Genomic DNA, 71309 nt, shown 5'->3' with positions numbered 1-71309 from the left:
ATGTTGATTGTCCTAACGCTATATCGCTCTACAACCGAATCTGCTTCTTCGACTACCACCGCGCTCTGACGACGACCGAATCTACTCACGTCGCGTTCCTATGGAGATATAAACTCTACGCTTCGAGCTCCAATAATACCGCACTCCCGGCTCCATTCGGCTCCACTTTCTCCCCTCTCTTGTTCTCCTTCCCACTCGAGAAGGTAGAATTGAAAGAGAAGGGAAATGTTGTGTCAAGATTAAAGACTACAATAAATAGTGAAATTGAATGAAGAGAGAAAGGAGTTGAGGGGTTGAGATGTGGCGGCTGTTATGAAACCCTAGATCGCCAAGTATTTCGCTTCCCAGAAAGAGCGACAATTTGCTTACTCAGTAATAGTTAGGATAGCTTCCTCTGATAAATCTTGTTATTTTCCAAACAAACAAAAAGAATATAAAAATAGTCGTGTAATCACGGACCAAAAATACAGTATAGCCGTATAGGTGAGCAATTAAAATTGACATCGGTAGACTAAACGGTGACCAACAACATGACAAAAATTTATAGTAAAACACAATGCAGTATTTGACTATTTTCAGTGTTTTGGGGAAAGGAATGAGAGCTGCGGTTAACATGTTTTCTTTATTGGATATTTCAAGCTTCACTTGTAAGCCCGATCCGGAAGTGTTCGGATTTTATTTTATTTTTTTCCCGTTGGATTAATGGGATTTTAGACCAAATGGAAAAATTAGTTCATAAGGCATTTGCATGTTATTCTTTTGTAGTATGGTACTGATTTTCTTTTTTATTTCCATCTCTATACAAATTTGTGGAAAATAAACATTAAATCAAATCAAAGTATATTTTTCAATAATCTCTTGCTTCATCTCTCTTCAAATTTTCCAAATAAAAAATACTGAATACATTTGTACTTAATATTGAATAAATTATAGTTATTTATACTTGTACATGCATCTTAATATCATAAATTTACCATAATCTCAGACTACTTAATTTAATTTTGTAAGCGTATAAGATGCTTTCAGTTATCGAAAATCATAATTGTTTTTGTCATTATTTTTAAATAATTCATATAATTAAGAAAAAAAATTATAATTGGGGGAATTTCATGTATACCCCTCAAAAATTTCAAATGTACGTATTCTCCCCTCTAAACTTTCAAAACTCACAAATGTAATAATTTTATTGTCTTTTATATTAAAACTCATTTTGAAATTTTGTAAAACAACTATTTTACTCTTTTTTTAAAGTAAAAAAATATAGCTTGTTTATAAAAAATGTAGCAACACAAATATGCTAGAGATTAGATAGAACATTTTCTAAGAATGCCCCTACGAGGTGAGATTTTGGCGAGGACTATTCGAACAAATGAGTATACTACTATGCACGTGCCTCACTATAACAGATGTCTGGTAAAATGGAAGAGCAAGCATGGGCCGCCTGCAGAGGGTAGCTTGGGATACCACGTGGGCAGCAAGAATGTGGGCACTATGGAATGAGCGTAATAGAAGGACGTTCGTTGATAAGGCTAGACTTGTACATCATCTAATCGATGATACAACGATGGACATTCATGATTGAGCGAATTTGGATAAAATGATGACATCCTGGAGGGCATGATTGTATATCATTGAGTTTTATTTATGTTTATGGTAATTGTATAGAGGACTAGGAAGACACAAGTAGAACTTTTGTAAATAACTTTTAAAAAATATATATATATATGATGGAGTGCTTCCAACCTTAAAATAAAATTGGTGTTATATTTGATAGTTTTCAAGGACAAAATGGATATTTTATAAAGGATAGAGAAGTATAATGGGTATTCAGTTTTCGAGGGCAAAATGGGTGTGTTATAAAGGATAAGATATACTGGGTATCTTATAATATCTGTTCGCACAGAATATATGCTACAAAGTTTCAGTATAGCAAGCTATACCTTTTAAACCTTTGTTATACTCTGTCAAATCAGATAGCAAGTGCACTATCCTATCGATGAGTATGCTCAGGTATCGATCCACAGGAACGGAAGAAAATAACCGGACTCGTCTTAAAATTACTTGAGATTCTAGAAGTAAGAGAAAATTGGTTTGGTTTGGTTCTGACAATTCTAATGATTTATGACAAGTTTAAAAAGCAATGAAAGAGAATTAAAGTTGTTTTCAATTGATGGAAAGGCGTTTCCAGGGTTCATATTTCATTTCTGTTCAGCCCCGAGGCATACGGCCCGTAGGGCACCCCGAGTTAATGCTGCAGCTACTGTTTTCTGTGTTGATACTAATGTTTAGGGTTTCTATCGACCAGATCTAGATACCTAACCTCAACTTTCGCATTTTGGCCCAGTACCCGATTACCAGACTCAAATACTTCCCTCTTAGATGCGTTAAACCTCAACTTTCGCATTTTGGCCTAATTTATCCAAGTTACTTGTTGGTTTACTAAAAGTATCCAAGGACTTTCGCCTCAAGGAAAGTTTCACCTTTCGGGTACTCCTTGGTTTCACCCTACTTCATATACTTTATTCGGTTGGATTAAATGTCATAGACTTGGCTCCTAACACTTAGATGTGCGCATTCATCTAACGGGATGACTAATCGATTCAAGCAAGCACAAATAAAGCAATCAAAATACTACTCAACAAGGTAAAAACAAAGCATTCAACACAAAATCCAAGTAGCATGCAAACAAAACCAAACTAGAAACTACATCTTAACCCTAGAAACAAAGTAAATTAGCTACTCATGTTCATAAGATAACACAAATAACAGAAAATAAAAGAGTTCATGACAAAACAGTGGAGAAATCCGAAGATCCGTTGCAAACTCGCGTTTTTCACCTCTCTTCCTCTTCTCCTCCTCTTGTCTTTTGCTCCAAGAAAGGTTTTCCAAGTTCCAGTTGTGAATCCCCCTTTTTTTGGTGAGAAATATCTCATTTAATGCCCCAGATTGCGCCCCCAGGGGCTTCCTTTTCTGCCTCCTTAAATTATGCTCATTTCAGATTCCAGCTGGATTTTCCGAATTACCGCCCTACGGGCCGTAGGGGACCCCGTACGGGCCGTATGCCTGTGCTTTGTCTTGGAGACTTTGTGCATCTGTTGTGGAACCTTATGTGTAGTTGGGCAGATCCTGTACGGGTCGTACAAAATGTCATACGGGCCGTATGAAAAGTAGTCAGATCCAGTTTTTCGCCCTTTTTCCTGCAAAATACCAAACAAAGCATAGCAGTACCACATTTTATCGAAATATAAGTAAAAAGTCCACATTTATAGGCTTTAAAGCACAGGTTTCAGTGTAAATCAGGGCTGTAATTTAGATATAATATGGAGATATCAATATCAACATTTTTCTTAAACAAACTACGAATCTAGGGGTGATTATCTGGTCTGGTTTAATCGATTTTAAACCAAACCGAAAGAGTTCGGTTTAAATGGTGCGATTTTTTTAAATAGGGCTTATATTTTTTTGTTTTAATAAAAGACTTGAAAAGCCCGGCTCATTAACATGAAACTAGTTCTTACAATCACACCACTAGTATGAGAAACTGTCTCAAAAACAAAAGCAGAGTTCACAAATTCACTAGTTATACCTATTTAATACAAATTAAACAAGGCTAAAAGAGCCATACATCCTAATAGGATAACTACTAATAGAAACTGCTACTAAGTTTGATCCTAGCAAACTGTGAATTTTTCATGCTGTTGCCTCCTAATTGACCTCGCCAATAGGATCTGACTCTCCTCCACCTGCACCAGTGTACAACGCCATCTAGTAATCCTCCTCAGGTGGTAATATCTGCAATGGGATCTCGTCCATCTCCTCAAGCAGCCATAGTGACACAATCTCGATCCCGGATCTCAACTCCGCTAGTGACGGGTCTCGAACTCGGTTTAGTGGAATAGTAACAAGAAATGCTAAATAGCAAAAGGTGAGTATAAACTCTTTCAATAAGAAAATATATTAATCCAAAAGTTATATTTCTCTTACAAAATGGTCTCCTTTTATAGCCATAAGGAGGGATTGATTTGTAACTTAGGAATTAAAAAAACTTAAATGACAACTTAGGAAATATAAATTTAGGAAATGTAAACAAATATTAAGAGATATCTAGGAAATGTAAACAACCATTAATATTTCTAGAAAATATGGTTGGTCAATCCTCAAAATATGAACCTCAAAATATGATCCTCTTAAATAGTTGCTGCACGCTTCTTAAAGCGAGTCTGAATCCGAATTCGAGTCTGACTCGGGTTGGTCCCCGTCACATAGCGATGTGGATGCCTTAAATTTCTTCAGAGTAGGACCTATCCAATATGTTACCAAGGAAATAATCAGCAGAATTGTTGTTTTAAAGTATTTTTGTTGTAAAATTTGAAAACATATTTCATTTCTAATCTTTCATAAAGTCCAGCAAATAGCATTAAACATAATGAGGAATGCTTCCTATTTATTCGATGGTAGTGTATAGGAAAATTTGACTATAAAATTGTTGACTGAGGCCCATCCAATACCAAAGTTGTCGTGTGAATCTACATGTTGTAGAAACAAATTATTAGTGGTTTCTTCTTCCCTACAAAAATGACAAGTATACTCAGGGGCGGATCCAGGATTTCTATCAGGGTAGGGCACTAATTGAATTCAAATAGCTAATCGGGTACAATACTATATTCGGCCATTTTTATTAATAACCAAAAAAAAAGGTTTTTTTTACAAAAATAACCTCAAAATCTGAGTTTTTTCAAATATAACCAAACCGCCAGGGTTGCTGGCGGTCCACTTCTATAGCGGACCGCCAGGGACACGGGCGGTCCGCTATTTTTTTTTGTTTAGGGTATTTGGGGTATTTGTCAAAAAATTAAGGACTTGGCCTTTATTAAAAAAATTTCAAGTTCTGACAGCTTGTTGATCTTCTTCTCTTTTTTCGGTTTTTATAATATATGTATAATATATACATATATACATACATACATACATACATACATACATACATACATACATACATACATACATACATACATACATACATACATACATACATACATACATACATACATAGAAGACAGATTGTAAAGAATAAGAAGAGAAGACAGAGAGAGTTTCTGCAGCAAAATCTTTAATTAACTTGTTATTCTCGTACACCCCAAACACAAATACAAAAGCTGATTATATAGCCTCACATACACAAAATTGACTACCTAAATTTAGAACTTTTGACTCCCTAAATTAACTATCGGCTCTTCTATTTCTGTTGCAACAAATATAAATATAGCTTAAACACGTCTAAAGCACGTCTAATCTAATTTTGACCTTCAACAGTTTGTGTTTCAACAAAGATGAACGGTTCGGATCGACAGATTGTAAAGAAGAAGAAGAGAATCCGGCTGCTAAGAAGTCAGTTGGTAAGAAGCCGACTGCTAAGAAATAGAATTTTAAATTCGTCAATTTAGTTTTTCCGTTGTGAGATGTTTCTTAATGTATTTTATCATCTTGTCAGACAATTTATCATTTATCTCTGAATTAATTATTGAATATGCTAGATAATATAACTGTAGTTATAAAGTAGTCTAACATAGTCTAACAAGTAAAGTTCACGAATACAGAACTTGAAATTTTTTTAATAAATGCCAAGTCCTTAATTTTTTGACAAATACCCTAAACAAAAAAAAAACTAAAACTTCACAAATGAAAATATTAAGAAAAAATCAGATCTCTAAAAAAAAAAAAAAAAAAAAAAAAATAGCGGACTGCCCAGAACTCTGGCGGTCGGGTCCCTAGCGGACCGCCCGTGTCCCTGGCGGTCCGCTATAGAAGTGGACCGCCAGCAACCCTGGCGGTTTGGTTATATTTGAAAAAACTCAGATTTTGAGGTTATTTTTGTAAAAAACCTTTTTTTTTGTTATTAATAAAAATGGCCGTACTATATTCGTACATCTCACTTTTATTATACAATAAAAGCATACAAAAAATAAAAGTAAATTGCAAATTAATAGAATTAAATTGTAAATTCAAATATTACACAACAAATAATGTTACATACGTGATAACATAAAACAACAATTAAGAAGCAAAGATATTTGTTAAGAATAGAAACCGAATCAAAATATCGATAATATACCATCTTATAGTGACACACGGTAAATATTTGAGCAAAAAGGTAGAGAAAGGTAGGCATTCACATCAGCACATGTATACATATGGGAAATTGGGCTTTTGGTGAAAATATAAGATGGAATGCCATGTACACAAAGAAAGTAAATATTTGGGCTTTCAGTGAGCCCAATTAGTCTAAAATATGAAAAGTTGAATATCATATATATAATAAATTTGTGGGTCCCATGGTCAAAATTGTCTTCTTCACTTTTCTCTTCTTCTCTTTCTAATTTCTTTGTACAGCCGATTTTGGCCGAAGCATAGATATTTATTTTAAATCATTTTTTTTCTCATAATAGTGATTGATTGGGCCAAAGCAATGGTATTTTTGAACCAGGGGTAGGCACTCCTTCGAATTAGGGATAGGCACATGAAAAAATTAGTACTAATTCTAAAAAGAAAAAATCAAATCCAGGAGTAGACACTTGACTACCCTGAGCCTTCATAGATCCGCCCCTGAGTATACTACATGTCCAACATTTTTTTGCCAGGTTATTTTTGGTAATAATCTTGTTGTATGTGAACAACCACATAAAAGTTCTAATTTTGTAAGGTATAGATAATTTCCACCAAAGCATGCTTTTATATTTAATAACTCCTTCAAAGGTAAGAATTTTACGTAATGACCTGACTGTTAACAACCCTGAAGGTTTCCAGTACTTCCATACAATTTTGTCAAAAGAACTAGTAAATGATATGCCACTCATTTTATATAGTAAGGCATGCCATTCTTATTGTAATAAAAGACCATCCAAAGTTCTTCTAAATCTAACAACTTGTCCTTAGAAGGTAATCACCTCCCTAGCTAAGAGAACATTACTTATTAATGCACGTGGCATAAAGTTGAGGGTATTGTGATGCTAAGTCATTGTGTTGGTCCCAATTGTCAATCCAAAATTTCAGGTTTGGATCTGATTCAGGTATATAACTAATGCTACAATGATCTAATTGTTTTAGTTTAACAATCTCACTCCAGAAATTAGTGTGTTTCATTGAATGCCCAGAGTAATAATGGATTTCCACAGGGTTTTGTAGGTGAGATTCTTGAACCTCCACCACCATTTCATTAATAATGCAATGTTCATCCGTTGAAGATTTAGGATGTCTAAACCTCCAAATTCTTTTGTCAAACATATTGTTAGTCAATTAACTAAAAGAGTATTTCCTTCTACGTTTATCAGTATCTTGTCAGAAGAATCTACATCTAATTTAAGAAATAGTGATTTATTATAATCTATTATAATTTATTTCTAATTTGGGCATAGTAGAGAGAGAGAGTGAGAAGATGTGAGAAGTGCAAATTCGGATCACTCGATACCGTAAATTCATTGTTCAATAAAATTAGTCAATTTGGATCGTTCTTTTAACAAGACCGAATCTTAAAGTGACCTCTATAGTTTAAATAAGTAGCGGATTGAGTTTAAAAAAAGAGTAAATCAAGGCTAGCTGCAAGTAGAAAAGGAAATTAGTCACGGCATGATTAGTCACGTTACGAAGTTTTGTGACGTCATGTCACGTGTGTCGATTACGTAACGTGATCGCATTCGAACGAAAATTATATGTCATGTCACGCAAATTAGTCACGTCACGGTTTGAAACATAGAGTATCTAAATTTTTGTAGTACGTATAGAATATCCAGGTTTCTTATTTAATGTAGGTTCAGTGATACTAGTACTCACTGATTTTTATTTTCTCTAATTTAGTCTAATGAATATTTGTAATTTGAATTTTTATAGTAATGTCAGATATTCAACGATATTTCCTCAAAAGAAGAAAAAAAGAAAATTTCAACATTATTTACTTATTTTAGAATTTTTAAAATGTTTCATATTTTATTTTTTGAATTTTCAACAATTTAAATTAAAATATAAAAAAAAATTGACGTAACTAATTTACATCACGTCACGTGTGATCACATCATGTATAATCACAGCGTGACTATATGTGACACGACCATTCACATAACGTGACCATTCATCATCATTTTGATTACATCATGTCACGTGATGTGAACAAATTATGACATATTTGTCACATCATGTAACAGGGTGTCACATATTTCTTTTTCTAGCTACAAGCGTACAACCCACTTGATTAACGGAGAGGATACTTGAGTAGAACAAGGAAAACTTAAACGAAAGGTCTTCACATTTTATTTGTTCCTTTTTTTCATCGCACGGATCTAATTTCTTAGAATACTTGTTTCAATATGTTCTCATTTGCGACTTGTTCAATTCCGGCACTCCCGGATTTAAAACAAATACTTCTTACTGAAACTTACGAGCCTGCAACAGCAAAGTAAGATTGGGATTTAATTTTTTTAAAGTTTATTCCTTCTGGCAACTTGGAAAGTGACTCTAATTTGCATAAATAAATAGGTCTCAATCAAATGAGTACAGTGTCTCAGCCTTGGCCTTTGTGAATTGTGAGTAGAGTGGAAAAAACGTGTCATGCCGTGCCGTGTTATGACTAACACGCCGTGATTTTGATCTCGTGCCGTGCCGTGCCGTGACCAAAATGTCAAGGGGTGGTCACGGCACGCGAGTCACGCCGTGACTCGCGCATGCGAATGTTACAGCACGCGAGTCACGCGTGCCGTGTCCAAACATAACTAATCACGTTTCTCACGTTTAACTATTTTTTCATAATTTAAGTTAATTTCTTCAAGATTCATCATTTGATTAAGACCTAACGGTCCTAATTACACGTGACTCGCGTGCCGTGCCGTGACTCGCGTGATTACGTGCCCTGCCGTGTCCGGATCTTTCGCGTGCCGTGACCAAAATGTCAAAGGGTGGTCACAGCACGCGACACGCGAGTCACGGCACGAAACAGTAACACGTGCCGTGCCGTTCCATGCCATTACCGTGCCGTTCCGTGACGGAGCCGGCTCCGCCGTGCCATTTTTCCCACACTAATTGTGAATAATTGTTCGGAAATTTCATTTGTTCAATACATTTTATAAGAAATGCATGGGTTCACTTTAGTACCCCTTATTTAAAACTGATTCAATTTTTGTTGGTCCTTCATAATAAAAAATAGAACAACTTTCATATTTTTATATATTTGGGTAAACTTGCATATTTTACCTTTTTTTTGTTGAGGAAAGGTATTTTATTTTTTATTTAAAAAAAAAATCTGATTGAATTGATATTCTATTGTGTGGGAAGCGACCACATGGCCCCCTCCGAGATCAACTGAAGAGTCTTATGAGAGGTTTCTAAAGCACCTCACATTTGTAGAAGGACTAATGATGTTAGAGCTTGAAGGGGGTCATAAGGTCATTTATGAAGAACACAGGAAGAACATGTCAGCAAATTTTACACAACAGAATGGCATGGGTTCTGACGAGCAGGGCCTTATGCCTTATGTTGGTTTTGCGGAACAGTGATGGAAATAAATGAGACAATGAATTGAGAAATGAACAACTGTATATCGTTGATTTTTACAGTGAGCTTTTATAGCTGTGATGTACAAAGAGCTGTTGGAACATAACGGTAACTTTTTGGAAAAAATGAGGTATAAAGGTTGAGTAACTTTATTGACTTTAGTTGCTCCCTTTAATGCTCATACTAGCCTATGATGAATAAAATACCGTAATGGTATAATCTGAGGCTATTATTAGTCCCTAATCCTAATTAGTTCTTAACACTCCCCCTCAAGTTAGGCGTATAGATATCAATCAAGCCTAACTTGCCTATATTTTCTTCAAATAATTTCGGATCTAACCCTTTAGTAAAGACATCCGCTAATTGATTCTCACTTCTAACGAATGGAGTTTCAATTTCTTTCGCTTGAATTTTTTCTCTAATGAAATGGCAATCAACTTCGATATGTTTAGTTCTCTCATGAAATACTGGATTTGATGCTATGTGGCGAGCCGATTGATTATCGCAAAACATTTGCATTGGCGTATTAATTTTAATTCCCAAATCTGAAAGCAGTTGCTTGATCCATGTCAACTCACTTGCGGTGGATGCCATGGCACGATATTCTGCTTCGGCGCTTGATCGTGCCACGACGTTTTGTTTCTTGCTTTTCCATGTGACTAAGTTTCCACCTACAAATGTACAAAATCCGGTTGTCGATCTTCGATCGAAGCTACCGGCCCAATCTGCATCGGAATAGCCACACACATTGTTAGAATTATTGTTTCTCATGTAAATTCCTTTTCCCGGGGTCCCCTTTAGATATTTTAAAATTCTAGTAATTGCTTCTAAATGAGGTGTTCTTGGTGAGTGCATAAATTTACTAATTTGGCTTACCGAAAAAGAAATGTCCGGACGAGTTACGGTTAGGTATATTAATTTTCCCACAAGTCTTTGAAATTGATTAACATCTTCTAAAGGTTCTCCATCCTCAATATTTAACTTGTACCTACCGTCTATTGGTGTGGAGGCCGGTTTGCACCCTATCTTACCGGTTTCTTTCAATAAATCTAAAATATATCTTCTTTGAGAAATAAATAACCCCTCTTTTGAGTAAGCTATTTCTATACCTAAAAAGTATTTTAAATAACCTAGATCTTTAATGTCAAATTGTTCCCTCAATTGAGATTTTATCCTTTGAATTTCTTCTTGATTATTTCCGGTAATTATAAGATCATCTACATATACTAATACAATAGTGGTGTTGGTTCCTAAATTTTTTACAAATAATGAGTGATCGGCATCACTAATTTTAAAATTACAAGAAATTAAATAAGAGCTTAATTTGCCATACCATGCCCTTGGAGATTGCTTTAATCCATAGATTGACTTCTTCAATTTGCAAACTAATCTATGTTCATTTTCTTTCTCATGGCCGGGTGGTAAATTCATATACACTTCTTCTTCAAGTGTTCCTTGAAGAAAGACATTTTTTACGTCCATTTGGTATAGTTTCCAATTTTGGTTTACCGCAATAGAAAATAAAATCCTTACGGTATTCATTTTGGCCACCGGTGCAAATGTCTCATAATAGTCTATACCATAACTTTGGGTGTACCCTTTGGCAACCAAGCGTGCCTTGTACCGTTCTATGGTACTGTCACTATTATACTTAATTTTATATATCCATCTACACCCTACGGGTTTTTTATTATTTGGTAGTTGTACAATTACCCATGTTTCATTTTTTTCAAGTGCCTCCAATTCTTCTTTCATGGCCTTAATCCAAATAGGATTTTTTACGGCTTCAAGGTAATTATTTGGTTCGGGTTCTTTAGAAATAGAGGTAAGAAATAATTTATGTGGAATTGAAATTCCATCATAAGAAATAAAATTCTCAATAGGATATTGTACCTTGTATGTTACAAAGTCTCTTAACCTTGTTGACGGTTGTATGGGCCTCGTTGATCTTCGTAGTGGAGTTTCCTCTTCATTAGTTCCCTCCATAGTTTCCTCATTGGTCTCATTTTGTGAGGTTTCTTCTATCTCCCTTTCATTTTCAATTTGGGGTCTATCTTTCTCCAAGAATTCGATTTGTGGAATTATGGATAATTTTTGTGGTTCTTGAATGTTGATTTCTTTTTCAACATTTTTGTAATATGGTTCATTTTCAAAAAAGGTCACATCTCTAGAGATATAAAACTTGTGATTAATTGGATCATAGCATTTATAACCCTTTTTTTGTGATGAGTATCCCAAAAAAATTGTTTTAATTGACGTATAATCCAATTTATCTTGTCTTTGTTTGTGTACAAAACAAGTACAACCAAATACTCTCAAATGGTTTATCTTGATTTTTCTTTGATAAAGGAGTTCTAATGGACTTTTATACTCTAGTATAGCACTTGGTAATCTATTTATTAGATATGTTGAGGTAAGAACGGCATCCGACCAAAATTTCTTAGGAACATTATTTTGAAATAATAAAACTCGTGTCATCTCTAGAAGATGGCGATTTTTCCTTTCCGACACTCCATTTTGTTCGGGTGTATATACACAAGTAGTTTGATGCAAAATTCCTTTTTGTTTAAAGAAATTTGAAAAATTTTGATTTACAAATTCCGTTCCATTGTCGGTTCTAAATACTTTAATTTTTGCATTAAATTGATTTTCTACGAAATTGTAAAATTCTTGAAAATGTGAAAAAACTTCACTTTTATTTTTCATTAAGTACAACCAAGTTGTGCGAGTAAAATCATCAATAAAGAGAACAAAATATTTGTTACCATTAAATGATTCTATGGGTGCCGGTCCCCATACATCCGAGTGAATTAATTCAAAAGGTTTTTCACTCTTACAACTTGAAGAATAAAATGGTAGTCTAGTATGTTTTCCTAATTTACACACCTCACAATTACTACAATCTATCTTTGAAAAATTAAAAATACATTTTAAGATTTTGTCGGAAGGATGCCCAATTTGTCTATGCCAAAGAGTGCTTAGATCATCTTGTCTCTTGGCACTTAGACTAATTTTTTCTTGACTCAACATATAAAGTCCATTCTCTAAAACTCCTTTACCAATCACTCTCTTCGTTATCCATTCCTGAAAAATCACACTCTTAGATGTAAAAATAGCTTCACATTCCAATTCGGTTGTGATTTTACTAATGGATAACAAGTTCGATGAACAATTTTCTAGATATAACACATTTGGTAATTCTTTGGAAAAAATGTTAATTGTACCTATCCCTTTGATTTGCATTTTATCACCATTTGCTACGGTAACATACTTGTCATTTGTGCATTCCTTAAAAATTTTTAACAAGGTCTTATTACCGGTCATGTGGTCAGTTGCACCCGAGTCTAAGATCCAATTTGTTGAATTTAAACTATGAATTAAGTGTGTTGCCATACCAGAATTTTTGCTATTATTCCTTAGCAGCACAGATAGAGACTCAAGCAACTGCCTCATAGGATCCGAAGTAGATGTGGTTGAGTCGGTTTGGTTCGACCCGTTCTCCTGACTTGAGCCCGACTCAAATTGAGTCGCCGATGCCACAAATCCCCTCTTCTCCTTCTTCTCATCGCGACCTTCCCACTGTCTCTTCTCTCCCCCTTTGTTGAAACCCCCGTTCCCCCTGCGATTAGGTCGGAGATGAGGGTAGAGGAACCAGCATCCCTCCCGCCGATGTCCTTCTTTCTTGCAGTGATCGCACCTGAGGGCTGGATCTCCTCTCATTTCCACCTGAGGGTTTTGAGTGGGTTGAGTTTGTGCTTTGAAGGCTTTGTTTTCAGAAGTTTGGGGTTCTTGCGGGTTCATTAGGAGTCGTCTAGATTCCTCTCGATCAATTGTTGCCACCACTTCATCAAATGATGGCATTTCGGTTGTGAGAAGAATTTGTGACCGGATTGCTTCATAACTCGAATCAAGGCACCCCAGATAAGTAAATATCAGATCTTGATCGGCTCTTTTTTGTATTTCATCGGGATCATCTGTTGGTGGGAGGTATATTTTGAGTTCCTCCCATTTTGTGGTGATTTCGGTTACAAGTTGTGAATTTGTCTGGGTTGTTTGCTTGATTTGTGCTAATTCTTGCTTGAGATTGAATATGTGAGCAAAATTACGTTGTTGCCCGAATCGTTTTTTTGCTTTCTCCCATACCTCTTTTGATGAGTCGGCATACATGAATGGTTGGGCAATTTGGGACTCCATTGTGTTGATTATCCAAGACATGACCATGTGGTCTGTCTGTTGCCATTCCTCAATTTTTTCTGTTTCTTCGGCAGTTGGCTCCAGTGGTTTAGCTGCCACTGGTTTTTTCTTAGTACCAGTGACAAAGCCCAGTTTGCCTCTGCCACTGATACCTATGGTTACTGATCTGGACCATGGGATGTAGTTTTTGCTGCCGTTGAGGGTTATGGATGTGAGTTTGGAATTATCAAATTGTTGAGACATATTGATGAAACTCAGTTTTTCTGATATGGGTGCTGAATTGAAACAGTCTTTGGAGTTTGTTTTTGGGTGACTGTGTCAGTATTTTCTGCACAGCTCTTTGGTGGCCTCTTTGAGGCTCTTGATTGTTTTACTGATGGATCAGTGCTCTGATACCATGTTGGTTTTGCGGAACAGTGATGGAAATAAATGAGACAATGAATTGAGAAATGAACAACTGTATATCGTTGATTTTTACAGTGAGCTTTTATAGCTGTGATGTACAAAGAGCTGTTGGAACATAACGGTAACTTTTTGGAAAAAATGAGGTATAAAGGTTGAGTAACTTTATTGACTTTAGTTGCTCCCTTTAATGCTCATACTAGCCTATGATGAATAAAATACCGTAATGGTATAATCTGAGGCTATTATTAGTCCCTAATCCTAATTAGTTCTTAACACCTTATAATGGTGCTTTTGGCTCCAATGTAAGATGTTATCTTATGAGTTTATCTACATTGTTACCTTCTCTTTATTTGGTACTTTACTTTTGTTATATGGATAAACATGCCTCTATTTATTTTATTATTCTTTCCTCTGTACCAGTACACTGGACTTACTACATATTATTTTGTTACATTGCATTCTTTTTTTTATTGGATTTTACATTGCATTCTGAGATTGTAGAGCTTCTATGAGAAAATTCCAAATATACAAGAAGAGCACAATGCTGATAAGATTTCTATTTTTTAAATGTTATCAGGGAGAAAAGAATGATTTGGCTGTGATTTCAGCCGAGCTGCGATCCTTTGATGAAAAGCTGACAGCATTGCTGAGAGAGCCATTTGACCAGCGTGAGTATGAGGCTCTAATGAATGAAGCGATCCGTAGAAAATCGGTGATGAAGCACCGAAACTTGCGCAACATGTCAAAACGGTACCACACCCATGAAGCCGGCCAATCCTATCTGGACTACTACCCTGGTAAATTATATTAACCCTCCTATAACATTTTATTGAGACTTTGAGAAGTGGATCTCTGCTAAATTCTCTCTGTTGGATTTCGAATTTTTCCTAGTGAGAACATGTTTATTGACACTTGGCTGTCATATAAAGTTCACCCTAGCATCGGATCTGCTCATGTCTCTTAATTTAATTTCAATCTAGCCTCAAAGCAGAAAGTGCCTGTTCAATGTTTAATAATGGAAATTGTTGATGTGAAAACACAGTTTGTTATTTTGGATAAAATATTGTAGTTATTGGAATAATGAATGTAATGATGCCACCGCTGCAATTTATCAGGCAACCTTTTGTTTTTGATACTTCTTTTTGTTGGATGGAGCATTTAGATAGCAATAACTAGTCAGGTTATAAAATGATTCACTGCCGTTTCAAATTGTACAAAGCCTAATAGTTCACTTGTTAACTGTGGCAGGTGTTGTACTGTTCCGGTAACTTTGATGTATGTACCTGCCAAACTGAATCTTTCGAGTGATTGTTTGTTACCACTCTCTGTCTTATTATACATATAGTTGAACATTTTATGGTAAATCGATGCATAGCACCGGGCCTCTGTTGTACATAATTCAGCAATTTGCCATGAATTCATTACTATCAGTCAGAAGAAAGAGGGTTACTCTGGGCTTAATTTATACACTTGGGTTATATATAAATGGAATTAATCAGTAGAGGTAATTGGTACAAGTCAGCAGCAATATGTTACAATTTACTACCTACCTGTTCCGACACCCTTTATGATCTCTTTGTTGCTCAAGTTGCTTAAGACTTTAATTAATTTATTTGAAACCTTCTAAGACTTGACTTATTCGGCAAAATGCACTTCAAGGCCTGTACCTTGCAAAAATTCAATTCTGCACTTGTATCTTTTTTAATTTAAATATGCTACGTCCAAGATGTAGCGAAGCAACAGAGATCGTGAATTGAACACAAGATCAAGCAATTTGATTCAATTTCAAAGAATTGAATCTAAGATACCAGTAAAAAACAGTAGAGAAAATGGATAGGTAGAAACCTAGAAAATCTTATTTCATTTCATGAACTGAGTACATACACTTCAAGGTCTTTTATAGGCAATGGTAGAGATATAAAAATAACAGAAATTGGTTACTAATTCCTTCTAATCATGTTTGTATTACAAATCTGCCCTTAATTGGCTTAATTTGATTTGGCGTACAACTCTTCAATAAGTTGCCTCCAATTCTCTCCAGTTGTTACCTACACTCTACTCTCAAATACTGACATCTCGGGACCCAATTTCCAGCAGCGCATCCCTTTCCTGTGATGCGGGTAGTATGAATGAAGTGGGCCCTGACCACCCAGCCCGTTTCTTCTTCTTTCCCTTCACGACATCCATCCGGGTCGAACCTGACCCGTGTGCACCAGGGACGTGACAAAATAGGTATTTCGGTATCTATTAATATTAGTGATTATACGATACACCTTTCTCTTTCTTTTGAACTTGTAGACCTGGCAATCCAGATCTCTGAAGCAAACAAGTATGAGAGACTGAACCTATTGCGTAAATTCTTCTTCTGGTTAGAGGTACTCGAAGTTTCTCTTAGCCAGGGGTACGTGGATCCACTCCAATTGAATGGAGGACAATTGATCCCATTAATTTTCAAAATTTATGGATTTATACATGATTTTTCATATAGTTTAGAGTAAAAAGCTTTGGGTACTGTAAAATTAACCCCCATAATGTATATAGCAGGCTCTTCATTGACTAATTAAAAGAAAAGCCCTCTAACATCTTATCTTATTTGTACATTACAATATGATTAATTCAATATGGAATGGATGTACAAGTTTACTTACTACTGATGAGTCATCAAGTGACTTGATTATTTTAGTGACCTATTATGGCCAAAGATTTATATAGCGTTTATCGCGCTATAGTAGAATGGTTAAAAAAACGGCGCTATGTTCATATTGCGCCGCTATATATAGCGCCGATAGCACCATAACTTTTATAGTTTGAAAACACTATACCGCACTATTTAGAACCCTGATTATGACAGATCATTATTTGATGGTCCTATACAGCACCATCTTGTCTCGTGTTGTTTCATTTATAAACCATTATTTACTCATGAAAAAGCCAAAGTAGTAATACATTCAGAAAGCAATCTTCGCCGTTTTAAAAATGTATGCAGATGGATTTATGATTTTAGTTCAGATCAATCAAATTTGAAGCTGTATTTCTTCTCTGTGCTCAGAATTTGTGTCATGATGGAGCATACATGCCGTGGGTACCGATTACCGAAGACCTTAGCTGACAAGCCTGTTTTTTGAAGAAGAGTTTGAGAACTAGCTCTGAACATAATTGCGAGGATAAATTCATATAATTTATTGGGTTTATTTTATTTTGCTTGTAATGTTGATGTGGCCCGTTGATCTTGGATGTTGGCATAAAGTACTTTTCTTCTTCTTCTTTTTTTCATTTTTGTGTTGTGTTTATTTTTTTAAAATAATATATTCTATAAAATCCCCGATATCAAGCATGATGTTTATTTTTATAGTTATATGTTCAAGCAAGTGTTCTTGAAATTGAGGAGGGATCCGATTACAATCTTTTTTGGTGACATTAGATTACACTCTATGTTTATAAAGTCTGAACAGTCGATTCAAACCGTTCAACTTGTTGGATATATTAAAATGTGCTTGCAGATCAAATTTTACATTTTTTCTGAATTTTTTTTACTATTTATTAAGATGGGTATAAAAATTCAACGGTCTGAATATAGCGATTTTGTTAAATACTTAATAAATAGTAAAAAAATTCCAAAAAATGTAAAATTTGATCTGCAAGCACATTTTAACATATCCAACAAGTTGAACGGTTTGGATCGACTGTTTGAACTTTGTAAATTTTGAAAATAGAGAGTGTAATTCGGTGTCACCAAAAAATAATGTAATCGGATCCCTCCTTGAAATCATGAAATGGTGATGAGAAGTATTGAAGTGACATAAACTTTGAAGTTACCTATTATTTGAGAAACAATTCAAAGGAGTTGGTAAAAAAGTATAGCAGGGTGCCGTATAAATCTATTCATCAGTATTATGGCCGTTGAAACGGAAATATATTAATGTTTGGTTGTGAACTATAGTTAATGAGGTCTAACTTGGTTATTCCAAGTTAGGTCAATTTAAATTATTTATGTTTGGTTGATATCTAAAGTTATATCTTGACTTAAATTATTTCTTGTTTGGTAAGAATTTGATAGCTTAAGGCATAATTTGATATTACAAATTATTTTGTTCTACAAAATTTGTAATAACAATAATAAAACTATTCTTCGTTTTTTTCTCATTTTGATTGAAAGAAATTGTACAAGAAAATGAGTTATGTATAAATTAATTCTATATCTTAGAGAAACACATTGTATTTAATGAATCTTATTTAATTAAAGTTATATGTGTACTAATTTATTTGTCAAAAATATGTTAGGTTGATGAACAATTTTTTTATTATTTTGTAGTGCAATTTAAAAAATATTTTCTATAATTATTTTCTAGATTGCATATTTTATAGATTTAAAAAGTTATGTCATTTAAAAAAAATGTTGATTCTATAATTGACGGCCATTTTTATTAATACCCAAAAAAAGAAAATTTTAAAAATGCCCCTGCCATATTTTTTTTTTTCAAAACTGCCCTGACCGCTAGGCCCACGGGCGGCCCAATAAACCCACCAGACCGCCCCCTGCAGAGGCGGTCCTCTATTTTTTTTAGAGATATTAATATTTTGATTTAAATAATTTTATGAAGAAAATGTTTTCTTGTTTAGAGTGTACGCCAAAAAATAAGATATTTGATATATTTATGAAGTGATGTCATAACTCTTTACTACGATTTATAGAAGATATGCGCATGGGAATCAAATTTGCAGCTCACATGCATTGTTTTAACTTTTGTCAAATCAACGTTTTTTTCTTCAAATCACCACTCAAAAAAATAAAAGAGCAAACCAGAACACCACACTCAAAGAATCCGTATCTTATGGGACCTGAGGTGCAATTTATATAGACGGTCCAGATTAATTCTCAGCCGAAATAAATTTAATGTCTTAAGAAAAATATAAGAGTCTTTTCAAGATGCGTGCCAAGTTAAAAAAACGGTTTATATTTTATAATTTAACCTTAGGTATCTAGGATATGAATTCCACACTCAAGGATCCTATTAGACATTTCAGACTGTCATATGTGCTACTCAAATCACTTTTGCATTTTGGTCCCTGTATCAGTCCAGACTGGCCAGGATCCTATTAGACATTTCAGACTGTCACATGGGCTATTCAAATCACTTTTGCATTTTGACTGATTTACCAGCAGAGATCTGGACTGATACAGGGACAAAAATGCAAAAGTGATTACACCAGCATGTAGAGCATTCAAAAATACACAGAATTGACATAAATTTCAATTTATTTGGATTTTTCTACAGTTAGTTATGAATTTTCCAAAGTTTAGCTTTCAAAAAAACTTTAAACAGCCATAATTTTGGCTAGGAAAGTCGGACTTGCGTGTATGACCACTTTTCAGAAAAGGGGGGACGACACTGTCGCATTAGAAGCATCAAAATTAAAAAAAAAACATCGTTTAGTGCCTCAAAAATTCAGTTTAAGTTTTCTTTCAACGGTAGACATACAACGATCAGTATTTTGTTTAGTCAAAAGCCTAAGAGATTATTCAAGAATTATTCATATAGTTATTTTAAAATGCATTTACTATTTATTGTGTTCGTTTGCCTATCTCCGAGCAAATGATATATGTTGACAATAATCAAATAATACAATTATTCTCTAAAAAAAGAAGTTGACAACATTAAGACAATCTAACTATATTTCCTTATCTATATTTGAATAAAATAAATTATTAAGAATCTAGGCCAAGAAAACTTCATAACTAAATCCCATGCACGTATCCTGTATAAATCGTAGTAAAGAGTTACAACATCACTTCATAAATATATCGAATGTCTTATTTTTTGGCGTACACTCTAAACAAGAAAACTTTTTATTCACAAAATTATTTAAATCAAAATATTAATATCTCTAAAAAAAAATAGAGGACCGCCTCTGCAAGGGGCGGTCCGCTAGTGGACTGGCCCGCCTCTACATAGGGTGGTCTGGTAGGTTTATTGGGCCGCCCGTGGGCCTGGTGGTTGGGACAGTTTTGAAAAAAAAAAACAGATGGCAGGGGCATTTTTAATATTTTTTTTTGGGTATTAATAAAAATGGCCATAATTGATAAAGTTATAAGTTTCCTTATACGTAAATGAAAAAAAAATTAATTGCTTATGTTATATTTTTTAAAAAGTGATTAAAAATAATAAAAATCATGAAAAGTTAGGCCAATTAAAATTAAACCACCTAGAGAGGTGATTTATGATTTAGTTTAGGCCAATTTAGTCCGGCCTAAAGATCGACTTATTCCGTCTTAGTCGGGCTCAATTAAACCATGTTTGGTGGAATAAGTGAGGCCTAAAGCCCTTATTCCACTGTTTAGTCCACAACCAAACATGACCAAAAAGAATAAAAAAATCTTATACAAAATGATTTATTTTCATACGAAATTTAGATTTAGACTAAATGACAAATAACATTTTTTAAATGAAATCTACACATTTTTATTTAAAAAAATATTATTTATCTTTTTAACATATTTTATAAAAAGTTCAAATAAAATGTCATATTAAATGACAAATAACATTCTTTAAATGATAAAAAATAGAAATAAATGAAGATATAACCAATCAATTATTAATCAATTAAAAAAATTCCTTAAATAACATTTAAAAAATAGAAAGAAATGATGATCAATCAAAAGATGATACAATTTGCATTTGAAGAGTATATGTGGTGAGTACGTGTTTAAATAAATTTAGACTTCGACACATAAAAAAACATAAAAAAATAATATAAAATTAGAATATTTGATCATAAGATAATATTCGATTTGAAATATAATCTTTTAATCAAAACTGTTGACGAATTAGAATATCTACGTGCTTAATATATTACTAGTATTTTGTCCGTGCGTTGCAACGAGAATATATTTAAGATTGAATAGAATATGAAGAGACTTTTTTTGTTTAACATTCACACAAAATTAAAAAGAAATATATTTAAATATTCAAATAATAAATAACAATAAAAGAAACAACAACAAATATAAAAAAAAAGGATCAAATATAACATGAAAAAAAATCTTGAAGTATCATTGATATTTAATATCTAATTTTCTCCACAAGCAAAACACGTTATTAAATGATTTAGATGAGAAATGGTATGTAAAGAAACAAAATTGGAAAAGATATGATTAAATGATTCAAATAAGTATTTTCTCTACATATATATTCTTGATGAGAATTTTTTTAAACAATGAAAATTTTTCTACACAAAAGTTTTAGATATTCTTAATTTTCTCTCCAGATCGAAAATATATAATTGTTTCCATCAACACAAGATCTGTTATTCATTTATTTACAAGTATTTTTTTAGCCCTATACAAAATCTGAAAATATATAATTATTTTCATTTTCATTCCTGAAACTATAAAGGAAGATGAGAAATGAAATGGAGGAAACAGGAGTAAAGCTAGGGTGTGACGTGCTCACCAAAAAAGTTTGGTGAGCATAACTCCAAAAGTATATCGGATCGATGTTAAATGCCGAATTCAAACCGTTGAAATCCATGTACTTCATGAGTGATGCATATACATGCAAAATTTTGAAAGTTTCGAGTTCATTTGCTACACGGTCAAGTGGTCAAAGAAATAATAAAAATTGAATATATAAAATAACTTATAAATTAACTTATAAAATGTTCATTTCTTTGACCACTTGACCGTGTAGCAAATAAACTTGAAACTTTCAAAATTTTGCATGTATATGCATCACTCATGAAGTACATGGATTTCAACGGTTTGGATTCAGTATTTGACGTCGATCCGATATACTTTTGAAGTTATGCTCACCAAACTTTCTTGGTGAGCACATCACACCCTAGCTTTACTCAGGAAACAGAGAAATAAGAAAATAATTTAATTACAAAAATTATAGATAGCTGTAAAGAGAAATAAGGAAATAGATCCTGATTTTTTTATATATATCCAAAAATTAAATCAAATTACAAAAAATAACCGAAGCACCGTTGAATGTCGATTATTACCCAATCCGGTTATCCAATAACCGGATTTGATAGAAATCCAATCCGGTTACCCACTCCCTGGATTCAAAATGCACAAATCCGGTTAATAGTTAACCGGATTTGTGCATTTTGCCTTTTTTTTTTTTTTTTTTGAAAACAGGAATTTTTTTTTGTATTAAAATATTAGAAATATTGAATATATTTCTTTGAAAATAGATAGAATACAATATAATTTGATTTATTAGAAAGACTGCAACAAATAACCCGGATCAATATTTTTCAGATCGGATTTTTCGCGGCTGTAAGAAAAATTAATATATTTCTTTATGTGTTATTGGAAAAAAATAAAAATAATTAAATTCTGAGTTATTGATCCCGGTTCAAAAGTCACTTCTAGGTAATCCAGAAAATATTGTGACCTTTCTAGTACATTTAATTTATAAAAAGTTGTATCTATTTTGAGAATTCTTTTTGAAAAACAATAATTAAATAAATTAAAGTTTTTGATTTTTTTCAAAAATAGATACAACTTTTTATAAATTAAATGTACTAGAAGGATCACAATATTTTCTGAATTACCTAGAAGTGACTTTTGAACCGGGATCAATAACTCAGAATCTAATTATTTTTATTTTTTTCCAATAACACATAAAGAAATATATTAATTTTTCTTACAGCCGCAAAAAATCTGATCTGAAAAATATTGATCCGGTTTATTTGTTGCAGTCTTTCTAATAAATCAAATTATATTGTATTCTATCTATTTTCAAAGAAATATATTCAATATTTCTAATATTTTAATACAAAAAATAAAAAAAATAAAAAATTTCTGTTTTAAAAAAAAAAAAAGGCAAAATGCACAAATCCGGTTAACCATTAACCGGATTTGTGCATTTTGAGTCCGGGGAGTGGGTAACCGGACATTTCTATCAAAATTCAATTTTATTGTAATTTGATTTAATTTTTGGATATATATAAAAAAATCGGAAATAGATCGCTAAGGATTTATTCAATTTTATTGTAACAAACCATGTAGCAATATGCATGACGAGTATGTTTTTAACTAAATTTAGACTTTTACACATAAAATGGATGTATTAAATCAAAAGAGGCAAATTATGTAATTGAATGACTGATATTAAATTAGAAAAATTATTTTTCAATCTCAGTTGTTGGCGGATCAAAATAACTACGTACATAATATAAGAATGGAGATAAATTGATTGATGCGTGCATAACTGCATATAGCTATTGTTCGGCTATCACTGGGCCCAATAAACAAAGATTTTTGATGCCATACATGCACAGCCCAGCAATAAATAATAGCAGTCATTTTCCCTCAAATCTGGCGGTCTGGCCTGGTCGAAAGTCGAAACGAAACGGGCACCATTTTGAAGTCGTTTAATTTGCGAGTAAACTAAACTAAATAACTAACAAGTAATTAACCAGCTCCTGAGTCTTTTGAGTCGGAACCGAACCCTAACTGTTGATAAGACACAATCACAGCCGTCGGATCCAAAACCCTCTCAAGCATACATATTATAACCACCTCACCCCCATCCCATCCCCGCCTCCAGCAGCCGGCTAGGGTTTTCTTTCTCTCTTTTTCTTTCTCTAGCTTCGGAGGCACCGCGACAATGGTGAAGGGAAGACAAGGTCAGCGCGTCAGGTTAGAGATTTCAATTCTCGTATCGTTCTTTCACGCATTATTTATCTCTTCGATTCGATTCGATGTAATATTATTCCCTCGATGTTTCTTTTCAGGTTGTATGTCCGTGGCACGATTCTCGGATACAAGAGGTGAGTTAAAGTTAACCTCCCCTTTGGTATTTTTCTTCTCCATTTAATTTTATCCTTTATGCTTCTACAAATGTGAATATTTAATTTGTTAAATATTTGAGACAAACTTAAAAGTAACAGATTTATTTTTGTATGTTGAAATCGTTTTGTGGTTTTATTCACGAGTTGATGTCTTTGCTTTGTTTAGTTGGCACCTCTTTGTTTATTTTAACCACAAAAAAGAGCATCAGAAAATTTCCATATCATCAGATCTCGGTATGAACTGGTGAGGCCCATACCAGTATGTACTGATCTGTGTATTGGTTCTGAGCATTCAAACAGATACTGAGCTAAGAATGCAATTTTTAGAAAAGTGATGGACAAACTATAAGATGTTTTGTTTATCCAATTATGAAGAATTGATATTAATCCAGATTTATGTTTCTAATGGACCAATACGGCAATACCTACCACTGGAAATAAGTAAAGAAATGAAGTCCTATTTGTCAGAGCTACTAATTTGCTTTATTTAAGCAAACTAAATCGTGAATCATGCATACATGAAATGAAGAAATTAATTGCTCATGTTTTTTGGATGCTGGCAACAGGTCGAAGTCCAACCAGTATGAGAACACATCGCTGGTGCAGATAGAGGGGGTGAACACGAAAGAAGAGGTGGCATGGTACTGTGGGAAGCGCATGGCGTACATCTACAAGGCCAAGTCCAAGTCCAAGGGAACCTTCTTCCGCTGCATCTGGGGTAAGGTCGCCCGCCCCCATGGCAACTCTGGCGTCGTTCGTGCCAAGTTCAAGTCGAATCTCCCCCCCAAAGCCATGGTATGTATTTACCACACATCAGTCCATTTCATTCATTCATACATGTATGTATCTGAATTAAAAAATAATTCTATGATTTTAGTTCTGACTGCTGATGATGAAATGGTTGTTTCAGGGTTGTAAGGTCAGAGTCTACATGTTTCCCAGCAACATCTGAGGTGAGATTCTCATTCTCTCCTCAAATTATCTTTTGGTAGAATCAGAATATTGTACTCTCTATATTATGCTTTAGTAGGTTGGTTATTTAGTGCCAATTCTAGTTTTTGAAGTTTGAGGGCTTGAATGTATGTATATACATATGTATATTGGGGGGAGCTGTTTTGTAGCTCTGGCACACCTGCAGGTTCTCTGCAGGATCTCCAACCCATTTGAGCCCTAGAGAAATAAAGTTAAGGTGGTCACATAGTACGGGGTTTTATTTTGGTTGGGTAGCTAGCTATCTCGATAGCTTCTATCCTCCACTTTTCTCATATTACCCTGCCTCCAATGGCCTCCACATTAATTGTTTGTTACTTTCTTGGTGACAATATTGTTTGTTGATGTATTTTTTTTCCTTCATTATTTTCAGGTAGCTTGGTCGCATCAGGACCATCATTAGGAATATGCTAAATTTCAATACTTTTGATATTTCTATTTCTTGTGTAATTTTAGGTTTGTGGACCTATTTTTTAAACAATTTTGGAAGTTTTGGTACACACTTGGCTTGAGGCATGTTATGTGTTCCAGAGATCTCATGGATACTCAATTTAGAATTGATCTTTCTTTCTTGTTATGATCTGTACAAGCTAGGAATCTCTATTTGCAAATATTACGTGAGAGTTGTCATCGCCCTCCGTATCTGCAGCGGAATTGCTTGTATACACTTATAAAGGTGTGTTGTACAGAATCACGCACCCCACAATGGCATGGGAACACTTGTTAAATTTCATGATTTCATAGACAGCACTTGTATTTACCCCTTTAAAATGTGTATTGCAAGTTTGAAACAAATGTCATTGACAAGTTAGAATCCGAAAAAAAAATTATAGAAATTGAGATGCAACCAAATGGCACAGATTTTCAGATGTGGTTTTCTTTGCACTCTCTGCACGAACAAATCAATAAGGTGCGTAATGGAAAGGAAATTTTATTAAGAATAAAAAACAATACTCAGTAACGCGGACACTTCGGATCAGGTACCTCCATATTTCAATTATTGTGCTCTCTGTTGCTGCACCGGGGAACTTAGTATACAGCAAACAAATTTAAGGGAAATATCTAAAATTATAGAAAAGTTTCAGGAAAATATTCCAGCGTTGAGTTGTTGATATTGTTTTACCGGCAACTTCTTTGCTTCAGCTTGATACCTCTGAATATTTTTTTTTCCTCTTTTTGTTCTGGTCTGAATATTAAAAAACAGCTAATGTTTTCTTATTTCTTTTTACCAAATTTAAAATAATCGAAAGACACATTTCATCGTAATAACGATGATGATTTTTGTGATGCTTAGTCACACGATTAAAATTCTCTGCAAGGATCAAAATCTTTGGCTGATTCTCCGGACGGATCAAAATTCAATGCAACAATACCTTTGGCTGATTCGATTGAAGAATTTAGTCACACATCTTTCAGATTGCCCAAGATATTCGGTTCGTAGCTGCTGTAAACAGAGATAGAGAGACAGATTTGAAGAATTCAATCTTTATTTCATTCTTGATTGTGTTTACTAATTAATCTCTAATTATATGGTAATTACACCTTACTTTACTAATTACAACAGTACCACTAACTAATGTGTCACTGATTCATTGTTATAGTAGTACAGTTGTGCTTGTGCTATGGATTCTGATTGTACTCTATTGTTTCCCTCGCAACCCGATGCACAAACAGTGAGTTTAGAAGAGAATGAGTGAAGCGAGGTGATGCAAGTGGCTTGGTGAAAATATCTGCAATTTGATCTTTGAAAGAGAGAACAAATCAGTAGAGACTTGTTAGCGTTCTGTTCTCTTACAAAGTGGTAATCAACTTTCACATGCTGTGAGCCACAATTACGTGGCAGAGAAAGATCGCTGAAGATTCTACCACAGCTCAGCCGAAGTCTTGGCGGAAACAACCTGAGTAAGAATCTCTCGAGTCAGAGATGATCAAAGCCATCCTAGTAACATCTGGTCCTGGTCCTGTTTGTACCATGGCAAGTAGTCGGGGTTGATTTGCAAGACACCAACTGTTGTAGTAATTGTCGAAGAGGGTGATTTAGACTGAAGAAACCGGTACAAGTTATAGGCATGAATCAGAGGTACAATCTGTGCTTGCCACAATAAGTAGTTGTCTCTGTCAAGCTTGGTAGCGATGGGAAGAGTGAGCATCACAAGCTGATTCTCTTGTGTGCCATTAGAAGGGGTGGAGATAGCGGAAGAGTCACGGGAGGGATTAGAATTAGCGTTTGGATCAATCTCCATAGAGCTCTGATGCCATGTAAACAGAGATAGAGAAAGAGAGAAATTCGAAGAATTCAACCTTTATTTCATTCTTAAACCTTACAATGAGGAGAATACATCTCTATTTAGTCTACCAACTAATTTCTAATCATATGGTTTTTACATATCTGTCACTAACTAATTCAGTTATGACCTTACTTTACTAATTATATAAGTACCACTAACTAATGTGTCACTATTATCATAGCACAATTGTGCCTGTGCTATGGGTTCAACTTGTACTCTATTAGCTGCACTGCGTTATAATACAATATACACATGATAGATATATATTTTGAGAAGGGTTTCAATACGTCATATTTTTCATACCTCATCATACTTTATATTGTATGTCTTCGTTTTCAAAGTCCAAACTGTAGATCTGAACCGCTCAACATGATATCCATATTAAAATATGCTTGGAATGAAATTTTATACTTTTTGCAATTTTTTTACTATTTTTTTAAGATTGGTACAAAATCACTGTATCTGGACCATTCAAAAATAATGATTTTCCACCTATCTAAAATAATAGTAATTTTTTTTTCAAAAATTACAAAATTTCATCCCCAAGCATATTTTAATATGGTTACCATATTGAGCGGTTTGGATCAACATATTAGATTTTACAAATGAAGATATAATATATGAGGTATGATGAGATATGAAAGTTATGAGGTATTGGAACTCTTCTCATATATTTTATATCTGCATACATCATACATAGTTTATATGAGTATAATTGTATAAATAACATCTATAGTTTCCATTAGTTTTAATTTCTTCTGTGTTATATTAATTTTGAAATTTTAAGTTTTACATTGCAATAATAAATTACAAACCAATTTTTAAACTAATACATCACTTTAGAGAAGCCGCTAATGTAGTAAAATTATTAAAAATTACTCGACAACTATGTAATAATGTAAATAAAAGTGAGAATTATACGTATCCCCTCAAAAATCTCAAAATTGCGTATCTGTCCCTCTAAAATTCATAATATCATACTTATCCCTCCAAATTAAAAAAACTAACAAATTTATTCAACTTTTGCCTTTTCTATTAATACTCGGTTTAAATTATAAAATATCCATTTTTATCCTTTACTAAAAAAAATAAAAAGCTATGTAGCAGGTTACAAGAATAATGTTCGGTCTTCTAGTTGAATGATTGTGAGACTATTTAGCTCATTGTGAGAGCAGATGATTCCGATTTTTTTTTATTTATATCAAAAAAATAAATAAAATTATAAAAAATAACCAATTCGGCTCTGTTTTTCTAAAACTATCCAAACCGGAAATTTTTTTTCCGGTTTCTACATCCAAAACCGGAATTGTTTTTTCCGGAAACTCAAATTTAAAACCGAATAAAAATTTTCCGGTTTTGGATCCGGAATTTTTTCCGATTTTTGGTCCCAAAACTAGAAATTTATTTTCTGGAAATGGGATTTTTCATTTTTTTTATAAACTCATTTACTATACATATACATATATACATGTATCATATATATATATATATATAGGACTTGGCTACGGTGCTATGGGTAGCTAAGAGGCCTCCCGTGCTACGGCTCAATATTCGACTTTTCCAAATCCTAACGGTCGATCCGAACCGTTCATCTTGTTCTCCATATTAATATGTGCTTGGAGACCAAATTTTACATTTTTTGGAAATTTTTTACTATTTTTTTAGATTTATTGAAAATCGCTGTTTTTCAGAGAAATCTGGACCATAAAAAACAGCGATATTCAATAAAACTAAAAAAACAGTAAAAAATTTCAAAAAAATGTAAAATTTGGTCTCGAAACACATATTAATATGGAGAACAAGATGAACGGTTCGGATCGACCGTTAGGATTTTGAAAAGTCCAATATTGAGCCGTAGCACGGAAGGCCTCTTAACTACCCATAGCATCCAAATCCTATAATATATAGGAAGAGGAGGGTTCAAATGCCTCCATGTTTTTGTGCCTCCATCTCACTCCATTATTTTCAAAGTTCAAACAGTCGATCCGAACCGCTCAACCTAACCTCCATACAAAAATATGTTTGGAGACCAAATTTTATATTTTTAGGAATTTTTTTACTATTTTCTTAGATAGGTACAAAATCAGTAAATCTGAACCATCTAAAAACAGTATTTTTTTATCTATCTAAAAAAATAGTAAAAAAATTCCTAAAAATATAAATTTGGTCTCCAAACATATTTTAGTATGAAGGTTAGGTTGAGCGGTTAAAATCGACTGTTTGAACTTTGAAAATGATGGAGAGATGGAGGCATGATGGAGGCACAAAAACATGGAGGCATTTGAACCCTTCTCATATAGGAATATGCTAGCATGCTATGCGTAGCATAGAGGGCCTCCGTGCAACGGCTCAATATTCGACTTTTCAAAATCCTAACGGTCGATTCGAACTGTTCATCTTTTTCTCCATATTAATTGTGTTTGGAGACCAAATTTTACATTTTTTGGAATTGTTTTACTATTTTTTTAGATTTATTGAAAATCGCTGTTTTCAGCAAATCTGGACCATAAAAAAATAGTTTTTTAAATAAATCTAAAAAAATAGTAATTTTAAAAAAAAATGTAAAATTTGGTCTCCAAACACATATTAATATGGAGAACAAGATGAACCATTTGGATCGACTGTTAGGATTTTGAAAAGTCGAATATTGAGCCGTTGCACGGAAGCCCTCTATGCTACGCATAACATGCTAGCATATTCCTATATATATATATATATATATATATATAGAGAGAGAGAGAGATGGGCTATGGTGCATTGCAATGCATAGGCCATGGTGTGCATTGGACCATAAATCACCGATTCAAAGTTCAAATGACCGATCCAAACCGTTCATCTTGTTCTCCATATTAATATGTGCTTGGAGACCAAATTTTATATTTTTTGGAATTTTTTTACTATTTATTAAGCCACTTTGAAAATCGCTGATCCAACGGTGGCTTCTGATTTTACTGTTCCAAACAGTCACCGTTGGATCAGCGATTTTCAAAGTGGCTTAATAAATAGTAAAAAAATTCCAAAAAATATAAAATTTGGTCTCCAAGCACATATTAATATGGAGAACAAGATGAACGGTTTGGATCGGTCATTTGGACTTTGAATCGGTGATTTATGGTCCAATGCACACTATGGCCTATGCATTGCAATGCACCATAGCCCATCTCTATATATATATATATATATATATATATATATATATATTATAAAAAAATGAATTTATATAAAAAAAAACCAAACGACGTTTATAAACAAAATACCATTTGCTCGGAGATAATTGGATTATTTGATTATTGTCGACATATATCATTTGCACGAAGATAGGCAAACAAACACAATCAATAGTAAATGTATTTTAAAATAATAATATGAATAATTCTTGAATAATCTTAGGCTTTTGACTAAATAAAATATCGATCATTGTACACCGTCGAACGAAAACTTAAACTGGATTTTTGAGGCCCTAAATGATGTTTTTTTTTTTTAAATTTTGATGCTTTGGATATTTGGAGATGATCCTCTAGGTGATGTTCAGATCCGTCTCGTTCCCCCCTTTTCGAAAAGTCATCATACGCACAAATCTGACTTTCCTAGCTAAAGTTATGGTTGTTTAAAGTTTTTTCGAAAGCTAAACTTCGGAAATTCATAACTAACTATAGAAAAATCCAAATAAATTGAAATTTGTGTTAATTCTATGTATTTTTGAATACTCTACATGATGCTATAATCGCTTTTGAAGTTTGGTCCCTATAACAATCCATATTTGCTGATTTACCAGCAAATGTCAAATTTGATGTTTTTAGTGCGTTGCACTATATCAGCGGCCTTTGCTTAGTGCTTGGCTGCTGAATTTGGACTTGGTACCATACCAGAGGTCAGTCTAAGGTGCTATAGCGCGCTATTTAGAACCTTGTTTTAGGCATACAACGATCAGTATTTTGTTTATAAACGCCGTTTGAGTTTTTTTTTTTTTTATAATATATGTATTTATGTATATATAATATAATACATGTATATATGTATATGTATAGTAAATGAGTTTATAAAAAAAAATTGAAAAATTCCATTTCCGGAAAAAAGAATTTCGAATCCAAAACCGGAAATTTTTTTATCCGGTTTTAGATTTGAGTTTCCGGAAATTTTTTTTCCAGTTTTGGATGTTGAAACCAGAAATTTTTTTTCCGGTTTGGGTAGTTTTGGAAAAATAGAACCGAATTGGTTATTTTTTATAATTTTATTTATTTTTTGGATATGAATTAAAAAAATCGGCAGATGATTTATATTCTTACTTGTGATGCACACAAAAATGTGTGCATAAATGTCAGTATGTCACTGTATATGCATCACAAGTAGAACAATGAACCATTCGTTCTCGAAAACTGACCAATTAAAAGACTAAATATTTTTCTTACAAAACTACATATTTTTATTTTTTAATAAAGGGTAAAATATGAACTAATGACATTTAATAAAAAATCCAGTAAATTGGGTAAATTTGTGAGTTTTTAGAGGGGTAAATACAATTTATGAATTTTATTGGATAAAATGCGTAATTTTGAATTTTTGAAGAGTATATATGAAATTCCTCATAATTAAAATTACATGTACTTTTACCCAAGATGCTTAGAGTGAGACTATGGTACTATGCATAGCACGAACTATGGATCAATATCTCATTTCAAAGTTCAAACAATAGATATAAAATGTTCAATGTGATCTCCATATGAAAATGTAATTGTAGATCAAATTCTATATTTTTTTTTAAATTTATTTTAGATAAGTAGAATATTATTCGATCTAAAAATTATAGACTATTAAAAAATAGTGATTTTCTATTTATAAAAAAAATATAAAAATAGTAAAGAATTTCTAAAAAAATATAAAATTTAGTCCGCAATTACATTTTCATATAAAAATCATTTTGAAAAACTTGTATTAACTATTTAAATTTTCATATAAAAACAACACCAAATTGTACTCAAATGGATACCATAACAACTCCAATTTGTAAAACATGCTAATATGTCTAGTTTATATTTCACATCCAACGCACAGTAATAAATGAAGATCAATTACAAAACTAAATAACAACTAATACATGTGTCATTAATGGATGTACAAGATGAATACTTTAGAAATGTAACCGAAAAAAATATAACTTCTTTTTTTCATCTTTAACCTTTTACAGCATTCCTTGTGTAATCTAAACTAAAAAAAAAAAATCAAAATAGCAATGATAGTTTTTTCCAGCCTGTTATCTTTTTTTTTTCCTGTCAGAATCAAGGCCTATAATCTTTCTTGCTGCATCTACCTGGTAATTCAAAACATAATTATAAAGTCAACAATTTGGACTAATTTTAAAAACTAAGTTAAATAAAACAAAAGAAAAAGAACATAACTTGAGACTATATTGTTGCTTTTAGGGACTTCTTGTGTTCGATGTTGAATCTATTTTACCATTTAATGGGAATAAGAGACGTAAAAATTAGAGGCATTTGAGCCCCCTCCTCTTTATTATTTACTCGTTGTTTAAGAAGGCTAAACCCAGACATCACTTTTCCAACAATAATATTGAACTTAAATATATTGTGGTGTCGGTAGTGTACCAACATTTACTGCGGACTTCTAAATGAATACCATTTGTCAACTCTCTTGTTTTCAGCATTGTTGTTTTCCTCAGTAAAACTTTTGGTGCTAACGCTGCCTATTTGGGGCAAGTATAGTTATACATCATAGTTGTTTTCCTCAATTGTCAACTAAAGAAAAAAAATTAGTAAAATTAATAACAAACTCTGTTTAGCCACTCAGTACAGGTACAGGTACAGTTACTGGTACTGCGTGATATGGTAATAATTGGTTTTACCTTATTAGTTCTCTGCATTTGGGGCAGCACCTTCCACACATAGCAGTGGAGTTCTTGATGCATTTGATGCAAAAGCTGTCAAATAAGATATAAAAAGTGAATAAGGCTTTATTATATGTTCACCCTTCCAAATTACTTTCTTCAATGAATAAATGTCCCATAATCTTTTTCCCACATCTCAAATTTTATTGATTTACAAAAGTTTCTGGCTAATTAGTAATTAGTTAGGAGCAAAATTTCATTGGTAACTTCAGAAATGAATTATTATATAAAAAAGAAAAATTATTATATATTTTTGGACTAGTGAATTTTTAATGTGCATATGACTGATTAGTAGATTGTTGTAAACAACAATTCATTGTTAATTTCATAAATGAAGAATTAATAAATGATAATAATTCTGAGTTTTGGATTACCTGTGTCCACAAGAGGTAGTGCTTGGTTCATAGAAAATCTCCAAACAAATCTAGCAAGACAAACAAAGATTATGTCATGAGAAAGACATAAAATCAGAAATGCATGCAATGATGAATTCCTTGCCATTGGATTGAAAAATCAGAAAATAATCAATGTGGGCAGGAGAATAATACTTCACAAGATCTTATTTATTCTCAATGTTTAAGTCATAAGCTTATATAAAAAAAATTAGAAATTAAAATATCTAACTTTGCATGGTCATTTATTTCTTCTAGTTCATTGCTTCAAAAATTATCAAAGCAAAATTACCCACTAAGCACTAAGCACTAAGCACTAAGAGCTAATCAGACTAATGAACCCTTGATCATCCCATTTATAATCCACAAGTACCTATGTGCCATTACGTTTCATCAGATTACCCAATTACTTCAGCCTCCTTACATTTGAGGTACAAAAGAAAACATTTACCAATTAATAAACACAAGCAATACCTCATTTCTAGAAATCCCTTAATTTCAACTTGAGCAATCTCGTGAGCTCATCGGTTAGCAAATCAACGACCGTTTGAGCCATAAAATCCTTCTCCTAGGGTTTTACATCGGGATGCGATATCTGAGTCATCAGTGGCGTTAGTGGTGCTTGGGCTCAGAAAGTGAGACAGCGGGGTAGGTTTGTGCTCAGTGCTCGGGCTAAGAGACAGAGGGAGGATTTTGGGCACAGTGCTCGGTAGAGAGAGGGAGCGAAGAAAATGGCGGAGAGGGGCAACGCTTGCTCGGCTGCCCATACAGACAGGAGGAGGGGGTGAAAGAGAGGCGAAGAGGACGAAGGGAAGGGTACTGGAGAGATCAAGTTCTTAATTTTATCTGTTAAATTGAAGGGTAAAATTGAAAATATTAAAATACATTTTTTATATAATATTTTTTTAAATAATTTTAATCAAATATATATTAAATGTATAATTGGGGCAATTATATAAATTTTATGATTTTAGAGTGCCAAAGAACTAATTTCATATTTTAGGATGACAATTTCATAATTTTCATGTTTTGAATTGGCATAAAAAAAAATTCTCTGTGTTTGATTGTGGCCTAAAGCTAAGGAGGCCTAAATTGGTTATTCCAACTTAGGCCGATTTAAATTATTCATGTTTGGTTAATGCCTCAAGTTAAATCATAGCTTAAACTATTCCTTGTTTGGTTATAGTTGGTGGAGGACTAAAGTTTTGAAAGCTTAAATTGATTAATTATTTATAATAAGATAATAATTATATAATATTAATATATTAATAATAATTGTAATATATTATATATTATTCTAAAATTTATTTAATATATTAATAATAAAATACTAATTATATAATTCTAAATTAATAATAATTACTACAAAGATACTAATTATATAATCTTATTAAAATAATTATTTAATATATTAACAATATAAAATATTAATTATATAATTATATATTAATAATAAGATACTAATTATATAATATTAACATATCAATAACAACTATAATATATTATAATATTATTATAATAATAATTTACTATATTAACAATATTAATTATTAATTACAAAACTATAAATTAATAATAATTATTAATAATAAGATACTAATTATATAATATTAATATATTAATAGCAACTATAATATATTGTAATATTATTATAATAATTATTTAATATATTAACAATATAACATATTAATTATATAATTACATATTAATAATAATTATGAATAAGAAAATATTAATTATATAATATTAATATATTATAATATTATTATAATAATTATTTAATATGTTAACAATATAGAATATTAATTATATAATTATATATTCATAATAATTATTAATAATAAGATACTAATTATATAATATTAATATATTAATAATAACTATAAAATATTATAATATTATTATAATAATTATTTAATATATTAACAATATAACATATTAATTTGAGGAGGGTTCCAATGCCTCATTTTTTTATACCTCATCATACCTCATATTTTATATCTTCATTTTCTTCATATTCAAAGTCTAAATTGTCGATCCGAACTGTTGAACATGATATCCATACTAAAATATGATCAGGGATGAAATTTTATATTTTTTGGAATTTTTTTGCTATTTTTTAAGATGGGTAGAAAATCACTGTTTTTTGAACGGTTCAAAAACAGTGATTTTGTACCTATCTTAAAAAATAACAAAAAAATTCCAAAAAATATAAAATTTTGTCTCCATGTATATTTTAGTATAAATATTTTTTTGAACTGTTCGGATCGACAATTTGGACTTTGAAAACGAAAATATAAAATATGAGGTATGATGAGGTATGAAAAAAATGAGGCATTGGAACCCTCCTCAATTAATTTTATAGTTATATATCGTTAATAAGATACTAATTACATAATATTAATATATTAATAATAACTATAATATATTATAATATTATATAAAAATTATTTAATATATTAACAATATAACATAATAATTATATAATTATTTGGACTTGGCTACGGTGCTATGGGTAGCTAAGAGGCCTCCCGTGCTACGGCTCAATATTCGACTTTTCAAAATTCTAACGGTCGATCCGAACCGTTCATCTTGTTCTCCATATTAATATGTGCTTGGAGACCAAATTTTACATTTTTTGAAAATTCTTTACTATTTTTTTAGATTTATTGAAAATCACTGTTTTTCAGACAAATCTGGACCATAAAAAACAGCGATATTCAATAAATCTAAAAAAATAGTAAAATTTTTCCAAAAAATGTAAAATTTGGTCTCCAAACACATATTAATATGGAGAATAAGATGAACGGTTCGGATCGACTGTTAGGATTTTGAAAAGTCGAATATTGAGCCGTAGCACGGGAGGCCTCTTAGCTACCCATAGCATATTAGCCAAATCCTAATTATTTATTAATAATAATTATTAATAAAAGGATATTAATTATATAATATTATTATAATAATTATTTAATATATTAACAATATAAGATATTAATTATATAATTATATACAAATAAAATATTATTATAATCATTCAAGTTAGACCACGAGGTGGAATAAAAATTAAACCATCATGAGAGGTGGTTTAATTTAGGCCGGCCTAAAAATTAGCTTATGTCATCTTAGTCCGGCTCAATTAAGACACGTTTGATGGAATAACGAGGTCTAAACTTCTTATTTCACCATTTAGGCCACAATCAGGCCTAAACTTTAAAGTAATCCTAATTCTACCTTTTACAGTTGTACTGCTCATGCTGTGGGGAAACTCTCCTTTCTTTAGGTTAGACCGCTCATATAAATCAAATTAGTCTTTGTTTTTGAGTTTGCCGATCTAGTTCTGTTATCATTTGAACCCGGGCAAGAAAATTAAGGTAAATAATTATACCTTCATATTATCATCACCATCATGTCAGAATTGTCAATGTCGTACTTAATATATACTTTTAAAAAAGAGGGAGGATTAATTAATAACTCTTATTTTGATAATATTGACAATGAATAATTTAAAGTTAATTTAACTAATTTGAAATTTCGTCAAATAATACTTAAAATGATAGATTTTGATTTTTAAATTATCTATATTTATAATAATATATATGTAAATTTACTCTTTATTTTTCATTTTTTTTCTAAAGTTATTATAAAGATTTTTAGAACAACCATTGTCAAGTCGCGTCTTCGTTTAAAAAAAAGCTGCGTCGACCTATTTTAGGAAGCAATCTATTTATTATATATTTTATGGAAAATCATTATAAATTCTCCATTGCAATTCAAAGAATCTTTCGGTGTCTTTTTAATGCGTCGGTCTAACAAGTTAAAAACTCAGAAGCGATGTGTGTGCGCAGATGCCGTGTAGTTAAAAGAAACAAGTCTCATCTCATCTCATCTGATCTCATCTAAAAGAAAGAAAGAGAAGTAATCGAAAGAGGGAGCATCAGGCATCAGGTCCCTCGTGCGTGGTGAATTGCGATCGAGAAGAAACCGAGTCGTCACAAGTGGGCAATCTCCGGCGACTGGAGCGAGAAATCGAGAGGATTAGGTTTTGATTGTTCGGTGAAGAGAGTGGTGGGAAAGGGAGCGAGGGATGGAGGCCGGGGGCGGGGGGAGAGTGGTGGGGGAGTACCTCATAGGGAAGCAGATCGGGTCGGGGGCCTTCTCGGTGGTGTGGTTGGGGAGTCATCGCCGGCGAGGAGAGGTGGCGGTGAAGGAGATGTCACTGGAGAGGCTAAACAAGAAGCTGCGCGACAGCTTACTCTCCGAGGTCTCAATTCTCAGCCACATCAACCACCCAAACATCATCTCCTACTTAGATTTCATGCAGGTAATATCTTATTTATTACCTGCCTCGATTTCCACTTGCATCTCCTCTTTGATTTGATTTCACATGTTATGTAATTCAGGATGCTGGGAAGATATATCTGATACTGGAATACTGTCCCGGGGGTGACTTGTCCGCTTACATACATCGCCACGGAAGAGTGCCCGAAGCCACTGCCAAACACTTCATGCGCCAATTAGGTACCTTCTTATTAGTTGTCTTTCTTGGCTTCTCTTCTCCTTGTATATATATAGATATATACTTTTTTTTTTTTTTTTCATTTTTTTTAACAGCTTCTGGATTGCAAGTGCTGCGGGATAACAATGTGGTCCACAGGGACCTCAAGCCCCAGGTCTGTTATGCTATCTTCTATTTTGAGGTTTAAATACTGTCATCCTCTGATGGGAGGAGGATTCACATGCAAATTACTTGTTTTGTTTCCTTTGGTATCGCTGCTGAAGCCTTATACTGTAATATGGATGAACAGAATATTTTACTGTCAACAAATGATGAGAGTGCAGTATTGAAAATTGCAGACTTTGGCTTTGCAAAGTGAGTTTTCTCTCTCTATCTCCCCTTAACTGTGTTCAGGCTCTAAAATATTTCTGTTGCTAAGCTGTGTGATGCTCTGAAACAGGTCCTTGAACCCTTATAGTATGGCCGAAACGTTATGCGGCTCCCCACTTTACATGGCTCCAGAAGTCATGCAGGTTCAAAAGTATGACGCAAAGGTGATGAAATTGTCCTTTTTTTTAAATGTCTTCCATTGTAGTGATACTTAATACCCAGCATGGATCACTCATTTACTCTGGACTCTCTGGCAAACTACCATGACAGAACAGGCAGATCTGTGGAGTCTTGGTGTCATTCTATATCAACTGGTAACTGGTCGTACCCCCTACAATGGTGCCAATCAAATCCAGGTCTTCATTTTTCTCTCACATGTTAAAAATTAAAATTTCTACTTTGATAATAGTTCAAGGGGCGAGCTACCTAATGTTTTATTTTTTTGTTGGATTTTCTATTTATTAGCTTTTGCAAAACATACTGAAGTGTAGCGAACTTAGATTCCCACCTGACGTCAGTTTAAGCGCTGACTGTATTGACCTCTGCAGGAAGTTGCTCCGGCGTAATCCTGGTTGGTATCTTTATACTATATTCTTTCAAGGAAAAAAGGGGTTTGGGAGTTTGGAGTTGGGGGTGGGGGTAATAAAAAGCATCCTCATAGCAAATAATATCCTTTACATATTATTTAAGTATTCATTAGTATATTGGTACTAACCCGAAAATATGAAAATATGTGATTTATCCAGTGGAACGGCTCACTGTGGAAGAGTTCCTGAACCACCAATTCTTGGTTGAACCCTCATCTGATGGAAGCTTTAGGTAAATATATCCAGATCTTGCTTTTAATTTGCTTGGTGATTAACAAAATTAGAAACCCTAACAATTTTGTGCCAAAACAGCAGGACACCATCAGATGCAATGGAAATTGCACAGATGAAGTCAATCCCCACTAGGCCACCAGGTCAGAGCTCTCATGATGACACCATGCCTTTCACTCTAGATGCAGAACCTGCATGCCAGGATGGAAGCCCATTTGTCAACCCTGGACCAAAACCTAGCCCATCAAATAGGTTCCCCCAGAGCAAATTTGGAAAATCTCCTGAGAATAGTCCTTCCAGACATACTGGGTTTCTGACGAGATATGGATTTGAGAATAATAATAACAATAGAATGGAAGGTGTGCTCATTCAGCAAAGGCGTGACGATACAGGTTCAACTCCAATTAACACAGCCAGCAAGTTTTCTGTAGCACAGGCCCTTCCTGCTGCCCCTTCTCCTGATGGTACATGTTTCATCTTTTGCTCTCATTCTTTTGTTTAAAAAAAAGAGTCAGATCTACATCCTGAAGTTTTGAAATCTGTAGAAAGTTGCTATCTGAATGTCAGAATAGAGAACCTCAAGTAAATATAAATGAATGTTGAAGAACTGGAAAAGATTAATATGATTAACTGCAAGAGTGAAAGCTGTGTAATGGTAAATGCCGGTATTCAGTAAAGACCATAACTAGGCCACCAGGTCAGAGCTCTCATGATGACACCATGCCTTTCACTCTAGATGCAGAACCTGCATGCCAGGATGGAAGCCCATTTGTCAACCCTGGACCAAAACCTAGCCCATCAAATAGGTTCCCCCAGAGCAAATTTGGCAAATCTCCTGAGAATAGTCCTTCCAGACATACTGGGTTTCTGACGAGATATGGATTTGAGAATAATAATAACAATAGAATGGAAGGTGTGCTCATTCAGCAAAGGCGTGACGATACAGGTTCAACTCCAATTAACACAGCCAGCAAGTTTTCTGTAGCACAGGCCCTTCCTGCTGCCCCTTCTCCTGATGGTACATGTTTCATCTTTTGCTCTCTTTCTTTTGTTAAAAAAAAAGAGTCAGATCTACATCCTGAAGTTTTGAAATCTGTAGAAAGTTGCTATCTGAATGTCAGAATAGAGAACCTCAAGTAAATATAAATGAATGTTGAAGAACTGGAAAAGATTAATATGATTAACTGCAAGAGCGAAAGCTGTGTAATGGTAAATGCCGGTATTCAGTAAAGACCATAACTAAAACATTTGAATCGAAGAAAGGTATGCTGGGGTGGTACCTCAATTCTGAACTCCATTTCTTGCTTGTTTCTTCAGATGCAGAGACTGCTGGTGTGACAGACTCAATGGAGTTCCTAAAAGACTATGTGGTCGTTCCTGGACCCCACATGGAATCACCATCTACTTCTGCAACAAATGCAGGCTTTCATGCAAGCAGCAATTCCCCTTCGAAATCTGAGGGGTCTCCTGTTGCCTCTCAAGCAATGAACCGAGGAACTGCTCCCATGCCAATTCCACCACTCCAGAGGTCGTTCAGGAGGATGGAGAGCCCTATCTCTCCTGGCTCGGCGGGGTCGGTCGAAATGGGGGAGGCCATTGACAGACCATCGTCAGACAACATGACCCGCATCAAGTCCCTTCAGCAGTGTGCTTCTACTATCTCTGACTTGGTCAAGCAGGAGGTCAGCTTCTATGCTCTTTCTCTCTCTCTCTCTCTCTCTCTCTCTCTCTCACACACACACACACACAAACACAAACACACATACACACAGAGTAAATAGTAAAATGGTAACTTATGGTTTGAATTGGTGCAGAACCAATTGAGGGCGTTATCACTCCAGCTGGTTGTGCTGGCGATATGGAAGCAGGCAATGCAGATTTGTCACAGAGTGTCAGCTGCATCAGCTGTGATAGAAGGAAGCCCATCTCGTGATAGAGACAGAAGGATGAGATCAAGGCCAGGGAGCTACAATAATTCCTCGTCTGTGTCCCTCACCGACTCTGAGCTCGCGGATGCTATTGGCACCCACATTGAGAAAGACTTCCTTGTTGAAGTTACACATGCTGAAGAGCTCGCTTCCTGCATAGGCTATATCTCTGGTAATTGCCTCCTTTTTCCTGTATTGTTTTAATTACTTTACCCTGATATTATGTGGTCCTTCCGATAAAAATTAATTGACCTCATTGTTTTAATCTTCTTAATGAAATATGAACAGATGCAACAGAAATGCCGGATGCAATTGAGATAATATTTCAGTCAGCTCTGACATCTGGCAGAGATGGTGGGGTGAGTTACTTTGCACACCTCGTCTTTTTAGTGCTCTTTTAGCTCTCTTTAGATATCTCGTATAGCTTTAAAGTCTTCCATTTATTTTTTCACAAGCAACTTTTTTATATACTGCCAGTTGTGTGGTTATGGGGGATTATACATTGGACAGATCATTAATTTGGTATTAATTTGCTTGGCATTAAATGGTAGGGCCAAATATGTAGATGTGATCCTTTAAATAATTCCAAATGTTTTTTTAATTAAGACCCTGGCAGCTATAAATATTTTTTATTTTTTTTATTTTGGTGGATATAACAATTGAAATGTTTGTTTGATTGATTTTTGGAAGTATAGGTAGATGAGATGATGGGAAACACAGAGAGAGCAGTATCGAGATACTGCAGAGCAGTGTCCCTGCTTCTTTTTCTGCTGGTGGAGGCTCCAATGCTGGATCTGAACCCTCCATTCTCTCTCACACAGACAGACAGATACCGTATTAGGTCATACATAGAGGTGCTCAATGGTAGGCTAGGCCAGCTCTACTCTCTAAGGCAGGCTGCTGTATAAATGTGCTTATTGAATCTGTCTGTTTTGTTTGTTTTGTGAAACATTCATTTGTGTACAGTTCAAATTTGTTTATCCTATTGTTGGGTTTGTAATATGGTCATCCTATTTAGTTATATCAGCTGCAGAACAGTGCATGTGCGATCAGATTTAGGCACGATTGCTTCAAGTAATATTCATCAAATAATCTACATTTTTAGTGGCAAGTCCTAGAAAATTAAGCTTCGAGTAAAGATCTATAGGCCATTCGACGACACAAGATTAAACCTTCTTAAGCTTTGTTTTCATTTCTTTTAGCTTCATTAGTCGTTTAATTCGTCTGAACATAGGCTCTTTAGTGATTATTAAGAACTCCTTTAGTCTCATTTTGTCTGAATTTTAATTCTATGTTCGAACCTTAAAACACCTAATCTCATAATTAATCCTTAACTTTTATCTCCTTAAAACACCTATATCTCATAATTAATCCTTAACTTTTATCTCCACATTACGACAATCGAATATGAACTCTTTAGCGTGAATTAAGCCCCTACGAGACTTGTAAGATAAATCCATTGTATTCGGAATGCAATGAGTCAAAATGGAGAACTTAACACAAGTTTTAATAAGACTACAGGAGGCGCATAGCACAGGAGCACTAGAATCGCATAGCACAGATGTATCTGTGCTATGGAACAACTAGAATCGCATAGCATATATGCATCTGTGCTATGGAAGCAACTAAGCTATTAAGCTGTTATTAGATTGATGAAGTGCTGATGGCATCAATGTAATTAGGGATCAAGACAATAACAGAATTAGTTAGTCAATTAGCTAGTGATTAGAGAGACTAAGTTGTTGCCTTTAAATAGTGATTGTATTTCATCATTTGTACTTATAGAATTGAGAATGAAATAAAGATCTGTTCTTCCAATCCTCTCTATCTCTTTTTTTTTTTTTAAATCTTGACAGCGGTTGTCAAGTGTTTGTATTTATCAAATGAAATAACGTCTGTTACATCAATTACAACATACTCCTAATGCAGCCTCTCACACATTATGCTATCACCTATTACATCATTGAATTATTCATCCTGCTGCACTAGTTGAACACTTAAACTTGAATTAAATAAAATTCTATAGTACCACATCATAGTCATCACATCCCTTCAAACAGAGCCATCAGCAATGTTTTACCCACAACTGCCACTCTTGCTAAATCCGATCTAGTAGTACCTGCGGTGGCACCCTTTCATTAGAAAAAAATTCTTGCGTTATGAGTTTTCCAAACCATCCAGAGTGTACAGAGTAACAGTGGTGCTCCCTGTTTCTTTCAAACTCTCCCCCGACGCCTGAGTGAGCTCAGTGTTTGGATCCACGTAGTTTCCAGGTCCAACCCTAGAATTCTAATGTTGAAGCTTATCCTTTTACTCAGAAGGAACCATACATGGACTGCATAAGGGCATAGGTAGAAACATGGCCGGCCCTGGTGCTGGGCAGCCAGGGCGACCGCCCCGGGCCCCAAGATTCAAGGGGCCTCAAAAAATAAAAATGTTTGTGTATATATAAAAAAAAATTGTATATATTAAAAATAAATAAAATATTAAGGCCCAAAGTTTGTATGTATAAATGGCTCAAATTTTTCTATAAATAAGTATGATTTTTTTTATAAAAATTAGACCGGCTAATCGCTTCCATAAATACTTTAACACCATATGCTTCTAAGTCGTTTTTGCATTTTAAAAGTCTAAATAGTCGATTCAAACCGTTCAACATGATATCCATATTAAAACGTGCTCGGAGACCAAATTTTACATTTTTTTTTACTATTTTTAAGGTAGGTAGAAAATAATTGTTTTTATGGTTCAGAATCTTCTGAATCAATGGATTTTCTACCTATCTTAAAAAATAGTAAAAAAATCCAAAAAATTTATAAAATTTGGTCTCCAATCACGTTCTAATATGAATATCATATTGAACGGTTCGGATCGACTATTTGGATTTTAAAAATACAAAAATAACTTAATAGACATATGGTTTCATAAAAAAAATTGTATATATAAAGGGTCCAAAATTTTCTCCCGCCCCTGGCCCCAAAAACTTTAGGACCGGCCCTGGGTAGAAAATGTGCATAGCCGACTCCAATCCTCTCTATCGCTCTCTCTCTCTCTCTCTATATATATATATATAAGTTCAAAACGTCGATCCGAACCGTTCATCTTGTTCTCCATATTGAAATGTGCTTGGAGACCAAATTTTACATTTTTTGGAATTTTTTTACTATTTATTAAGCAATTTTGAAAGTCGCTGATCTGATGGTCCAGAAAATTTTACTGTTTTTTACTGTTCACAGCAAAACAACAATTTTCAAAAATGCTTAATAAATAGTAAAAAAATTCCAAAAAATGTAAAATTTGGTCTCCAAGCATGTTTCAATATGGATTAAACATCTAACAGTTCGGATCGGTCGTTTGGACTTTCAAAATAAAAATACGGCGTGAAGTAGAAATGCGTTTTACTTCGCAACTCACGTAGCCCACCTATATATATATATATATATATATATATATATATATATATATATATATATATATATATGAATATGCAAGCATGCTATGCAAGCATGCTATGCATAGCATAGAGCCCCTCCATGCAACGCCTTGGATTTTGACTTTACAAAATTCTAACGGTCAATCCGAACCGTTCATCTTGTTCTCCATATTAATATGTATTTGGAGACCAAATTTTACATTTTTTGGAAATGTTTTACTATTTCTTTAGATTTATTGAAAATCGTTATTTTTTTATGGTCCAGATTTGCTGAAAACAGCGATTTTCAATAAATCTAAAGAAATAGTAAAAAAATTCCAAAAAATGTAAAATTATATATAGGAATATGCTAGCATGCTATGCATATCATAGAGACCCTCCATGCAACGCCTTGGATTTTGACTTTTCAATATCCTAACGGTCGATCCAAATCATTTATCTTGTTCTCCATATTAATATGTGTTTCGGGACCAAATTTTACATTTTTTTGAATTTTTTTACTATTTCTTTAGATTTATTGAAAATCGCTGTTTTCAGCAAATCTGGACCATAAAAAAACAGCGATTTTCAATAAATCTAAAGAAATAGTAAAAAAATTCCAAAAAATGTAAAATTTGGTCCCCAAACACATATTAATATGGAGAACAAGATGAACGGTTTGGATCGACCGTTAGGATTTTGAAAAGTCAAAATCCAAGGCATTGCATGGAGGGGCTCTATGCTATGCATAACATGCTAGCATATTCCTATATATAGAGTCCGGCTAAATTGCTGCTGACAACAGTTATGCCCAAGTGCTACCGGGGCTATATTTAGCCGTGTGATGTCCAAAGAACAAATCCAAAACGTTAGATGTTTAATCTATATTATAATCTACTTGGAGACCAAATTTTACATTTTTTGGAATTTTTTTACTATTTATTAAGCTGGTTTGAAAACCGCTGTTTTCAGTAAATTTCTGCAGCATTGAAAATAGCGGTTTTCAAACCAGCTTAATAAATAGTAAAAAAATTCCAAAAAATGTAAAATTTGGTCTCCAAGTAGATTATAATATAGATTAAACATCTAACGGTTTGGATTTGTTGTTTGGACATCACGCGGCTAAATATAGCCCCGGCAGCACTTGGGCAGAATTGCTACCAGCAGCAATTTAGCCAGACTCTATATATATATATATATAGAGTGTGACTAATATCCATTCAGTAGCACTTCGGCCGAAGTGCTACTGATTCATTTTCTGATTTTTAAAGTCCAAATTATCGATCCAAACAGTTAGATGTCATCTCCATATTAAAATGTGCTTGGAGACCAAATTTTATATTTTTTGGAATTTTTTTACTATTTATTAAGCCACTTTGAAAATCGCTGATCCAACAGTGGCTTACCAAACAGTAAAAATCAGAAGCTACCGTTGGATCAGCGATTTTCAAAGTGGCTTAATAAATAGTAAAAAAATTCCAAAAAATGTAAAATTTGGTCTCCAAGCATATTTTAATATTGAGATGACATCTAATGGTTTGGATCGATCATTTGGACTTTAAAAATCAGAAAATAAATCAGTAGCACTTCGACCGAAGTGCTACCGAATGCATATTAGTCACACTCTATATATATATGTGGTATCAGAGCTTAGATAAACTCACAAGGTTTTTGGTAAATGAGGGAACAAATAGCACATTATGCAAAAAGATTGTATAACCTGAAAATTGTAAAGTAGAGGAACCAACATGAGAAATTACCATACCCGCACCATTACCTATTTGAAGTTTGTCAAGGCCTTCATATGGCAAAAGGAGGTGAGGTTATTCAAATCATTGGTGACGTGGTGCGACGCCCCCGAGTCGAGATACCACTCTGAACCAGAAGAAGAGGCGCCAGCGTGAGCACTATTAGCTTGGTATAGTGCAGACTGAGCTATATGCGCTTGGAAAGAAGAATTGACCTATTATGGATAGTTAACCAGATCAGACCTATACCAGTAGATACGAGCCTGGTGGCCTTTCTTGTAACAAATTTGGCAGGTGACATCTTTATCAGGGTTAGGCATTGATACCTCGCATATTTAGCCTATATTTGACTTGATTTCGTACCAAATTCACGTTCTAAATTGTCAAAATCATGTGCATTTCATTGATATATCCTTAGAATTTGGTACTGCTGAGAGTTTGTTTGTTTTCTACAGGATTGGAGCAAAATACACGAAGAAACGGCATTTTTGGACTCCCTGGTACGACCCTTACCAGGCTTGGTACGGCCCTTACCAGGCTTGGTACGGCCCTTACCAGACTTGGTACGGCCTACCCTTACCAGGCTTGGTATAGCCCTTACCAGATTTGGTACGGCCCTTACCAGATTTGGTACGGCCCTTACCAGACTTGGTACGGCCCTTACCAGACTTGGCCGATCCAGCCTCTTTCCCATCTTGTACGGCCTGGCCGTACCACCTTGGTACGGGCCGTACATAGATGCCGCATGACAGAATTCAAATCTAGGCAGAGGCTATTTAAAGCGAGGGATCTCTCCATTTTCGAGGATTCCATTCCATTCCAGATTGAGAGCTCAGAAAAAGAGAGAAAGAGAGCAAAGGAGCAAGGAGAGAAGAAGAAGGAAGAGGAAGAGGCGAGAATCGACGGATCAACCTCTTCTCAACTCCCGATCTTCGATCTAGTTCTATCATGCCTCTCTTTATCTCTTTATTTGTATTTCTGGACAGATCTATGACTTGTGAGTAGTTGATCATTGTTTCTAGGGTTTGTAGATGGATTTTCTTGATTTGTGTTGCTTTTCTTGATTTGGATCTTGTATGAACTCTTTTGATTGAATTGATTGTGTATTTGCTTGTCTTGATTGATTTGTCTTTCTGTGATTGCATATGGTGTGCCTATAGTGGTAGATCAACCCTAACAAGGTCATGTGACCATTGCTTTCTCTCAACCAAACCAATCCCTTTAGGTAGACTTGTTCGAATTGAAGCCGAAAGGTTGAATTCTCCCCTAATTGACAGATTAGAGGATACCTTAGATCTCCAATCAATCAACTAGAGGATCTGGACCAAAACACGAGAGTTGAGGTTTAGAAACCCTAGAAGGTGAAGAATTGACTCCAAAACCTAGATCTTGAACCAACAAACGAGAGTTGAGGTTTAGGAACCTTAGGTATGGTCAATTGAACCTTTTTGAAGAGTTTAATACGAGGTACCAGCAAGAAATGCATCAACTCGAACTTGTAAGCTCTGTACTGGTACATCGGTACGGGTCTTACAAGAGTGGTGCGGCCTACCCGTACCAAGCCCCACTCGGCTTGGTCGGACCAGGTTGGTGCGGCCTAGCCGTACCAACTTGGTAAGACCCGTACCACTAGAGGCAAATCAGAGATGAAGTCTGAAACCCTTGAAACATCTTTTATCCCAAATCAAAACACAGTTTATACTTTTCCCTGCACATTTACTATTCTATTGCATTGCTTGATTGCTTGAGTTGATTATTTAGGAAGATTAAATACCAAAACTCATTCTTTCTCACTTCTAGTCTTTAGTCGAGATAAGTAAATATCTAGATAAAGGAACCGTCCCTGTTGATCGATACCCGATTATACTCCTCGATAGGGTTGTGCACTTGTAACCCTAATCGGAAGGTGTAACCGCGGTTTTAAAAGGTACGCTCTCAAGCGTACCGAAACTTGCGTTGCGCTTTCACGCGAACAGGCATGTTTGGTCTTGGGTCATTCGGCCTGGGCTGTTGTTGGCCTTGAGAAAGAGGAGGGTGTTGCTGAGAGAATCCAGAAAAGGAGCACTGCTGCTGTTGGGGTTTACGGTGCTGTAACCAAAACTCGTTTAGGCTTAAGCTGCAGAATGACCGTAGAACAAAAATTTCTACAACCAACTTAAGCTCCGGATTAAACGGGGTATGTCAGGAAACTTTCCAAGGCGGTCCACCTTCAGTATTCCTTTGACATCAAAACCCAATTTAATCCTTTTTACACATCTACTCCATGATTGATTTCTAAAACTTTAATCTACTTACCAATTAAATAGATTAATATAGCATATTTATACCTTGTTTCCAAATCACAGTTGGAATGCAGACCGAGCGAGTAGAGCCTCACCAGGGAAGAAATCGACTCGGAGTATCACACGTGTGATACCTCTATCGGTTATCCACCAGGACTAACCGGAGAGCAGTTTATTTTTTCTGCCAGAAATACCGTAAACCGCAGAATTCTGCAAAAACACTATTCACGGGGAAAAAGATGAAAACCCGTAAACACGAATTTTCGGTTGCTCAGTTTCATCAATATGCAAAACTGACATACCGCGAAATTCGGTAAAACACTATTCATCGATCCCGTAAATATACCTCACAACAACTCGCAAGATTATACGTCAACTACGTATAACTTTCTTTTCTCAACTGAAACACTATTTGGGAGAGAAATCTAGAAAGAGAGAAAATACCGATCCATTTCGACACGAAACGGTATGAGTGAATTAGCAAATTTCTCTCTACCCCTCCACCCCTATTTATAGGGTTTAGGGTTGGTTGCCAAAAGACCAAAATGCCCTCCAAATTCGGCCTATTTACAAGATATGCCATTGAATGGATAAGGATGACATGTCATGTGGATAAGATCGATGACATGTCATCTGGATAGGATCGATGACATGTCATGCGGATAAGCACGAATCTGAAAAGACCCGAATGCCCTCGGCCCGAATACAAATAATATTCGTATAATTATTCTGAACAATTATATATATTTTTCTTGCGGTTGTTGTTTCGGTAATTTATACAAGATGTCATGCACATTTATAAATTAACCGGTTAACTTTTATACAACGTGTCACACACGTTTATAAATTAACCAATGTTTTTGCTTGTTATTTTTACATAACATTTATAATTTAATTATAACACATATAATTAATTATAACCATCTTACTATTGATCATAACCAATTTATAATCAATCACAATAAGATTCTCTGATTAACTCCTATATGGTGTGACCCAATAGGATCTGTGTTATGTTGGTAAACAGAGTTAAAACTGTTTTAACTTCTATAATCATGAGCGGCATCTGGCAACACATCATGACCATCCAATTACACAGATGATGCTGTACTGTACAATATCACGATCCAGTAAACAATTTACTTGTGTTTGTTCTTCTGTCTCATAGCTATCAGATTAGTTTCAAGGTAGATGTGTGTCATCCTTGCTAACTGAATCTTTTCTTGATCTTGAGCAGATTATCAAATATAATTACTCTTGTAATTATATCGCTAGCAGATAATCTAACTCTACCAAAGGGCCCAGTGATGCTATAGCTTGTATAGAGATACGAGGGATAAATAGTATTCTTGGTAAACCATCACTACCTCAGCTAAGCCATGTATACCGAAGAGCTACCGTTATAACTGCATTTTACCGACATCATTTGATAACAATCACACATATACATTTCTTAGTAGGAAAGATGAATACCTCATACTTTAGAACTTAACACTGAATGAAAACATTAATGACACGAACACAATTCTATTTAATGTTTCATTTGGGGTCTGTCAAATACCATGTTCCTAGAACATGTATCTATGTGATTAAAATGACATCTCGTGTCAGGTGGTTTGTAAAACTTAACCATCTTTTAATCCACATACTAACCTTATCGCGGTAATTAGTGTTCCTGCTAATTACCTTGGTCAGTGACTTTTTAAGAGTATATATTATCTATATTATGGAGTTTCACAATTTCAGTCATGAACTCGAAATGATCCATAAATTCAATAATACTCAAGGCAACAAAATGATATATAAATAAACATTCAATTCATGAACAAAGCTTTATGATAAATTATCGTATTATTGACTTCTAGATTATTACAAACTAACAGCTGCCTAGCTTATTACATCGATTGATGTTAGCTGGTTTCAGACCCGATCTGGAGGTGTAGAGTGTAACCCAATTTTGAGAAGAGGGTAGAGAAGAACCGTCGGCCATCTGTTGAGAGAGAAGGAGGCGAGCCTCTTGATTGTAGATAATAACCATGAGATCAGCTATGGATCGAGGTGGCGCAGTTTGAACAGTAATCACAAGAGAGTCAAATTCGGGACCCAAGCCTTGCAAGATGTACATCTAGAGATCGTCGTCAGACACCGGCTCTCCAATAAATGCGAGTTTGCCGGCTACTGATCGAAGTTTCTGAATGTACTCTAGGCAAGAAGACCCTCCCTTGCAAGTGTTGTTATAGCAATAATATTTTTTGTTTATTTGACTAATTTGCAAAAACATAAAATTATTGAATTTTATGATTTCTTCTATTTTTGAAAGATATGCAGGTTCAAGTCAAATGAAATTGCAATATGAAATACTTGGACTAAAGAAATCATGAAGACACTTATCAAGAATACAAATTGTAAAATCATAAACTTGGTAAAGTAAGTTTGAGGCTGTTTAAACTGGGAACAAACGTTGGTAACGTTTGTAAAACGTTGTAACGTTTTCAGCCTGTCAGAAACGCTGAAGTAACAACTTGATTAAACTCAGAAGGATCCTTAAACGTTGGTAACGTTTATAAAACATTATAACGTTTTAAGAATGTCAGAAATGCTGAAGTATAGCTGTATCAATTCAAATTTAATACAAACGTTGGTAACATTTGTCAATCGTTCCAACGATCTAATTAAATCAGCATTGTAATGTTTGACAAAAGTTGTAACATTTTAATTAAATCTGAGCTTCAGAAATTCCTATTTTTATCAAGATTTTACAGGAACAAATGTTGCATAATGTTTTACAATTGTTGATAACGTTTTATTGAGCTGTCAGAAAATTGAAACCCTAAATAGCATTTTGAACTAAAACGTTGGTAACGTTTTTGATAAGCCGAAATCGTATCTATTGAAACCTAGGGTTTGTTATGTAAATTAAGCCAAGTTTTGTTGAAATTAGGTTTAATTAGGTTAGAAATGTCCAAAAGTTCAAGTTACTGCCCTAGTTATGTTTGTTTTACAGGTAATCAAGTGCTTGGAGCTTAACGAAGCAAAACGGGTGAGTTAGCATGAAGATTGGAGCAACTGCCAACATCCATTGCGGCCCGCAACCAAACAAGTCAGAGCTTTCATTTCTGCACCTTTATTGTGGCCCGCAGGACCTTTATTGCGGCCCGCAATGACCTATCCAGATTTTTCTGCGCAGTCTGATTAACTGTCTCCATGCATTGCGGCCCGCAATTACATCGGTTCAGAGCCCGAATTTGCTATTTTTGGTTGGTTATGTCTAGGTTTTAGAGGGGGGTTATAAATAGGAACCTGTAGAACAGATTGAGTACGTTTTTTAGGCAGAATTTCTAATTTTAAACAAGGGAAAGCAAGGAAAAGCAAGAAGAGAGAAGAAGGGAGAAGAGATCATTGATCAATCGGTTTTATTATTTTCTTTCCTTTGGAACTCTTTTATTCTTTTGATTTGTGTCTTAGCCATGACTGGCTAAGGGCTTTTCTAGGGTTGATTAGGGATGTACTTGAAACTTTTGTTATGATTTAGTTGGTTTTATTTTATATATTTTTGTTCTTTGTTATGATCTATTCTTTATTTTAATTGATTGTGAAGACTTAATCGAAATCACATGAAACCCTAGGATTTGGTATTTGCAATTGAGAAATTAAATATTAGGTCCAGACCATAAGGAATAGAGTATTTGATAGGCTAAGTACCGAGAGGTGACGCTTGTCTTATATGGGCTTCACCCAATAGTTTAGAAAATTGTGCCAAGTACCGAGAGGTGAAAGATAGTTTTCTAGATCAATTGGGACAGTAAGAACTTAATGACTTTAGATTAGGGTAGCCAAGTACCAAGAGGTGATGTTTATTCTAATTTAAAGATGGTATTAATATAGAGATATCACTTTGTACCTACAACATCCAACTGTGCCTTCATAATTAAAAGATCAAATTTAATAAACCAATTAGTCATGACATTAGTGGATAGGAACCCTAAGAAACCCTAATTTCTCATTCTTGTTAAAAACCTAATTTTACTTTAAAGACTTTAGTTTAATTCATTTTAATCGAAACCAAACCACTTGAACAAACACAAAACCTTTTTACTTTCTTTTACTAAATTAAATTGTTAGGTTAGAGTTAATATTCCAACTTGTCCCTGTGGAGATGATCCCTAAGTACTACTTGACAAGGTTGTACACTTGCAACCGAATTGAGTATCAACTAGGATTTATTACTTGTATTGTAATAATCTACATCAAGTTTTTGGCGCCGTTGCCGGGGACAACGGTGAATATTATTTCAGACCTAAGTAATTTAGTTAGTAATTGTTTAATTTCCTTTTTGCTTTCTTTCTCTCTCATTTTTTTTAGGTTGAAATCTTGCAGAGGAACCTCCAACCCCAAACGTCACAGATTTGGTTGAGTGATTTTCTAGGCGAGGGTCAACCCATCTCTTCTACGAAAGAAGGAACAAACACCCAACAAGGGGACCTTTCTTGCACTTAAATCCATGCCAGTTAGACATGTCGACCGGAAATGAAGATATTCGATTTGAAAACCTTCAGAGGGAACGGGATCGAATGGCTAACGAACTTCAACGTCTGCGGGCAGCCGCTGTTGAAAGAGAAAACAATGAAGCAGCCGATGCCAACCGCCCTTTGAGAGACTTTACGGCACCTAGGGCTGAGGAAATCCACCTTGGCTATACGACACCTACTATCAATGCTGAAGAATACCAAATTCCGCCTGCATGGGTTAGCATGGTACAGCGTAATCTGTTCCACGGTCTGCCTCACGAAGATGCCACGCAACAGTTAGCCAATTTTGAAGAAATCTGCAGTACAATTAAGGTACAAACTGTTTCTCCAGAAGATCTTAAAGTTATGGCTTTCACTTTTTCTCTTGCAGATAAGGCTAAAGGTTGGATAAGGGGACAACGGCCCGAGAACATGAATACTTGGCCTAAGGTGGCGAATGCTTTCCTCAACAAGTTCTTTCCACCATCCAAAACAAACTCCTTGCGCCATCAAATCCACAATTTACGACAGAAAGGAGATGAAACCATGAGCGAGGCGTGGGAGAGATTTCAAGAACTGTAGAGGTGTTGTCCACATCATGGTATCGAAGGGTGGAATTTATTGCAAATCTTCTACAACAGCCTCATGCCACAAGACAAAGGTATGTTAGACGCAGCCGCTGAAGGTAGTCTCATGAATAAAGGGGCTGTGGACGGATACAAATTGGTGGATGACATGGCTCTCAACCAAAGCCAATGGCACAACCCTAGGGAGACACCTATGATCTTGCAGTGGGGACTGAAAGAGGTGAATTCGAACCCAAACTTGGCTGCAGAAATTGCCGCTTTGAATCGCAAAATTGATCAAATGAGCGTAAATTCGGTAAATAATTCTTCTCCTCTTCCTTGTTCAATTTGTGGTAATACCGATCATCTAGCAATTAACTGTGGTATAAGTAATTGGGGTAGTTTTGAGGAAGTTAATGCAATTAACCAAGGTAATTTCAAACCAAATAACAATCCTTACTCCAACACTTATAACCCCGGTTGGAGAAATCACCCAAACTTTTCGTGGAGACAAAATGACCAACCGACCCAAGGTAATTCAAACTTTAATAGACAAAACCAAGGTTATGGTAACCAAGGGTATGGTTCTAATGCACAACCAAAATCCAATCTTGAATTGATGATGGAAGCTTTCATGACAAGTCAAAACCAAAAGTTTGATGAATTGACCAAAAAGGTAGATATGTTGGCAACCCAAAGTAAAATGCTTGAAAACCAAGTTGCACAACAAGCATCTTCATCCTTCCGACAACAAGGCACACTACTGGGCAAGTCGGACATCAACCTTAGGGAGTACGCGAATGCAATAACCCTGAGGAGCGGCATGGAATATCAAGGACCAAAGATGCTAGAGACACAACCGCCTTCGGCTCGTCTCAATGCAAACACACCGGCATCGGATCTATCTCAAGAATCGGGTAACTCCAACCCGGCCAAGGTAAAATCTATTGAAACTCCTAAGTATATTCCTCCACTCAGGTTTGTACCCTTTCCTCAAATGTTAGTGAAGAATAAACTGGACCAACAAGAAATTTTGACCAAAAAGCGCACAATGGAGGAAAGTAAACATGTGATATTAGATGAAAAATGTAGCGCAATCTTTTCTACCGATTTACCTCCTAAAATGAAAGATCCGGGTAGTTTCTCGATACCTTGCTCTATAGACACAACTAGGATTGAAAATGCAATGTGTGATTTAGGGGCAAGTGTCAATCTCATGCCTAAATCGGTTTATGACAAACTTGAGTTGGGTAATTTAGAACCAACCAATATGACACTAACTCTTACTGACGGGATGACACGATCTCCACTTGGTATCTTTAAAAATGTGGTTGTCAAAATTGGTAAGATTAAGATTCCTGCTGATTTTGTTGTCATTGAAACGGATGATCATTCGGCCGTTCTCTTAGGTTGAGCTTTCTTAGCAACGGCAGGTGCAAACATCAAAGTCAAAGAGGGGGAGCTTTCTTTCTCCGTTGGGAAGAAGAAATAAACATTTTATTTTCATAAGCCATTGATACCTCCTAACAAAAATTCAGTTTGCATGATAGAAATTTCACAGGTTAATAGAGAATTTCTGCAAAAGGAGTCGGTGGAAACATCTGAAACCGACAAATCTCGAGGAAATCGACACAAAACGGAGCAATGGGGAGGCCGCCCTCCCGATCCTCCACGCAAGCATTAAGGCACACCACCACCACCTTCCGCCAATAGAGTAGTCCATGTTTCTTCTTATTTACTTTTGTTTATTTTTACGCATTGGGGACAATGCTTAATTTAAGCTTGGGGGATGGGAAGAAATTGTATCTTTGCATGCATGTTTTCAAAATTGTTTTCAAAAATTTTAGGATTTATAACCTTGTTTTTTACTTGACCATGAATAGGATTTGTGATTTTAAACTTAATTGCTTGAAATTGCGAATTTGTCAAGATGTTTTACGAGGTTATGAAAAATAGAGTCTTGCATAATTGGACTTAATTGTTTGAAAATGCATAAAGTATAAAATCATGTTTAATTTTTTTTGTGTGTCAAAAGTTGGCAAAAATAAAACCCTTGATAAATTTGAGTGATTGTCAAAAATATTAGAGATTTTGATACAAATTTTAACGAGTTTTTAGGAATACCTTTGGAATAATTTGAAATAACTACATAATTTGGCGAAAAACTTTGTGGAAATAAAGGTCTAAGAAATTAGAAATTTAGGGATTTAAATTTATTTTTTTTGAAAATGCAACTTGTTTGTGAAAAACGAATTTAGAAAGATCGGGATATCCATAGGTATGAATTAATGTCTAAGGATGTGTGTATTCATGATGTTTTTGCAAAAATATTGAAAAATAGTCAAGTTGAAATTTTTTAAGAAAGACTTCGTTTGCTTATGTTACGGCGACATGACGTACTTATAGCAATGAGTCATAGACACTTTGCTCCGCTAGTTTGCCCGATAAAGTGACCGAGTTTGCACTAACCCTGTGAGTTCGTGTCATGGAAGGGTTGAACCAAGAGCATGCAAATGCACTTTTGAATTAAAACGGTTGGGTATGGATTAGCTACCTATAACTAGCCGGTTTTGTTTTAAGGATAAATATTTATAGTGTCATATATCAACACACAAAGTCCGCAACTTTCTAACCTAAGTTTGATTCAAGCTTGGGGGATTTTTAAAAGAATTTTCGCAAATAAGAATGCATTTTTTGTAACAAATTTAGATATCCGAAGTTTACAAATTCTAAACCTTTAAGGAAATAAAAGTTAGAGTAATTGAATTGTGGGGTGAAGCATGATTAGCCAAGGGTTGCACTTTAAATTTGTACAAAATTTACGTTGAGATTTTTAAATTTTGGCAAGATCATACAAATTTTTCGATTGAAGAATGTATATTTGATATGAGGTTAAAATAGATATTGAATTGTATTCCAAGTTTAAACTTGCTTGAGACAAGCAAGGACTAAGCTTGGGGGAATTTGATAAGCCGAAATCGTATCTATTGAAACCTAGGGTTTGTTATGTAAATTAAGCCAAGTTTTGTTGAAATTAGGTTTAATTAGGTTAGAAATGTCCAAAAGTGCAAGTTACTGCCCTAGTTATGTTTGTTTTACAGGTAATCAAGTATTTGGAGCTTAACGAAGCAAAACGGGTGAGTTAGCATGAAGATTGGAGCAACTGCCAACATCCATTGCGGCCCGAAATGGAGTTATTGCGGCCCGCAACCAAACAAGTCAGAGCTTTCATTTCTGCACCTTTATTGCGGCCCGCAGGACCTTTATTGCGGCCCGCAATGACCTATCCAGATTTTTCTGCGCAGTCTGATTAACTGTCTCCATGCATTGCGGCCCGCAATTACATCGGTTCAGAGCCCGAATTTGCTATTTTTGGTTGGTTATGTCTAGGTTTTAGAGGGGGGTTATAAATAGGAACCTGTAGAACAGATTGAGTACGTTTTTTAGGCAGAATTTCTAATTTTAAACAAGGGAAAGCAAGAAGAGAGAAGAAGGGAGAAGAGATCATTGATCAATCGGTTTTATTATTTTCTTTCCTTTGGAACTCTTTTATTCTTTTGATTTGTGTCTTAGCCATGACTGGCCAAGGGCTTTTCTAGGGTTGATTAGGGATGTACTTGAAACTTTTGTTATGATTTAGTTGGTTTTATTTTATATATTCTTGTTATTTGTTATGATCTATTCTTTATTTTAATTGATTGTGAAGACTTAATCGAAATCACATGAAACCCTAGGATTTGGTATTTGTAATTGAGAAATTGAATATTAAGTCTAGACCATAAGGAATAGAGTATTTGATAAGCTAAGTACCGAGAGGTGACGCTTGTCTTATACGGGCTTCACCCAATAGTTTAGAAAATTGTGCCAAGTACCGAGAGGTGAAAGATAGTTTTCTAGATCAATTGGGACAGTAAGAACTTAATGACTTTAGATTAGGGTAGCCAAGTACCGAGAGGTTACATTTATTCTAATTTAAAGATGGTATTAATATAGAGATATCACTTTGTACCTACAACATCCAACTGTGCCTTCATAATTAAAAGATCAAATTTAATAAACCAATTAGTCATGACATTAGTGGATAGGAACCCTAAGAAACCCTAATTTCTCATTCTTGTTAAAAACCTAATTTTGCTTTAAAGACTTTAGTTTAATTCATTTTAATCGAAACCAAACCACTTGAACAAACACAAAACATTTTTGCTTTCTTTTACTAAATTAAATTGTTAGGTTAGAGTTAATATTCCAACTTGTCCCTGTGGAGACGATCCTTAAGTACTACTTGACAAGGTTGTACACTTGCAACCGAATTGAGTATCAACTAGGATTTATTACTTGTATTGTAATAATCTACATCAGTTTTATGTCAACTAGCTCATTTTTGAGCTGTCTCTATAAATATGACTTCTTTCCCAAAGTATCTCAGCCGACCTTAAACTTCTAAAACGCAATTTTCTGAGAGCTTTGCTTACTCTATTGTTGTGAGAGCTTAAAACTTTAAAATTCCTCAAACAACCTCAAACCCACTTAACTAATCTTGAGTTAGATTAGGTTAGAGTGATCTTTTGAGTATTTTTCTTAAGTAGCTTAAATTTTGAGATCTTCGTTCTCATCTCTAGTTGGCTGATTGACTTTCCTCTTGAATTGTATGGGCTCAACGGTTCACAAGTTGTAATATTTTTATATTGGATAATAGAAAGGTGCACCTAGAAGAGGTTGCGAAGCCCCAGAGACGTAGGCTTTTGTTTTGCTGAACTCCGTTAACATTCCGCGTGTCAAATTTCTCTAAACTCATCTATTTACTTTCAATCACATTTATTTTCAGTTTTTGTAGTGATTAACGGTGCATTTAGTATAACAGGAAGTGGTCTGAAGTTTTCGCCTGAGCTCAGATAAGCGAGCCCTAGATGTAGCAGAGAAAGATCGTTGAAGATTCTGCCAAAGATCCGCTGAAGTCTTGGCTGAAACGACCTGTGCTAGGATCTCGCGAGTGAGAGAAGAACGCAGCCACCCGAGGAGCATTTGATCCTGTTTATACCATGTAAGTAAGCGGGGTTAACAACCGATGCATCGGCTGCTGTAGTGATAGTCAGAGATGATGGATCGGTCTCAAGAAATTGGTACAAGCCGTAGGCATGGAGAAGCGGTACGATATGCGATTGCCAGGATAGGTAGTTGTCTCGGTCAAACTTAGTTGAAATCAGAAGAGTGAGCATGACTAGCTGATGATCTGAAGCAATGCCATGAGAAGAGACTGAGATAGCGGAAGAGGTGTGGGAGGGTAGAGGATTTGCCACTAGATCAGACTCCATTGGAGCTCTGATACCATATAGAGAGAAAGAGAGAGATAGATAGAGAGGATTGGAAGAACAGATCTTTATTTCATTCTCAATTCTGTAAAGTACAAATGATGAAATACAATCACTATTTAAAGGCAACAACTTAGTCTCTCTAATCACTAGCTAATTACATTCAAGCCACTAACTAATTAACTAACTAATTTTGTTATTGCCTTGATCCCTAATTACATTGATGCCATTAGCACTTCATCAATCTAACTAACAGCTAACAACTTAATAGCTTAGTTGCTTCTATAGCATAGATGCATCTGTGTTATGCAATTCTAGTGCTCTTGTGTTATGCGCCTCCTGTAGTCTTATTAAGTTTATTAAAAATCCGCCTTGCATTTCCAATACATTCATATATTATTTATTGTCTGGTTCCAGCAAAATTGCCCCCCCCCTCGCTTGACTGCTTCAACTTTAGTCTTGCTGGACCCAGCACAGTAATTGGAAAACTCGACTTAGGCATGTGCTGCGTATGATTTAGATGGAAGCATTTTCATACTAGTATATGTTAAGTTAATTATATCGTTTTGCCTGTAATATGTATCTGATAACTAGTGGGAAAAAATCTTATTCATATCCGTCTTATCAAATACGGTACAGATCAGATAAATAGATATTAATAAAACTCTATCATACCATGCATCATTTCTATATATTTATATACCAATGTATATAATTTTATTTTTAATAATTACTCTATAGATAAATAGGTACAAAATAGTTTTTATCCGTACTATTACCTATTATGTCAACATTTTTTTTTATTCTCATTTGTATTGATAACTAGGCGAAAATAAAACTTATTCACATCCGTTTTATCATAAGGATGGAAAAAGGTAATGCTGTGACCGGATACGTTATGACATATTACGTGTTGTGACTCGCATGTCTTGTGTAGAGAATATTTGAGTGACATGGCCATCTTTTAAAAAATCGATACAACACGACAAACAAACTAATCTAGTTACAACACAATACATACGTGATAACGCGTAACTCGCTTGATCGGATGAATTTTTAATAAACTAGTTTAAATTACAAAAATAATAATTAAATATAATCAGCCATATTTAAACATATACTTATAGGAGTGCGTATCCTCTGAGATATCTCATATTTTGCGTGACCGATGTGTCCAGTGCTTATTCGGGGAAAGCGCAGGGGGCCAGTATTGTTGTGCTTTGAGATATGTGCAGAACATATTTGAACGGTTGAGATATTCTAAAAAGTCACGCAAAATATGAGATATCTCAGAGGATGCGAATTCGACTTATAGTCACTACGTGTCTTGATTACATCTCTCCGAATTTGATTACAAATGTATCGTGTCATCAAATTCGTAAATAGGAGGGTTCAAATGCCTCCATTTTTGTGCCTCCACCATACCTCCATTTTTAAAACTTAAGAGTCAAAATAAAACCGTTAGATGTGATCTATGTTATTTTCTTTATGTGCTCATAAAAAATTATTACATTTCAATTTTAATTTTATGTGAATCAATATGTTGAAAAATTAACATCTAGAAATTATTCACATTAGTACGTTTTTTACAAGCTTTAGATAACAACCAAAACAAAATTGAAATGTCATAATTTTTTACATGGGAATAGATTAAATAATGTAGATCATATCTAACGGTTTTATTTTGACTTTTAAGTCTTAAATTTTAAGTTTTTAAAGTTTTTAAAAATAGAAGCATAGTGGAGACCTAAAAAATAGAGACATTTGAACCCTCCTCATTGGTAAATATGAATTCGTAATGGGTCAGATAAACAGATAAAAGGGTACCATCGACACTCCTAACTAGGACTGGCAAAAAAGCTCGTGACTCGTGGCCCGTGGCCCATTTGGTATTCGCCCGTGACTCAATCGGTAACAGCTCGTTCGTTAGTGGCTTGAGTTAAAATTAGCTCGCTCGCTACATACTCGAGCTAGAATTAATGAGTTTGAGTTTGGCCTAGCTCGGCACGAGCCAGCTCAATCGTTAACAAGCTATTTAATATACATAATTTAATAGTTTAATTGGATCCGTTCACTTTAGATTGGGGATATTATGGTATATGGATGTTATAGCCAGTGTTATGACAATTGCACTTTGAAATGTGTTTAAGTTGATTGATAATTTTGTATGAAATATGTGTGAATTAATTATAAGCAATTAAGTTAATTTGTATGAATTTGTTTGATTTGGTATGCATGAATTTATTCTGTGAATATGTTTGTATGAATTTAGGATTTTGATATATTTGTATGTATGAATTTAACTATAAACTTAATTTATAATAGTTGATTTGCTTAATTATAATTGAATTAAGAGTATTCCTCAATAATTAGCCATATAATATTTTGTTTTAATCATAATTCATAAGATGTGTTATGAAAATTTAAAATATAACAAGAAAGAAAATATACAAATTTATAAATTTGCCAAGCTAGTAACGAGCTAGCTCAACTTGTTCGGACAAGCTACGAGTCGGTCTTGAGCAATAATTTTAACTCAAAACCTAAAATCCAAACTCGCTCACTCAATTTGATACACCAACAAGCCGAGTACGAATGTAGCCTAGTTTGCTTTTTAACAGCTCGTTGCCCCTAACTATCGACTCGACGTGGAGGTGGAGGAACAGAAATGAATTGGGCTTTAACTAGATGCAATCAGTGTAAGCCCGATCAGCCCATTTCCTATTATTGCTCTCACTTCTCCAGTTCTTCTCGTCTCCATTCCATTCCCAATTTCCAATGCGTTGCAATTTCATCTTCCTTTCATATCAAACAAGCTCCACCAATTCCTAAACTAACTCTTTCGTCTTCGTTGGTACTCGCCTCGCCGCGCTCGTCATGGAAGCTCACCATGCTTCCCGTGGTCGACGCACGGTAACTATGCTACTCTCTCTCGCTCTCTTCTCCCCAATTTCACATGCCAAGGCCTATCTCTGATAGATGTACTTTTTTTTTTTTGGATCGATCCAAATCTCGCTCAACTCAATGGACCATACATACCTTTTATTTGTGTTGGTCCAGTTGGAGGAGATTCGCCAAAAGAGAGCTGCTGAGAGGCTGAAGACTGTTTCCTCCGGATCTGATCTTCATTCCTCCGCCTATCAGCACCAGCCTGGTGAGTAACTTCTTTTCGTTTTATCATATCCCCACCCTCCCTCCTATCTGATCTAATTTACTTTAGAAAGAAAGAAAGAAAGGCGCTTTTCTAATTGCATGTAAAGTAAATTACTTGTAACTTCGTTCTGCTGGTATCAACTCAACAGCCAATCAAAGCTCGCAAAGCGGATATAGGGAAACTGAGGTTGGTTTCTCTGCTCCTTTCTCACCTCCTAAACTTGTAATTGTTTTTACCATTACAATATTAAGCTAATAATTGCAATAGTATTATAGTAATCAAAGAACGTTGGCTCCCTATACACTGCACAATTCAAATTACTTATTTCCTGTCAAATTCAAGATACATGAATTGCTCCCCATATTTTCTTTTTCATTTGCTTCTGATATTTATGTCAGAACTGCATCAAGCACCATAGCTATAAATGTAGTTCTAATTATAATTTGTATAAAATGGTTTTGAATACTTAAACAAGTTCCTTCCCTTGACACCTCTTTTGTTTCAACTGCAGATAGATACCTTTGCACTCCAAGCTCGTATCAGGGAACTTGAGACTCAAATTGCAGATCTTAATATAGAGAACCAAAAGCTACTTGCCGAGGTCCACTTCTATTCTGATGCTAATCTGAGGTTTTGAGTACCACTACTTTATTTACTTGTATTGACCGAGTTATAATGGATTCAGTGTTTGATGGTGCCTCTATAGTCTTACCTGGCCAAGAGAACTGTGAAAAACACTGCACTGACTGAAATTGGCTGGTGTATAACCAAAAGTATTAAAGACCTGGTGTCACCAGTTCCAGTTTTTATTACCTGGTAACAAGGTGCATTGGATTGTACAGGTAAAGATAATGATTTTTCTTGGTAACACTAATGGGCAATTTTTCTGTGCTATCTTTAGCTCGAGGAAAGCGTAGATGAAAGAGATACAATTGTAAAGCACCTGAATGATCTGGTAAAATTTGAGATATAGATATTTGCTAAATAGTTTTACATATATAAAATTTTATCTAAATTTTTTTCAGTAAATTTGAGATATAGATACCCTCTTCTACAGGAACAGAACAGCTTGCCAACCATGAGGAAAGCTTTGAATGACATCTCAATTGAAAAAGATGCAGCCATTATTGCAAAAGTATGCGAGTAAAAGATTTTTGCTATACTCCTTTTCGCCACTGATTAATTATGGTTAATATTTTTATAAGACAAATCTGTCGCATTTAATCATTTTTAGTTATTATAATTAGGAGGATGCTTTGGCTCAAGTCAGAACACTTAAGAAGCGACTAAAGGATGCAGAAGAGGATCAATATAGAGTATGTTAGTTTGGACATGTCCATTATCCATGTTTCAAACACTTAACTGCTATCATTATTTCTATCCGTAATTGTTCCTCTTTTCTTTTCTTTTTCATTCTTTTGGGATTTATAATCAGGCGGAAGAGGATGCTGCAGCTTTGAGAGCAGAATTGAATATGGTGCAGCAGCAGCAGCATGCAAATACTAATACTGCTACTACTACGTCTTACTCTTCTTCTTCTTTTGGTGGATTTCCTGACGACATTTCTGCACTTGAAAAAGAGTTGCATGATTTGCAAACCTACCTCAAGGTGCACAACGCATGTCATCCTGCATCTTATATTTTTTTATTTTAAGGCTCAGTATCATGATTTGTATACTTGGTGCACTTTCTTTTAATATCTGAATTGAATGCATTGTGCTTATAGGAAGAGTCTGTTTTGAGACAAGAGGCACAACAAAAGCTAGCAGAAGAGCAACTCCGGACCTCTACACTGGTGGCTGAGAAGCAAGATATAGAAGAGAAACTAAAAACTTCTAATGAAAAATTGTCAGGTACTGAATGAAATTGTTGTGCAATTCCCCGCTTAACGAACTGTCACGATAACAATAGCTAATTTTGTTCTTTCATACCTTCTTGTGATGCAGAACAAGCTTCCCGCCTTGCCATGCACACAGCTTTTTCACTAGTTAAGCACCCTGATTTTCTTGAGTTCATTTTTCAACACTATATTTTTTTCAAAACTTTTAAAATGACACATGTAATTTCTTTTGTGAATTGTCACAATAACAATAGCTAATTTTGTGAGTGACAGGAAGATAAAGAGATACTTGAGAAACAATTGCATGATATGGCTCTTATGGTTGAGAGGCTTGAGAGCAGTCGCCAAAAGCTATTAACAGAGGTCTCCTCTTTTTTTTTTTATTAAATCTATCTGTTTTTTCTCCCTAAACTGAAGCTGCATTATCACGTTGACTTTCACTAATGTGCTGACATTTTTCTCTAAGTATTTGGCAGATTGACTCACAATCGTCAGAGATAGAAAAGCTATTTGAGGAGAACTCAAGCTTGTCCCTGTCGTATCGAGAAGTCATGGCAGTTGCAAAGCAATGGGAGAGCCAGGTAAAACATTTTATTTTTATTTTGTGCATATTTGACATGTGCTCTATAACTTAAAATTAAACAATGAAAAATCAAATTGGCAGGTTGGGGATTGTCTGAAGCAGAATGAAGAGCTGCGTTTCACGTTAGATAAGCTAAGATCTGCACAGATTAACAATCCTGTACAAGCAACTATGGGAGGGTTACTGGAGCAAACTGTGAGCCAGGGTTTGACCACTCCACCTGACGAGTTGGCTTCTGAAAATTCATCACTTAAGGTTAGTCTCAAGCAACTAGAGAATTTTTTTTCTTCTCACTTTATTCTGTAAGTAACTACATAATTTTATAATAAGAAGCGGGCACTGTTTGTTAGTTTTCCTAAATAGTAGCTTTGACTGTGTGTTGTTTGTTTGTTTGGGAATGCAGGAACAGCTTAGGAAAGAACAGAGCAGGTCAGAGGGGCTTGCAGCAGAGGTGATGAAGCTCTCCGCTGATCTTAGGCGTGCTGTTCAGTCCCACAATACTCTCACTCGCTTGTAATTACTATTCAGAAAAATATTTTTATCTATATTCAATCTTTTTAATCTTAATTATGCTATTTTTTTTACTAAACAGTATGTCTGTTTACTTTTTGCCTTGTGTGTGATGCAGGTATAGGCCAGTTTTAAGAGAGATAGAGAACAATCTGATGAAAATGAAACAAGAAACTTATTCTACTATTCAGTGAAAGGTAACATGAGCTCATTCTTTCAAAAATGCATCTTTGTTCCCGTGTCTCTAGAATTGATGCGGCCATGTGGTTGTCATAATTTTGGGGTAAATTAGGCGCCTCATCCTTACAAAATTAGAGAGGGCTCTACTGCTTTGCTCACCTTGTTGCTTAATTTTCTGATATATGGAGATGATTGAAATTTTCATTAATGGGATTGATGTATAGGATGGTTATAAGAACCCTTCCATTGCTTAAATCCTTGTTAATTCAGACGAATGCTTTATATTATTTATTTTTACTTTTTTGACGCACTTTTTTTAATGTTTTTTTCTTGCTAAATTGTCAGCTATGCTGGTCTATTCTTGGTTTTCAAGGCAACAAATAGCTGCAAATGTAATTACAATTGCACTTTTGTTATCTTTTTCTTAGATTGGATGAAGTAATTGAGGTCTTTATGGCTACTATGCTTGTGGCAGGTGGTGCGGTACCAGATAATTGTAAATATAGATCGGTTTTATGTATATAAAGAGGCATTTACCAACGTTGCACAACAATTAAAAATTAAAAGTAAAAGAGCACATACACCACTCAGTTTGACAGTATTAGTTGGTCATCATGACAAACAATACACCTTTGCGATTGTTTACTTAACACCAGAAAAGAGCGTAATGTCTGAAAATTGAGGTGTAGAGAAGGCATCTGGATGTATGCCTTTGAAGTTTGTTCTGATGGAGAAAAACGAAGACTCTTGACCAATTCAAGTAACAACACGTGGCATTTTTATACTGGCTGAATTATAAATTTTTGGTATTATGGCAATGTACCAGTGGAGTGCCAAGAGACCATGATAACGTATACAAAGATACAAGTGATCCGACACAGTGCCAAATACTCAAACTTGATGCAGACATGCAGTTTTTAAGTTTCCATATAAAAATAAGTGCAAAGCTCTAGCGGAGGATTGTGAAGCACATGGAAACTAATCAAATTGTCATAATTAAGTACAAAGCTCAGTGAAGAAAATGTACAGGCCAACTTAAAATGAAGTCATGGACGAATCAGATGATTACTGTTAACAGAATTAACCCTGACACAGTTTGATCGAATACCAGCATCTACTCTCGGCAACATGGAAAACCAGGCATCCAGTTGCAGCAATGTTGCTTTGCAACATAAAGAAAAAAAAAATTAGGATTGTAAGCTCCAGTGCATAATCTAGTATAATAATGGTATAACAAGATTTCAAAATACAACGAAAACCCCTGAAAGATAATCACAAATTAATCATATCTACAGCCTACAACATGGCATCCTCGAAACACACAATACAATAGTTCAAAGAAGAGTAAATATAAGAAACAAGAAAAGAAAAACTCCTGGAACTTCCTGCAGAATAGTTAGACTAGACATTTTGTTGACGGTAGCCCCTACAATAACATGACGGCCTCTCTTGGACCCCCAACCTTTCCTCCCCTCACATGAGAAGCTTCTAGATTTCTCCATCCGCCAAATCAGCAACAAGCCTGAAATTCATATATTAGACAGTGGCTTAGCAAAGCCATATCAATTGATCCCACTCATAAAAGACAGAAACAAATGCAATTATTTCTTTGAGGTAAGCCAACCAAACAAATGCCTTCTTAGAATTTACAGTATAAGCTTGATCTGATATGATAGTAGCAATATTGCTATTATAAGAGATGAGGATTTAAATAAATTGTACTGAAAAAAAAATTGAGAGTTCCAAGTTCTGACACCAGAATTACATGCACTCATTGATTACTTTGGAAAAAGAAATCCAACCAAGGATCCAAGTTTAAGCAACAATTTTCCTTGAACAATGACATGGGATAATGGATGATACATTAACAAGACATCATAAGCTCTTCTATTGAACCAAGGTAGTGATTAAATTCTTATTTACTTTCTACACAGCATAACAGTCATAATTACGACACAAACCAACTGAACGATTTACATTCCTAGACATCACCATTGTTTTTTACCCCAAAAAATAAAATAGGATGAAAATAGACAGAGGTTTGCAACAGCTATAGGAGCTACTAGTGTAGTGTAGGGTAGTGCACGAGGGTGTTAGATTGGAGTTCATACAGGATCTTGCCAGGGTTTATAGAGAATAGTAGGGAGAACAAAGGGGTGGTTGAGGACGAGACTTAAGACTAAGGTTTAGGAGTGAAAAAGGAAGGAAGCACAGACCTGAGTTAGATCAAAAGGAGTAAACCAGTGCGAGCGAGATGTCATATCTTATTGGCGGTGATGTATTTAGGTTTCTTCTCGGCGGGCTTGAGGATCTGGAAAGAGCACATCAAGGTCTCGTCAACACTCATCATGGCCCCTGCATTGTCAAACTCCCCGCAGTAATTTGGAGCTGAGAACACTGTCACCAGCTGCCGGTTAGCGAAGAACTCATACCCATCCTCCACCACCTGCATTAATTAATTTTCATGCCATCATTTCACTTCAGTATAATGAAATAACAGTACGACAACAGAAAACCAGAGAATTAGCATGATAGAGAGAAATAGAATTGATTAGAGACCTGGTGGGCCCGGCAAACGAGGTCGAGGTCCTGCTTTGCAAGGAATTCTGAGACCTTGTCGGGGCCGAAAGTGTAGGAGACGCCCCTGTCATTCATGCCCCAGCCCTGGATGTCATGGCCAGGGTCGGACCAGAGGAGGTCGCACAGGAGGCCAGTGTCAGGCACATCGGAGGGGCGGGGGAGGCGGCGGATCTGATCAAGGGAGGAGAGGTCAGGGGAGAGGCCGCCGTGCATGCAGAGGATCTTGTCGTCGATGAGGGCAGCAACGGGGAGGCAGTTGAAGCAGTCCGTGAAGAGCTTCCAGAGACGGACGTTGAAGCGGCGCTTGCACTCGTCGTAGAAACCGTAGATGCGGTTGATGGAGGCGCACTCATGGTTGCCTCGCAAGAGGAAGAAGTTCTCAGGATACCTGATTTTGTAGGCGAGCAGGAGGCAGATGGTCTCAAGGCTCTGCTTCCCACGGTCCACGTAGTCACCCAGGAATAGGTAGTTGGACTCCGGTGGGAAGCCTCCGTACTCGAACAGCCGCAGCAGGTCGCTGTACTGCCCGTGGATGTCCCCTGCAGGTCGCATCACATCAATACACAGTCATCCCTCATGCTCTTATTGCATTCATTTCATTCACAGTAAAGCAAAGCAAAGTTAACAGGCTCAAAATTAATTAATGAGTTGAGAACATGAACATCATCCCAATAAACGTACTTAAATCATGTCATGCACTATTAATTATTTAAAGAAAAGAGGAAAAGGAGATACGAACCACAGATCTTGATGGGGGCTTCGAGCTCGAGGAGGTTGGGTTGGCTGAGGAAGATGTCGCGGGACGAGGCGCAGAGCTGCTTTATCTCCGCCTCCGACAGCTGCACCTGCTTCCCCGGCCGTTCCCTCCGCACCTCCACCAGCCGCCGAATTATGTCGTCCACCAACGCCACCTCCATCCCCGCCTTTCCTGTCCCCATTCCCTGCGCCGCCGCTGCCGCCGCCGCCATCCCCCCGCTCCCCTTAGCTTAATCTCCCCCTTTCGCTTCTTATTTGTTTGCTATTAAATAATTTAAATACCCCTAAGGATTAATAGGTAGGCTGGAGAAATGAAATTAATAGGATTTATTTAATTAGATTGTGAGACAGATAGAGACGAAAACAGGCGAGTGGTGGCAGGTGGTGATGATGGTGGTGGAGATTCATTGCAACAAAACGGGGAGGTGAGGTGACGGCGTTCGCATGAAAAAAGCTCCGGTTCCAAATTTCGAATTACAAAAAAAATCCTATAACTCGGGGGAGGTTTATTTTAGGTTGTGTTTGTATCAACCAACAATAGAGATAATGTTGAATTACCTCTATTATTCTCAATTTTTATTAATTCGAATATAAATTAGTAAATTGGGTTAGCACAAGAATAGCTCTATTTTACTAATCTATAGAAATAGTGGGTTAGCAAGAATAAAGCTTGTGAACTTAGTGATATTAATAAAATATTTGATTCTTCTCAATTAGAGTTATTTTAAATATTAAATTAGTATTAAACAAAATATCTAATTAGTATTAAAAATAATATAATATTAGATTAAATTAGTACTAAATATAATATAATATTAGATTAGATTAGTATTAAATAAACTATTAGTTTATATATTATTAAATAAATATAATATTAAATTAGATTAATATTAAATACAATGTTAGATTAAATGTAATATAATATTAGTTTAAATGTTAAATGTAATATAATATTAATTTAAATATTAAATATAATATAATATTAATTTAAATATTAAATATAATATAATATTAATTTAAATATTAGATTAGTATTAAATAACTATAATATAAAATTAGATTAATATTAAATATAATATAATATTATTATAAATATTTAATGTAATATAATATTAGTTTAAATATTAGATTAGTATAAAAAAATATAAAATATAATATTATTTAAAATATTAATATAAATAAAATATAAAATATCATATTACTTTAAATATTAATTTAAATATTAAATGTAATATAATATTACTTTAAATTTTAGTTTAGTATTAAATAAAATATTAGATTAAATATAATATAATATTAATTTAAATGTTAAATGTAATATAATATTACTTCAAATATTAAATTAGTATTAAATAAAATATTAAATTAGTATTAAATAAATATCATATCATATTTAATTAGATTAGTATTAAATAAAATATTCGATTAGTATTAAAAATATTAGTTTAAATGTAATATAATATTAGTCTAAATATTAAATGAAATAAAATATTAGTTTAGATATTAAATGTAATGTAATATTAGCTTAAATTTTAGATTAGGTTAATTATTATTTTATTTATTTTCTCCATCGTTATTTCAAATATACAATTCAAACGATATTTTTACTAATCTGAATAATCTAAAGTTAGTGCTATTCTCAAACCATTCGGGTTAGCACTATTCTCAACCACTAACTCAAAAATTGTTATTCTTACACTAATCCTTGTTCGATCCAAATGTACCAGAGAAGGTGAGGTTACTGTTAAGGATGCGGCCGAGCCCAGGTCCTAGGCCTAGGGCAATATTATTATTATCAGTTCATTCATTTAATCATGAGGAGGGTTCAAATGCCTCCATGTTTTTGTGCCTCCATCATGCTTCCATCTCTCTCTATCATTTTCAAAGTTCAAACAGTCGATTCGAACCGCTCAACCTAACCTCCATACTAAAATATGTTTGGAGACCAAATTTTATATTTTTAGGAATTTTTTTACTATTTTTTTAGATAGGTACAAAAATACTGTTTTTAGATGATTCAAATTTATTGATTTTGTACCTATCTAAAAAAATAGTAAAAAAATTCCTAAAAATATAAAATTTGGTCTCCAAACATATTTTAGTATGGAGGTTAGGTTGAGCGGTTCGAATCGACTGTTTGAACTTTGAAAATGATAAAGAGAGATGGAGGCATGATGGAGGCATTTGAACCTCCTCTTTAATCATTTACCATTATTATTATTAGTAGTAGTAACTAGTAATATTAGTATAATCTGCTAGCTCTGCTGACGTGGAAGCAGCCCACCAAAAGGCAAAATAAACCCTACACGTGGGGCCATAGAGGCACTCGGTTGTGCTGGAGTAGGACCCACATGCCATACCAGTCCCTCATGAGATGGGATGAGATGCCACGCGAGTTACACGGGAAGAGAGAAAAACAGTTCATCTAAAAAAACAGAGAGAGAAAATCAGTAGAGGGGACTAGAGTATTAATACTGGGGCGGGTACGGGTACGGGTACGTCTCGGGTACGGGTAGGTCGGGTAGGACAGGTATAAGGGTAAGGGTATCTCGGGTATATTTTTCAAAAACCATACCCTACCCGTCCTATACCCGTACCCGTGTACCCTTGACGGGTAGGGTGGGTACGGATATTTTTTTTTTTTTTTTTTTTGCTGTTTTTTTCTGGTTTTTTTGTTTCTGTTTTTTTGTTGGTTTTTTTTTCTGGTTTTTTTTTGCTGTTTTTTGTTTTTTGTTTTT

General features: G+C 34.7%; 6 protein-coding genes, 1 long non-coding RNA gene and 1 other non-coding gene across 11 annotated transcripts; 5 read left to right on the top strand and 3 right to left on the bottom strand.

The window, feature by feature from the left end:
* The first annotated feature begins 13173 nt into the window (after positions 1-13173).
* LOC144568099 (uncharacterized) lies at positions 13174-17602 on the top strand. Its single transcript, XM_078318329.1, has 7 exons — positions 13174-13285; positions 13806-13911; positions 14068-14134; positions 14403-14438; positions 14714-14933; positions 16435-16511; positions 17186-17602. Exons 1-7 carry the CDS (start codon positions 13174-13176, stop codon positions 17243-17245), a joined length of 678 nt encoding a protein of 225 aa, XP_078174455.1. The 3' UTR covers positions 17246-17602.
* A 5885-nt stretch (positions 17603-23487) lies between these two features.
* Positions 23488-25496, top strand: LOC144568160 (large ribosomal subunit protein eL33w-like). Its single transcript, XM_078318405.1, has 5 exons — positions 23488-23788; positions 23884-23919; positions 24507-24735; positions 24851-24893; positions 25304-25496. The coding sequence occupies exons 1-4, from the start codon at positions 23757-23759 to the stop codon at positions 24890-24892; spliced, it is 339 nt and encodes a 112-aa protein (XP_078174531.1). The 5' UTR covers positions 23488-23756; the 3' UTR covers position 24893; positions 25304-25496.
* Positions 25497-32219: 6723 nt separating this feature from the next.
* On the bottom strand, positions 32220-34291 carry LOC144568728 (uncharacterized). Its single transcript, XR_013515717.1, has 4 exons — positions 33987-34291; positions 33495-33544; positions 33079-33153; positions 32220-32526 (listed from the first exon to the last, which is right to left on the bottom strand). It is a non-coding gene; the product is annotated as an uncharacterized LOC144568728 (long non-coding RNA).
* A 3044-nt stretch (positions 34292-37335) lies between these two features.
* Positions 37336-42250, top strand: LOC144568133 (Protein kinase superfamily protein). 4 transcript variants are annotated; one of them, XM_078318374.1, is made up of 14 exons: positions 37337-37833; positions 37913-38030; positions 38124-38182; positions 38318-38382; positions 38468-38561; positions 38673-38753; positions 38863-38968; positions 39144-39216; positions 39300-39679; positions 39952-40233; positions 40533-40897; positions 41030-41315; positions 41432-41502; positions 41839-42250. In XM_078318374.1, exons 1-14 carry the CDS (start codon positions 37597-37599, stop codon positions 42049-42051), a joined length of 2430 nt encoding a protein of 809 aa, XP_078174500.1. In that variant the 5' UTR covers positions 37337-37596; the 3' UTR covers positions 42052-42250. The 4 variants fall into 4 exon arrangements, with proteins under 4 accessions (XP_078174501.1, XP_078174500.1, XP_078174499.1 ...); XM_078318373.1 differs by having other exon boundaries at positions 39297-39679; XM_078318375.1 differs by lacking the exon at positions 39952-40233 and having other exon boundaries at positions 37336-37833; positions 39297-39679.
* A 10849-nt stretch (positions 42251-53099) lies between these two features.
* Positions 53100-55073, top strand: LOC144568098 (uncharacterized). Its single transcript, XM_078318328.1, has 3 exons — positions 53100-53389; positions 53735-54090; positions 54379-55073. Exons 1-3 carry the CDS (start codon positions 53100-53102, stop codon positions 55071-55073), a joined length of 1341 nt encoding a protein of 446 aa, XP_078174454.1.
* On the bottom strand, positions 53588-53698 carry LOC144569021 (small nucleolar RNA R71). Its single transcript, XR_013515933.1, has one exon. It is a non-coding gene; the product is annotated as a small nucleolar RNA R71 (small nucleolar RNA).
* A 6619-nt stretch (positions 55074-61692) lies between the features above and the next one.
* LOC144568158 (myosin heavy chain-like protein) lies at positions 61693-65642 on the top strand. The gene is made up of 15 exons (XM_078318402.1): positions 61693-61881; positions 62029-62122; positions 62271-62308; positions 62634-62723; positions 63024-63077; positions 63180-63257; positions 63370-63438; positions 63558-63731; positions 63849-63975; positions 64069-64109; positions 64236-64325; positions 64439-64543; positions 64627-64800; positions 64949-65058; positions 65174-65642. The coding sequence occupies exons 1-15, from the start codon at positions 61846-61848 to the stop codon at positions 65247-65249; spliced, it is 1356 nt and encodes a 451-aa protein (XP_078174528.1). The 5' UTR covers positions 61693-61845; the 3' UTR covers positions 65250-65642.
* A 786-nt stretch (positions 65643-66428) lies between these two features.
* On the bottom strand, positions 66429-69085 carry LOC144568159 (serine/threonine-protein phosphatase PP1-like). The gene is made up of 4 exons (XM_078318404.1): positions 68555-69085; positions 67795-68354; positions 67452-67681; positions 66429-66757 (listed from the first exon to the last, which is right to left on the bottom strand). The coding sequence occupies exons 1-3, from the start codon at positions 68781-68783 to the stop codon at positions 67493-67495; spliced, it is 978 nt and encodes a 325-aa protein (XP_078174530.1). The 5' UTR covers positions 68784-69085; the 3' UTR covers positions 66429-66757; positions 67452-67492.
* Between the last annotated feature and the right edge of the window lie 2224 nt (positions 69086-71309).

The sequence above is a fragment of the Carex rostrata genome, chromosome 17, assembly GCF_964058835.1.
Source record: "Carex rostrata chromosome 17, lpCarRost1.2, whole genome shotgun sequence".
NCBI lineage: Eukaryota > Viridiplantae > Streptophyta > Magnoliopsida > Poales > Cyperaceae > Carex > Carex rostrata.
Note: the sequence above shows the minus strand (reverse complement) of the source record. Positions and strands in the feature narration are given on the sequence as shown.

Excerpts from the sequence above, each read along its gene's own strand:
- LOC144568099 (XM_078318329.1), top strand. The coding sequence starts at position 13,174 with ATGAGGGTAGAGGAACCAGCATCCCTCCCGCCGATGTCCTTCTTTCTT. Across the intron at positions 14,439-14,713 it reads ATGGTGCTTTTGGCTCCAAT|GGAGAAAAGAATGATTTGGC; the intron begins GTAAGATGTTAT and ends AAATGTTATCAG. Across the intron at positions 14,934-16,434 it reads CTATCTGGACTACTACCCTG|ACCTGGCAATCCAGATCTCT; the intron begins GTAAATTATATT and ends TTGAACTTGTAG.
- LOC144568160 (XM_078318405.1), top strand. The coding sequence starts at position 23,757 with ATGGTGAAGGGAAGACAAGGTCAGCGCGTCAG. Across the intron at positions 23,920-24,506 it reads ACGATTCTCGGATACAAGAG|GTCGAAGTCCAACCAGTATG; the intron begins GTGAGTTAAAGT and ends TGCTGGCAACAG. Across the intron at positions 24,736-24,850 it reads ATCTCCCCCCCAAAGCCATG|GGTTGTAAGGTCAGAGTCTA; the intron begins GTATGTATTTAC and ends TGGTTGTTTCAG.
- LOC144568133 (XM_078318373.1), top strand. The coding sequence starts at position 37,597 with ATGGAGGCCGGGGGCGGGGGGAGAGTGGTGGGGGAGTACCTCATAGGG. Across the intron at positions 39,680-39,951 it reads TGCTGCCCCTTCTCCTGATG|ATGCAGAACCTGCATGCCAG; the intron begins GTACATGTTTCA and ends CTTTCACTCTAG. Across the intron at positions 41,503-41,838 it reads CATCTGGCAGAGATGGTGGG|GTAGATGAGATGATGGGAAA; the intron begins GTGAGTTACTTT and ends TTGGAAGTATAG.
- LOC144568098 (XM_078318328.1), top strand. The coding sequence starts at position 53,100 with ATGTCGACCGGAAATGAAGATATTCGATTTGAAAACCTTCAGAGGGAA. Across the intron at positions 53,390-53,734 it reads CACGAAGATGCCACGCAACA|CCTCATGCCACAAGACAAAG; the intron begins GTTAGCCAATTT and ends CTTCTACAACAG. Across the intron at positions 54,091-54,378 it reads AGTTAATGCAATTAACCAAG|TTGCACAACAAGCATCTTCA; the intron begins GTAATTTCAAAC and ends TTGAAAACCAAG.
- LOC144568158 (XM_078318402.1), top strand. The coding sequence starts at position 61,846 with ATGGAAGCTCACCATGCTTCCCGTGGTCGACGCACG. Across the intron at positions 63,439-63,557 it reads CAGAAGAGGATCAATATAGA|GCGGAAGAGGATGCTGCAGC; the intron begins GTATGTTAGTTT and ends ATTTATAATCAG. Across the intron at positions 63,732-63,848 it reads ATTTGCAAACCTACCTCAAG|GAAGAGTCTGTTTTGAGACA; the intron begins GTGCACAACGCA and ends TTGTGCTTATAG.
- LOC144568159 (XM_078318404.1), bottom strand. The coding sequence starts at position 68,783 with ATGGCGGCGGCGGCAGCGGCGGCGCAGGGAATGGGGACAGGAAAGGCG. Across the intron at positions 68,355-68,554 it reads AGCCCCCATCAAGATCTGTG|GGGACATCCACGGGCAGTAC; the intron begins GTTCGTATCTCC and ends TGCGACCTGCAG. Across the intron at positions 67,682-67,794 it reads TCGTTTGCCGGGCCCACCAG|GTGGTGGAGGATGGGTATGA; the intron begins GTCTCTAATCAA and ends TAATTAATGCAG.